General features: G+C 38.4%; 1 protein-coding gene and 1 pseudogene across 1 annotated transcript; both read left to right on the top strand.

Annotated features, from left to right (window-relative positions):
- The first annotated feature begins 21,872 nt into the window (after positions 1–21,872).
- LOC131149327 (G-type lectin S-receptor-like serine/threonine-protein kinase At4g27290) lies at positions 21,873–39,928 on the top strand (annotated as a pseudogene).
- Positions 39,929–45,585: 5,657 nt separating this feature from the next.
- Positions 45,586–46,893, top strand: LOC131149323 (G-type lectin S-receptor-like serine/threonine-protein kinase At4g27290). Its single transcript, XM_058099686.1, has one exon. It carries the CDS (start codon positions 45,586–45,588, stop codon positions 46,891–46,893), a length of 1,308 nt encoding a protein of 435 aa, XP_057955669.1.
- Positions 46,894–72,089: the final 25,196 nt, after the last annotated feature.

Here is a 72,089-nt window from a genome sequence, read left to right as displayed (position 1 = left end):
CTAGGTTGCTAAGTTCTGTAGACTTTAGAGTGCAGCAGAAGCAATACCAAAGTATAGGAAAGGATTTGAGGTTTGTTCGGTTGTCTGGGTACAGGATTTCCGTGGTGGTTTCTGTGCTTTTCCTAGGGTGACGATTTCAGAAAAACCATAGTAAACTATTGTCGGGTCGTGTGTCTAGGTGACAAAACTGAATATTGAGTTAAGGTCAGGAAAGGTAGTTAATTTTGAATTGGTATAGGATAGGTCTATATAGAGATAAGATGCTTAAGTGTGTTTTTTGTTTCAGGATGGACCGGGGAAGCAATGGTACGAATGCTGGGGAGGATAGGCCAGGATCTTCCAGCATAGGTGGAGGAGATATAGATGTTGTACTGTACAGCGTCACTCAGCAGGTGATGGCTAAGATGGCCAGGAGCTCTGGGGAGCGTAGCTGTTCGATCAAAAAATTTACGTAGATGAAGCCCCCATCCTATGCTGGAGGAGATGACCTGATTGTAGCTGAGAATTGGGTCCAGGACATCGAAGAAACGTTGGCAGTGCTTCCTTGTTCGGATGAGCAGAAGGTAGTATTTGCAGCATATAAGCTGACAAGGGAGGCGAAGCACTGGTGAAGATCAGCGCTATTGATTGAGGAGCAGAGGCCGGTTCCAGTACCAGTGGCGTGGGACAGATTCAAGGAGCTGTTCTTCGAGCGGTATTTTCTTGCTATCGTTCGGAGCGCGAAGGCGACAAAGTTTATGCACCTGGTACAGGGGCAGATGACTGTATCTCAGTACGTGGCTCGATTTATCGAGTTGTCGCATTTCACTCCACATCTAGCACCTGATGAAGAGAAAAAGCCAAGGAACTTTGAAGAAAGACTGAGGCTAAACTTATTTAAGTAGGTGATTGGCTTCAGAGCTCAGACATTTACAGAAGTTGTAGACAGAGTTGCGATCATTGAGAGTGGTATATAGAGGGGTATAGCGGCTCAGAGTCAGAGGAAGAGGCATGGGCCTCAGGGCTTTCAGGCTGGCTCCAGCAGGGGTCTATGAAGAGGAGATCACAATAGAGGAGATCAAAGGCAGATGGTGGGACCTTGTGGGAATCAGGGTACGCCAATTGTCTCGATTTGTCAGACGTATGGAAGATGTCATTTAGGGGAGTGCCGGGTAGGAAAAGATGTATGCTATCGATGCGGGAGACCCGGCCACATGGCACCTACATACCCAGAACTTCCAGACCAGGTCCCAGCTCCCAAGCCCTATCGGGGAGGTTATCAAGCTCCTCGTGGAGGACAATAGAGGAATGTGGCCTCGGCGAGGGTTTATGCGTTGACACCGGAAGATGCTGAGGCTGTCGCGGATGTGGTGACGGGTACTTTTACTATTTTATCACATTCCGTTATTGTTTTATTTGACTCAGGTGCTACTCATTCATTTGTCTCTGCATCGTATGTTAAATTATCTTGAAGTAAGATCCAATTATTAGATAGAGAACTGTCAGTAGCCACACCATCTGGGTCAGTGTTGAGGTGTCAGAGGGTGCTGAGAGGGTATCTTATAGAAATTTAGGGGAAAGTGTTATCATCAAATCTGATTGTGTTTGAGATGTGTGGGTTTGATGTAATACTGGGTATGGATTGGTTGGCTATTAATCACACCAGTATTGATTGCCATCAGAAAGAAGTAATTTTCAGACCCCCTGGTGAATAAGAATTTCGATTTGTTGGTTCACGTGTACATGCTCTGTTGCAAATAGTATCATTTGTATAGGTAAGCAGATTACTCCGGGATGGAAGTCAGGGGTTTGTGGCTTTTTTAAAGGAAGCATCAGAGAATGAATCGAAGCTTGACAGTATCCCAGTCGTGCGGGAATTTCTAGATGTTTTTCTAAAGGAGCTACCAGGGTTGCCTCCATAACGTGAAGTGGACTTTCCTATAGATTTGCCTCCAGAGACAGTATCGATTTCTAAGGTTCCCTATCGTATGGCTCCAGCTGAATTAGGAGAAATGAAGAATCAGTTGCAAGAATTGCTGAATAGGAGATTTATATGACCCAGTGTATCGCCATGGGGAGCTCCAGTATTTTGTGTAAAGAAGAAAGACGGGTCTATGAGGATGTGTATTGATTATAGAGAAATCAACAAGGTTACTAATTAAGAATAAATATCCTCTGCCCCGTATAGATGATATGTTTGATCAGCTCCAGGGTACACGGGTTTATTCCAAGATTGACCTCAGATTAGATAATCGTCAAATGAGGGTAAAAGCAGAGGATGTTGCAAAGACAGCTTTCAGGACCAGGTATGGGCACTACGAATTCCTCGTTATGCCGTTTGGTTTGACGAATGTCCAAGCCATGTTTATGAATTTGATGAATAGAGTCTTTCACCAGTATATGGACCAGTTTGTGGTGGTTTTTATTGATGATATACTGGTCTACTCAAGGAGTTTTGAGGATCATAAGATGCATTTGAGACGGATACTGCAGACTCTCAGGAAAAAGAATCTTTATGCTAAGTTTAGTAAGTGTGAGTTCTGGCTTGAGAAGGTTGCATTTTTAGGCCACGTGATCTCAGGAGACAATTTATCAGTGGATCCCAACAAGATCAATGCGGTAGTGAATTGGGTCAGGCTGAAGAACGTGCAGGAAGTCATAAGTTTCTTGGGACTGGCAGGTTATTACTGTCGATTTGTGGAGGGATTTTTGGCTTTGTCAAGACCACTCACGCGGTTGACCAGGAAAAATGCCAGATTTGTGTGAGATGAAGAATGCGAGCAGAGTTTCCAGGAACTAAAACAGTGGCTCGTGTGACACCCCGATTTTCCATAAAAAAAAATTTCAATAATAAATAAATAATTACACGTCATCCACAACACCCACAAATCGGCCACGTCAACAATCCTACTATCATTCATATGACCCGACCTGTATTTGGTACAGGGTAAAAAGGTTATTTTATTATACAACCCAACAACGGAAGATAATATACACATATCAGTCAGAATACAATACCCATAGTATCAATATACATATATACACAATACTATCTCATATCCAAAAACAATACAACCCTAGGGAATCACACCTTCCTAGTCCAAACTCACCCTGTATATTAGGGTCCTAGCTCCTTACGATCACGGAGCTCTACCACCTGGCCTATCTCTGTCCCCTAAAAAATTAGATAATTTGGCTGAGACACATCTCAGTAAAAAAGAATAAATTATTTATAGTGTATGGTCATATGAGTACAATTATAATACACTTTACTTTTCAAATCATCATTTTATTTGAGAAAATACAATGATATTCACATTCTCATAATCATATAGAAATATACAACACAAGCTTTTATAAGCTTTAAAATCATTTATCAAATTCAATGATTTCCAACACATATTTACCCGCGAAGTTCCTGAGAATAGAGAAGATTACCCGCCCATATAGGTAGCTTCCCTCTGCCCTAACACGTTATGCAGCCGGGTATGACCACATCTGATACCTATCAGGGCACTCACCTTACTCAGTAAGCCCTCAAGCGGAGAGTTTCACTTCGCCTCAATTATTTATATTATTAACTCACGCGGTTCCATTTCTCAATTTTATCATTCTTAACTACTCAATTTCCATTCTTTCTTTCATTTCTTATTTTAGCCAATTTTATCATTCTTTCACTTTTCATTTCCACTTTACTTTCCAGCTCATGAGTATCCTCGGTATCAAATACCAACATCGCGTCTGTAACTCATGGCCACCCTTAGGATCTTTTTATACACGTCATGCTTCCCCCCATGGTTAAGGTTGTGCGGCCTGAAGGCTAGATCTAACCGCGGTTGGCCGACCCAGTTAGATCAAATATCATATCACATATCGCGTCTGTAGTACGACTGGCTGGCCAATAACCATGATCCGGACTCAGGGGGCCCAACAACCTTACATAATGGCACAGTCAACTGTCACGCCACACGCTCCAAAAGTCCGTGTGGTTGCACTAACACCACTCGCAACGGTACCGTGCTCAATATCATAACCATCAAATAGGGTTTACTACCACATACCCACAATCATTATGCTGTATTGCCATTTATCATTCATATTTCACGTATTTTCACATTTCTCATTTTCATATTGCAGAATTAACATTGCAATATTTTCATTTCACATATTCACATTTCAATATCAGCATTCTCAATACATTTCATTATTTAAATGATATTTTCTCAGTTCATAATTCATCTCATCTCATATTATCATATACATATCTTATTTCACAATTACTCAATATTTCTCAAAACACATTTCCATATTTCACATTTCTTCATTTTCTCATAGAATAGATTTCTTGCACATTTCAATTTCATCATTTTCCCACATTTAAATTCTCATATTAAACAGATTTCAGTATCACATATTTCATAGGATAAATCATCTAGCTCAGTTTAAACATTTCTCAATATAAATCATATGTCACACAAATTTCATCTGATATTTATATCATAATAAATTTCAAGTAAAATAACATACGCCATTTTCACATATTTCTCAACCCATAATTTTCATAAAAAGACTGTTATAATTTATTCCCCTTACCTGACTTACTGAAAGTCTCGCTAGAACCCAAAAATCTCACGCCCTTGGCGCCCGAAATTTAACTCCTGCAATTTACATTTTCCCTAGATTAATTAATCTATTTCTCCAAAATAATACTCATCTAGCCTTCCATAGGTTCCATATACCTCAAATTAATATTTTAACTAACATTTAACAGCCCCACTTAATTTTTCTAAATTTTTCCTGCGGGTCCCAAAATTACACCCGCGGTGCTCACCCGGGCCCTAAATTTCAGAAATCCTATTTCAGCCTAGATGCTCAATATTTTAGCATTTCTAAATTAATGCTAATTAATTAAAAATAAGCTCCTTAATAACCTCCGTACCCCAAATTTGGGGTTTTGGCCCGACACCCCCACAAGAATTTCGTCTCGCTAGACTTGTAGAGAATCATCCCTAGATTCTCGTGGTGGTATCCGTTCGTCAATTGGGCTTATAAATTGAAAGAAATTAAAGAAAAAGGAGAAAATGACTTACCCCAAGGGATACGCTTACGCCGCTTCTACCACCTATCCGCTCTGGTAGAAATGACGACAGCGGCGAATGGAGTCTAGTGGTATCTTCGGATTTTTGATCAGGCGAAAATCCATCACGAAATTGAGGAGAGAGGGAGAGTGTTCAGAAGTTGGAATAAAGAAAAGAAAAGAAAGAAGAAGAAGAAAAAGATAAGCTAGAAGGGGGGGGCGGCTCAAGAAGATAACTTTAAAAAAAAAATTCATCCTGAAGCTTTCTGAAGCTTCAGGATGTTAATAATAATAATAATATTTAATTAATATTATTAATAATATATTTTATTAATAAAATAAAAATTAATTTTAATTAATTTTTTTTATTTTTTTAAAAATTCATTTAATTAATTAATTAATTAATTAAGTTTTTGTTTTTTTGGAATCATTCTACTAATCTTTTATATCTCTTTTTGGAGTTTTTACAGCTCATCACTACACCAGTACTGACGATTCCATCAGGAGGTGATGGTTATGTGATTTACAGTGACACGTCTTTAAAAAGGCTTGGTTGTGTACTAATGTAGTATGGTAGGGTGGTAACGTGTGTGTCGAGGCAGTTGAAAGAATATAAAAAGAACTACCCTACCCACAATCTGGAATTAGCTACGGTTATACATGCACTGAAGATCTGGAGACATTACTTTTATGGTGAGAAATGTGAAATATTTTCGAATCATAAGAGCCTAAAGTACATCTTTACACAGAAAGAATTGAATATGCGGCAAAAAAGATGGTTAGAACTCATCAAGAATTACGACTATACCATCAGTTACTGCCCAGGTAAAGCAAATGTGGTGCCTGATGCTTTGAGCCATAAATCAGGAAATACGGCACATCTAACTTCAGTAGTTCAGCACCTAATTTATATGGACTTGGAAAGACTCAACGTGGAGTTAGTGGAAGATAATTCTCAGGTGCTTATTGCCAGTCTAGTTGTACAGCCTACACTTTATGAGAGAATTAAAACTGCTCAAAGGGATGATCTGGAATTAGCAGAAGTGATAGTCAAAATACAGATGGTCAGGGGGAAGAATTCAGCATTTCTGACGATGGGACTCTAAGATTTCGCACCAAATTATGTGTGCTTGCAGATGCCAGTATCAGGAGAACGATTCTAGAAAAGGCATACAGATCTCTATACACTGTGCATCCTGGCAGTACGAAAATGTATAGGGATCTGCAAGAGTATTTCTGGTGGAGTGGCATGAAAAGGGAGATAGCTGAATTTGTACGGCATTGCTTGACGTGCCAGCAGGTTAAGATTAAGCACCAGAGGCTGGCAGGACAGTTGCAGCCACTTTTCATTCATGAATGGAAGTGGAACCACATATCCATGGATTTTATTATTGGGTTACCGCCGGCGCTGCATGGTTAGAATGCCATCTAGGTAATTGTTGATAGGTTGACGAAGACAGCGCACTTTCTGCCCATTAAGGTTAGCTACCCTATGAACAGGTTAGGAGAGATTTACATATAGGAGATTGTTCGACCCCATGGATGGCCAGTATCCATAGTCTCGGACCGTGATCCACATTTCACATCGCTGTTCTAGAGGAGTTTACAGGAGGCATTAGGGACTCAGCTAGCATTCAGCACCGCTTTCCATCCTCAGACTGACGGTCAGACAGAGAGAACTATTCAGGTACTCAAGGATATGTTGCGAGCGTGTGTTTTGGATTTTGGGGGTAGTTGGACTGAGTATATGCCATTAGTGGAATTTGCTTACAATAACAGCTACCAGGCTAGCATTGGCATGACTCCTTATGAGGCACTTTATGGTAGGAAGTGTCATTCCCCTTTATACTGGAGTGAGCTGGGTGAGAGGCAAGTTTTGGGGCCAGAGATTGTTCAGCAGGCATACGATAAAGTCTGACTCATTTGAGATAGAATCAGTACAACACAGAGTCGGCAGAAAAGTTACACAGATACTCGCCGCCGGGAATTGGAATTTGGAGTAAGTGATCATGTATTTTTGAAAATAGCACCGCTAAAGGGAATAATGAGATTTGAGAAGAAGGGTAAGTTAAGCCCTAGGTTCATTGGCCCATTTGAGATATTCAAGAAAATTGGGTCAGTTGCCTATCAGCTGACTTGGTACGAAAAACTGTATAATCATGGTATTCTGTAATTACTCTAAAACATATCCACTGGCTGTATATTCTGTAAAATATACCCTGAAAATACTGTAAAACATGCTTTTGTACTATATTTATATTCTCAAGCCACACAATAATTTAATACATAATATTCATAATTAATAAATTGTATAAAATCCTACTGTGAATAATAACCTGGTAAAAATATACATTTCATACTGGAAATCATTTTAGAACTACCTAGCATAGCATATTTCCCTTACCTGATTTCTGCTAAAATCCCCCTACTGAGACGGGTCCTACACCCGCAGGGTTCTCCACTCAATACCTTGAAAACCATATATCCCAGAACAAAACATCACTATTTCTATGTCTACAGCATTTCCTACAACAGCTGGAGAGTCAAATTTCGAATAAAAGACCTTAACCTGGATTTAGGATGAATTCCAACTTCATCCCACCGAAAATCCACTTCGGCTGACTTCAGTTTAGCAACACAGTCTAGATTATTTCCTGTGATGACCATGTCATCCACATATACTAATAAATTTGTAAACAAAGGACCTTTCACGTGCACAAACAAGGATGATCAGCAGTAGATTGAATGAAACCAAGCTGTTGAATAGTGGTGGAAAGTTTAGTGTACCATTGTCTAGAAGCTTGCCTTAAATCATAAAGAGATTTGAGTAGCTTACACACAACAGAAGAAGAAGAAGAAGAAGAACCCCCCCCCCCCTTTACTGTGATAACCAGGAGGCAGAGACATATATACTTCCTCATCCAAATCCTCATGCAGAAAAGCATTGTTGATATCCAATTGATGAAGAGGCCAAGCTTTGGCAGCTACTAATGCAATCAAGACTCTAACAATGACTATTTTGGCTACTAGAGAGAATGTTTCAAGAAAATCTAAACCTTCTCATTGAGTGTAACCCTTTGCAACTAATCTTGCCTTGTATATTTCAATTGAACCATCAGAATTCAACTTAATTTTGTATACCCACTTACATCCAATGGGAGATTTACCAGGTGGTAAAGTAGAAAGCTCCCAAGTGTGAGTTTTCTCAAGTGCTTGAATTTCCTTATCCATTGCCTCTTTCCACAAAGGATCTTTAACTGCTTGAAAGAAAGACTGAGGTTCTTGAGGAGAAGTACTGACTATCATCATGTATGACTGATAACTTGGTTCCAAATGTGAATAAGTAAGGTATTGAGATATGTCATAAGGTGCACCTGGAAAGTGAGTAACAATACAAGAATAATCTTGTAAGTAAGCAGGTTGTTTGGTGTGTCTCATTGATTTTCTAAGAGGTGCAGATGGTGGTTCTGCTGCTGTAGTATGAATAGGTGTTGTTGAGACTATATTAGGAACCGTATGGTCGGGTAAAGAATGAACCAAAGAATTAGTAGAATTATGATTAGCAAGGGAAGTAATAATAGGAATGACAGAAGAAGAAGAAGAAGAAGAAGAAGAAGAAGAAGAAGGATTAGAATTAGAATATGGAACCTCAACTGAAATAGAATTATTAAGTGGAGTTGAACAAGGAATATGATTTTCAGGAATGCAAATGGGAGTAACAAAAGAGCTATTACCTGAGCTAGAATTGGCAATGTCCTCAACTTCAAAACTAAAAAGAAAAGGATCTGAAACTGATTTATTAGCATCAGCAAAAAGAAATATTTCTTCATGAAACACTACATCTCTGGAAATAAAAATAGTATTTGTAGTTATATCTAGGGCTTTGTAACCTTTCACACCAAAAGGATATCCTAGAAACACACACTTTCTAGCTCTAGCAGTAAACTTAGATCTATTATGTGCTAGAGTGGAAGCAAAACAAAGACATCCAAAAACCCTTAGGCGACGAAAGGAAGGAGCATGACCATAAAGTACTTCATAAGGAGTTTTATGAGACAAGGCTGAAGTTGGGATTCTATTAATCAAATAAACTGATGTTAAGACACAATGTCCCCAAAGGTATAAAGGCAAGTGAGAATGGAACAAAAGGGATCTTGCAACATTTAAGATATGTTGATGTTTCCTTTCTACTATGGCATTTTGTTAAGGAGTTTCGACATAGCTTAATTGATGTTAAATTCCCTTTTGAGCAAAAAAATTGCTCACGATAAACTATGTTCCATTATCAGTCCTTATCATCTTTATTTTTCTAGAAAATTGAGTCTCAACCATATTACAAAATTGTTCCAAAACAGATTGTGTTTGAGACTTGTGTTTCAGCAAGTAAACCCAAGTAGACCTAGAACAATTATCTACAATGGTTAAGAAATATTTGCATGAATCAATTGTAGGAATAGAAAAAGAACCCCACAAGTCACAATGTATCAAATCAAAACAATTTTTAGAAATATGAGAACTTTTATTAATAGGTAATCTCTTTTGCTTTGCAATAGGACAAATATCACAAAGAAAATCTTTATTTGAATCAACAAGAGGTACATCATTGGATTTAATCTAAGCTAATTTGGCATTTGATAAATGTCCCAACCTTGAATGCCACACATGTGACTGTGGCTTATTAATTGACAAAATTGAAGAAAAAAAAGAAACATACTTGCTTCCTTACGGCAGGTAAAGCCCATTGCACTCTTTACCCAGACCAATCGTGCTCCAATGAGCAAGGTCCTGGATAAAAAAATTTCCAAAGAAAATAAGGCAACAAAAAATGATTTAATAAGTTGATTGACAGATATGAGATTAAAGCTGAAAGAAGGAACATAAAAAACATTGTGTAAGATCAAAGTTTCAATGATTTGAATTGCCCCAATGTGTGTAACCAAATCAATTTCACCATTAGGAAGGCTCACATGAGCATTCAAAGTGGTTGTGATATGTGTGAAACAAGTAAGTGAATGTACCATGTGGCAAATAGCTCGTGTGTCTATGACCCAATCAGTAGATCCAAAACAATTCTTGTTTACCAATTTGGCTGCGAAAATAGAGTGTGTCAAAATGGGTGTGAAGGAAGAATTAGATATAAAACCTAACGTGGTTTCAAGATAGTTATTATGTGCTTGAGCCTGGGAAGAATTTATTGTCACAGCAGCAACACCATGAACACTAGCAGATCCAAAGGTCAATCCAGACAAACCATTACCAACACTTACATTAGCAACAGATGATTGTCACTAGAAGTTGATCCTGTATTGAGAAAAGCCAACAATTGCTCACATTGAGTCTTGGTGATGGGGCATTGAATCTGGCTTTGAGAAGAATTCTCAATCATAGTTCCTTGAGGACAAGAAACTTGATTTGCACTTGATCTCCATTTTGGCTTATAGCTAGGTGGGTATCCGTGTAGTTTGAAACACTTATCAATAGTATGTCCAAGCATATTACAATGAGTACACATAGGTTTTTCTTTCTTGCTGTTTCTTTTATTCCATCCTGAATTACCAGAATTGCTTCCCTTTGAGTTTACATACATTGCCATAGTATCAAGTTTAGCAGCATAGGATCCTCCATCTCCAGCATTCTTGTGAGACTCTTCTTGAAGAACTAATGCATAAACCTTGTTAATTGAAGGAAGAGGCTCATACATCAGAATTTGAGTCCTAATGGTTTCAAAATTTTCATTCAATCCCATAAGAAACCTCATGACATAGACTTTATCATGATTATTACTTAAGATTTTATTCGCATCACATGTACACTTCGGTAATGGCTCCAAATTTAGCAATTGATCCCATAACCTTTTGAATTTTGTAAAGTACTTAGTTACTGACATCTGATTTTAAGTAATATAATAAAGTTCCTTTTGAAGATTGTATATTTTAGGACCATTGTTCCAGCCAGATCTCTCTAGCAGTTTTACAATACATCACACTGCCATATACATCTGCGTGTATTGAATTAATCAACCACGAAATTACCAACGTGTTGCAGCTCTGCCAGTCTTCATAGAAAGGAGACTTTGGATCAGTTTTAACAATTTTTCCATTGATAAAACCTATCTTTTTTTTGGCAGTGAGAGCAAGAATCATGGCTCTTGACCAAGAATGATAGTTTTTCATGCCAAGTAGTGGCTGTGTAACCAGAATGCTACCTGGATTTTCGTTCGAATGGAGGAAGAATGGATTTGAGAGGTTCAGTTGTGAGGATGGATCAGATTGATTGCTTGAATCTGGAGATGCCATGGATACACCTTCAGGCTCTGTATGTACTTCCTATCTCCTCCGAACTTTGTGCTTGAGAAGTATTTTAGGAACAGAAGCAGTTTCAGTCTCTATCGAAATTCGCAGATCCAAATATAGCTTTGATCATCGTTTCATTTGTATAATATGCTATGATACCATATAAAACTTCAAGAACAGAAGATCTAAATAAACTTGATCTTATTTCTTGAATACAATGAAGCTTACAAGAAAAACTAAAAATACAATTGTTAAATCTCCTTATATACAGGATCTATTAGGCTAACTAAATAACTAACTTCCTAAAGAAAAGAAAAATTACAAAGTTTAATTAATCATAACAAATAACTAATTCTCCCGACCCTGCTTATCAATTTTAACATGTTCTTCTCAATCAGACTAATGGCACTGTTTGGTCTTCTTCCAACTCATCAAGGTTGGCACAGAGTCCTTTCGCTCAGCTTTTGGACTCTGGAATGTTAAATTATAAAGTCTTTTTCAAGCATTCAAAGTCTAACATAGAGGCTGTACTATTCATATGGTGGTTGTACTATTTATGTGGTGGCTGCACTATTCATTTGATGGCTGCACAAGTCTACAAAGGTGGCTACACTATTCATTTGGTGGTTGCACTATTCATTTAGTGGCTGCACAAGTCTACAAAGGTGGCTACACTATTCATTTGACGGCTTTGAAAAAGAGGCTTACAAAATCCCTATAAATAGGGAAGTGGTGGTGAAGGAAGTAGTATCCATCCCAAGCATCTCCAAATCCACCTTTAGAGAGAGATCAAATACTCTCCTACAAAGTATCTCTGTTGTAGCCCGTGTTTCTTGTTTCTCCTAATTTGAGAGAAGTTGTATCATTATTTTTCATAGTGGATTCCTTCTACTCTTGCCCGTGGTTTTTCTCTCAATTTGTTTAGGGGTTTTCCACGTAAATCTTGGTGTCAATTCCTCTTTTCTAATTTCTTATTTTAGCTGTGTGATACTGTTCCGACCCATTCAATTTCCTAACAGTGGTATCAAAGCCTTGGGTTACGGCCTTTGGGTTGGGGTTACTATTCATGGTTACTATTCACACGTGTCACCGGATACTTTTACAGTATTGTGAACGTATGCGAGATTTGTTCAAGTATACAGTTCCATTCATTTACGATACTGTTCACGTATACGGTATTGATCACGGTGAAAAAGTGGGAGCCGGTTTAGTGGAGGAGCAGATCTTATCTACTACAATGGCAGCAAAGTACGAAATTGAGAAGTTCAATGGGGGTAATTTCTCCCTTTGGAAATTGAAGATGAAAGCGGTCCTGAGAAAGGAAAATTGCTTAGCGGCAATTGAAGATAGACCAACAGGGATAACTAACGAAAAATGGAGCGAGATGGATGACAATGCTGTGGCTAATCTTCATCTAGCATTAGCAGATTCGGTGTTATCAAGCATTGCAGAGAAGAAGTCAGCAAAAGAAATTTGGGATGCACTGACAAAGCTCTATGAGGTAAAGTTACTTCACAATAAGATCTTCTTAAAGAGGCGACTCTACTCTCTTCGAATGAGTGAGTCCACATCGGTTACGGACCACATCAACAATCTTAATACGTTGTTCTCCCAACTGACAACGTGAGGCCATAATATTGAGCCAACCGAATGAGCAGAGCTCCTACTCCAAAGTCTGCCAGATTCGTATGATCAACTCATCATCAACATTACAAATAATATTCAATTAGATAATCTAGTCTTCGATGATGTTATGGCAGCTGTTCTGGAAGAGGAATCCAGACGCAAAAATAAGGAAGACAGATCGTCCAGTTCTCAACAAGTTGAGGCACTACCGATGACGAGAGGAAGATCAACAGAACGTGGCCCTAGTGGGAGTCACAATCATGGTAGATCAAAGTCAAGGAGTAAGAAGAATTTTAAATGCTACAACTGTGGCAAAAGGGGGCACATCTCGAAGGATTGTTGGCATAAGAAGAAGAATGCAGGGAAAGCTCCTGAGGAGAACGCTTCTCAAGGATGCACTGCGAGTACTTCCAGTGATGGCGAAATCCTGTACAGCGAAGTGGAAATGATCTCTAATGGCGGTAAGAAACTTACTGATGTATGGATCATGGATTCAGGAGCAACTTGGCACATGACCTCTCGCCGAGATTGGTTCCAATTTATGACCTGTTTCAGGCGGATCTGTATTCAATGGGGTCTGCTCATGCCTTAGAGATGATGGAGTTGGTAATATTAAACTGAAGATGTACGCGGTACAATTACACTATTCAAGGGTACGACATGTGAAGGGCTGAAGAAAAATTACGGTCTCTTGGACAGTTAGGATGACCTCAGCTTTGTAAGACCCTTATGAAAATGGGATCTTGAAGGTTGTCAAAAGGCGCGCTTGATGATTGCAAGCAGAAAAGATCGTGTAAATACTATACACATGCCTGGGAAATACATATACAACGGAGACGCATCAGTTGCATCACCCCAGGAAGAATCAACGGAAATGTGGCATCGTAAACTTGCCACATGTCTGAACGTGAGTCTGAAGATTCTTTCAGAACGTAATCTTCTTCCGGACTCAACTCAGTAAGCTACCTCATGTGAGCTTTGGTTACAAGCAAGGCAACAGAGAATTCAAATTGAAAAGATATACTGCCAGAAGCAAACACAGTATCGACTTGATTCATTCTGACGTATGGGAATCACAGTTCATCCATAGGAGGAAGCGCATTATTTTTTCTCATTTATGATGACTACTCAGGCGATATGGGGGTATACAATCAAGAGGAAGTCAGATTGTGTTTCTAGGGTTAAAGAATTCAAGCGCAGGTGGCACTGAATCTGAAAAAAAAAGAATCAAGTGAATTAAGGACAGATAATGGAGGAAATATAAAGATGGCAATTTATTTCATTTTGCAAGAAAAAATGGTATTCAACGGCGTCACTGTTATGCCATTACACCCAGCAAAATGGCGCGTAGCAGAGCGGAATGAATAAACCATTATTGAGAAAGGACCAGAGCCATGTTGAAGATTGAAGACTACAGATCTAGCCAAGTCATATGGAGCTGAATGAAGCAGTCAAAACAGCTGCTTGTTATGTGATACACAATCACCGTCAACAGCAATTGCGTTTGAAGACACCAATGGAGATTGTGGATTGATAAAGCCAGCCCAATGATGTTTCTCTTCACATTTTTGAGGATGTCCTACATATGTAATTTATAATGGCCCAGATAAGAACTAAACTGGACCAAAGTCTAGAATGCATTATTATTCTTGGGTTTTGCTGATGGAGTCAGGGGTGAGCGCCATGTGGGATCCCACTGCCGCAAGGTTGTAGTCAGCAGAGATGTGATATTTTAGGAAAATGAAATGCAAAAATAAAGAAACAACAGCCCTTCAGAAAACGACTACTGTTCAGCAAATAGAAGAAAATAAAGATTCTTCTGAAGCCGCACCAGAGCCTAAGGAACAAGATCAAATGAGGCCAATGATACAGGAGTTCGATATTCAGTCCGTGATGAAACAAGGAAACCATCATGGCACTCAGATTTGTCATGGCATCGCAAATAACTGCCATAGTGTCTTACTAACGAAGATGGAGAGCCCTCAACTTTCATGAGGCTATAGTAGCAGCTGATGTTTCTTTGTGGATGACAGCAATGCAGGAAGAAATTGAAGCCTTGTACAGAAATAATACATGGGAGGCTTGATCATTACCACATGGACGTAAAGATATTGGAAATAATGGGCTACAAGATCAACGAGGATTGGGTATAACGATCAGGTGGAATTCGCTATCGTGCAAGAATGATCGGAGTGAAGGGTAGTCAGAAAGAAGGTATGACTTTAATGACATATTTTCTTCAGTTGTTAGATTATGTACTATCGAATCTGTCTTGGCTATGTTGTGCTGTTTTGGAATTATATCTAGACATTTAGCGTGAAAACTGCTTTCTTCATGGAGAACTTAAGAAGAAATTTACATTGCTCGCAACCAGAAGGTTTTTGAAGAAAAGGAAAAGAAAACCCCTTGTTTGCCAGTTTAATCAAACCTGGTACGGTTAAAGTCAGGCGCCAAGATGTTTGTACAAGAGATTTGAATTCCTTTATAATTAGCCCAGATACAACATACTAGTTGCAGACCATTGTACTACTAGAAGAGGTTTGGGTAATAATGATTTATAATTTATTGTTGAATGTGGAATGATATGTTGGTTGTAGCCCCACAAGAAAGGTTCCCAAGAATTGAAGGCACAATTGCTAGGGAGTTTGATATGAAGGATTTGGACCAGCAACAATATTTTAGGGATGCAAATTAACCAAGACACAAGACAAGAAGATTTGGCTTTCTCAAAACTTATATGAAGAAAGTCTTGCGACGTTTCAACATGCAAGATGTGTAAGCCATTTTCTACCCATTCCTGTAATTGTAAATTACCTCAAGTATTGTCCTGCAATGAAGCAGAGAGGATGGAATTGTCTCGAGTGACGTATGCATCAGTAAGTGGGAAAGCCTAATTTATGCTATGATTTGTACAGGACCCATTTGCCTCAAGCTTTGGTACGGTTATCGATTCAGGGCTAATCCTGGTAGAGAGCATTGGAATGCTTGTAGAGGTCCCTAAGAATACTTAAAGGGGACTCAGAATGCTGTTGTCATTAATGTTACGCAGGGTCATAATTTATGGATGGTCAGGGGATTGTTGAATTCAAAGGTTTGCAGGTAGTGCTTGCAAGAGAAAATCCCTCACAGGTGGTTGTGTTTACTCTGCATGGATGGACAGTAAGCTGGATATCCAAATTGAAAAAGATGGGTGTGCAGACTGTGGATGGCATATGTCCACTACTGAAGCTGAATATATGGCAGCAACTTAGGCTTGGTAAGGAGACAAATATGGATTAAATACTAGTTGTGAAAAGACCCGGGCACATTCAGATGTGAAATTTACTCTAATATTGTGACAGTCGGAGTGCCTCGGCATATTGCAAGGGTCACTCCAGGCTGGGGGTTTTCTATCATGAGACAAAAAAACACATCGGAATACAGTATCACTTCCGGTGGTTACGATAAGTTGATGGAAGAAAAGTTGTAATATAAACAAATAACTATTCATCCGACGTGCTTATCAATTTTAACCTGTTCATCTCAATCAGACTAAGGCACTGTTGGTCTTCTTCCAACTAATCAAGGTTGGCACCGAGTCCTTTCGCCCTCAGCTTTGGACGCTGGGGAATGTTAAATTATAAAGTCTTTTTCAAGCATTCAAAGTCTAACATAGAGGCTGTACTATTCAATGGTGGTGTATACTTATGTTGGTGGCTGCACTATTCATTTGATGGCTGCACAAGTCTACAAAGGAGGCTACACTATTCATTGGTGTGTTGCACTATTCATTAGTGGCTGCACAAGTTAACAAAGGTGGATACACTATCACTTTGACGGCTTTGAAAAAGAGGCTTACAAAATCCTATTAAAGAGGGGAAGTGGTGGTGAAGGAAGTAGTATCCAATCCCAAGCCATCTCCAAATCCAACTTAGAGAGAAGTCAAATACTCTCCTAAAGTATCCATGTGTAGCCCCGGTTCTTGTTTCTCCTAATTTGACGAGACAGTGTATCAGCAGTTTTCATAGTGGATCTTCATCTTGCCCGTGGTTTTTCTCTCAATTTGTTAGGGGTTTTCCACGAAAAATCTGGTGGCAATTCCTCTTTCTAATTTCTTATTTAGCTGTTGTGGGATACTGTTCCGACCCATCAATTCCTAACAGTGGATCAAAGCTTGCGGTTTACGGCCTTGGGTTGGGGTTACTATTCATGTGTTACTATCACCGGTCACCGGATACTTTTACAGTATTGTGAACGTATGCGAGATTTGTTCAAGTATAAAGTTCCATTCATTTACGATATGTTCACGAATACGGATTGATCACGGTTTGTGAAAAAAGTGGGAGCGGCTTTGTGAGTGGAGGAGCAGATCTATCTACTACTAATTGTGGGCAGCAAATTTGTTTTTTTTGTACGAAATTGAGAAGAAGTCAATGGGGTTATTTCCCTTGAAATGAAGATGAAAGCGTCCGAGAAAGGAAAATGGCTTAGGCTGGCAATTGAGATAGACAAACAGGGATAACAACGAAAGAATGGATGCGAGATGGTACAATGCTGTGGCTAATCTTCATCTAGCATTAGGCAGATTCGGTGTTCTCAGCATTGCAGAGAAGGAAGTCAGCAAAAGAAATTTGCGGAGCACTGACAAAGCTCTATGAGGTTAAAGTTACTTCACAATAAGATCTTCTTAAAGAGGCGACTCTACTCTCTTCGACTGAGTGAGTCCCATCCGGTACGGGACCACATCAACAATCTTGAATAAGTTGTTCTCCCAACTGACAACGTGGGCCATAATATTGAAGCCAACGAGTCTGAGCAGAGTCCTACTCCAAAGTCTGCCAGATTCGTATGATAACTCATCATCAACATACAAATAATATTCACTGAGATAAGTAGTCTTCGATGAGGTTATGGAGCTGTTAGAGAGAGGAATCCAGACGCAAAAATAAGGAAGACAGATCGTCACAGTTCTAAACAAGTTGGGCATACACTGATGACGAGAGGAAGATCGTCTTTGTTTTCTTTTTTCTCTTTTTCTCGTTTTGTTTTTTTTTATACAGAACGTGCCCGAGTGGGAGTCAAAACATGGATAGATCAAAGTCAAGGAGTAAAAGAATGTTTAAAGGCACAACTGTGGCAAAAGGGGGCAAATCTCGAAGGATTGTTGGCATAAGAAGAAGAATGCAGGAAAGCTCATGAGGAGGAACAGCTTCTCAAGGATGCACTGCGAGTACTTCCAGTGATGGCGAAATCCTGTAACAGCGAAGTGGCAATGATCCTAATGGCAGGTAAGAAAACTTACTGATGTAGGATCATGGATCAGGAGCATTGGCACATGACCCTCGCCGAGATTGGTTTCCACTCTTATGAACTGTTTCAGGCGGATCTGATTCATGGGTAATGATAATGCCTAGAGATCGCTGGAGTTGGTAATATAAACTGAAGATGTACGACGGTACAATTCGCACTAGTCAAGGTGTACGACATGTGAAGGGCTTGAAAAAAATTACTGTCTCTTGGACAGTAGAGACCTAAGAGTAAGACCCTTATTGAAAATGGGATCTTGAAGGTTGTCACAAGGCGCGCTGTATGAGAAAGCAGGAAAAATCGTTGGTAAATCTTACACACTGTTGGGAAATGACTATAAACAGGGGAGACGAAAGTTGCATCAACCCAGGAAGAATTCAACGACAATGTGGACATCGTAACTTGGCCACATTCTGAACGTGGTCTGAAGATCTTTCAGACGTAATCTTCTTCCCTGGACTCAATCAGTAAGTCTACCTTCCTGTGAGCTTTGTGTTACAAGGCAAAGCAACATAGAATAAAATTTGAAAGATCTATTGCCAGAAGCAAAACCACATTATAGACTTGATTCATTCGATCGTATGGGGAATCACCAGTTCTATCAAGAAGGAGGAGCCGCATTTTTGTATCATTTATGATGACACTCCAGGAGATTATGGGTGTATCCAACAAAGAGGAAAGTCAGATGTGTTTACTAGTGTTCAAAGACTTTCAAAGGCAGGTGGAATTGAATCTGAAAAAGAATCAAGGCTTAAGGACAGATAATGGAGAAAAAAATATTAAAGATGGCCAATTTTATTTCATTTTGCAAGAAAAATGGTATTCAAAGCAGTCACTGTATGCATACACCCGCAAAATGGCGTAGGCAGAGCGGATGAATAGACCATATTGGACAGGGAACAGAGCAAGGTTGAAGACTACAGATATAGCCAAGTAATTATGGCGATGAAGCAGTCAAAACCGCTGGTTATGTGAAAATCAATCACCGTCAACAGCAATGGTTTGAAGCCCAATGGAGATGTGGATTGTAAGCCAGCCCAATATTCTTCTCTTCACATTTTGATGTACATGTAATAATAAATGCCCAGGAAAGAACTAAATGGACCCAAAGTCTAGGAAATGCACTATTCTGGGTTTGCTGATGGAGTCAAGGGGTATCGCTGTGGGATCCACTGCCCGCAAGGTGTAGTAGCGAGATGTGATATTTTTAGAAAATGAAATGCAAATAAAGAAAAACAACAGCACTTCCGAAAGACTACTGTTGCAAATAGAAGAAAATAAAGTTCTTCTGAAAAAGGGGTCGCACAGAGCATAAGGAACAAGAACAAATGAGGCCAATGATACAGAAGTTCGATATTCAGTACGTGAAACAAGGGAAACCAGTCATGGCACTCGATTATGTCATGGCAGCAATACTGATAGTGTCTTCTAAAGAAGATGGAGAGCCCCTCAACTTTCCTGCGGCGGGGGGAATATTAGTAGCAATGATGTTGCTTGTGGATGACAGCAATGCAGGAAGAAAAATGAAGCCTTGTACAGGAAAAAACCATGGGAGACTGTTCCATTACCACATGAAGACGTAAAAGATATTGGAAATAAAAATGGGTTACAAGATCAAACGAGATGGTTACGATCAGGGGAACGATAGGTGCAAGATGGTAGTGAAAGGTATGTCAGAAAGGAAGGTATTGACGTTAATGACATTATTTCTCCAAGTTGTTAGGATTACTACTATCAGAACTGTATGGCCTGTGTGCTGTGTTTGATTTATATTAGGCAGTTAGACGTGAAAATGCTTTTTCTTGAATGGAGAACTGAAGAAGAAATTTACATGCTCCAAACCAGAAGGTTTGAAGAAAAAGGAAAAAAAGAAAACTTGTTTGCAGGTTAATCAAAATTGTACCGGTTTAAGCAGGCGCCAAGATGTTGGAACAAGAGATTGATTCTTATTAATTAGCCTCGATACAAACAGACTCAGTGAAGACCATTGTACGTACTAGAAGAGGTTTGGTAATAATGATTTCCATTATTTTATTGTTGAATGTGGATGATATGTTGGTTGTAGGCACCAACAAAGAAAGAGTCCAAGAATTGAAGGACACATTGGCTAGGAGTTTGATATGAAGGATTGGACCAGCAAACAAGATTTTTAGGGATGCAAATAACCAAGAAGAAGAAGAAAAGAAGATTTGGCTTTCTCAAAAGAATTAATGAAGAAAGGTCTTGCGACGTTTCATAAACATGCAAGATTGTAACGGCCATTTTACCCTAATTCATGTCAATGTAAAAGTATCCAAGTATGGTCCTAGCATGAGCAGAGAGGAGGAATGTCTCGAGTGCCGTATGAATCAGTAGTGGGAAGACTAATGTATGCTTATGATTTGTACAGGACCAAGATATGCCTCAAGCAGTGGTACGGATTAGTCGATTCATGGCGAATCCTGTAGAGAGCATTGGAATGCTGTGAGAGGGTTCCTAAGATACATTAGAAGGCCGACCTCAGGATGCTGCATTATTACGAAGGGGTCAAGAATTTATTGTCAGGGGATATGTGATTCAGATTTTGCAGGTGATCTTGGACAAAGAAACTTCATACAGGTTATGTGTTTAACTTGCAGGAGGAGCAGTAAGCTGAGTATCAAAGTTGCAGACTGTTGTGGCATTGTCCACGACTGAAGCATGAATATATGGCAGCAACGTAGGCTTGTAAGGAGGCAAATGCGATTAAAAGACGATTGAAGAACGGGGACAGTCAAGAGAAAATTTCTCTATTACGGGACAGTCGGAGTTGCTCGCATATACAAGGAATCCAGTTTTCATTCCAGACTAAACACATCGGAGTACAGTCTCACTTCGTTCGAGAAGTTGGAAGGAAGGAAGTGTGGACATGCAAAAGATTCACACCAAGAGACAACCTAGCAGATGTTATGACAAAACCAAAGTCAACATGACAAGTTCATATGGAGTAGATCCTTTATGGCTTAACAGAAACGTAAGTGAATGAAACTGAAAGACTAGAAAGGATGAAAAAAAAAAAAAGGTATTTGAAAATGACCACGTGAAGTGGGAGAAGGTTAAATTATAAGTCTTTTCAAGCTCAAGCTAACATAGAGGCTGTACTATTCATATGGTTGGTGTACTATTATATGGTGGCGTGCACTGATCATTTGATGGCTGCCACAAGTCTACAAAGGTGGCTAAACTATTCATTTGGGGGTTGACACTATTCATTAGTGGGTGACTGCACAAGTCTAAAAAGGTGGCTACCACTCGTCCATTGCGGCTTGGAAAAAAGGGCTTACAAAACCCCTATAAAAGGGAAGTGGGGGTATAGGAAGTAGTATCCATCCAAGCATCTCCAACCTCCACCTTTAGAGAGAGGATCAATATACTCTCCCTACAAAGTATCTCTGTTGTAGCCGTGTTTCTTGTTTGTCTCCTAATTTTGAGAGAAGTGGTCATTATTTTCATAGTGGATTCCTTCTACTCTTACTCGTGGTTTTTCCCTCAATTTGTTTGATGGTTTTCCATGTAAATCTTGGTGTCAATTTCTCTTTTCTAATTTCTTATTTTAGCTGTGTGATACTGTTCCTACCTATTCAATTTCCTAACATGGAAACCTTGTTGTGAGAGAGGGAAATGATGATAACCCAAAGAAGTTCCTGTGGCAGAGTTTTGATAATCCCAGTGACACTTTACAACTAGGTATGAAGCTTGGACTGAATAGAACTACTGGACAGGAGCGGTACCTGTCGTCATGGAAAAGCAATGATGATCCTTCTCAAAGTGGTTTTGAGTTTCGTGTTGATCCACATCGATTTTTGGAGTTGGCTCTTATGAAGAATTCGGTTGTTCTATCTCGGTTAGGACCATGGAATGATTTTGGGTTTAACGAGAAGCCTAGATTGAGAACAAACCCGTTTCTTAGATTGGAGTTTGTTTTCAACCAGGAGGAGATATATTACACTTTCCAAGTTCCAAATAGATCAGTTGTTCCAAGGCTCTTGTTCAGCCAGGCTGGCATGCTGCAGCGCTACATTTGGTTTAATGATACTGAGGGTTGGGTCCTTTACGCAACTGTAGTGATGGATAATTGTTTCCGGTATGCAGTGTGTGGGCCATTTGGCAGCTGCAATACAAACAATTTTCCACTATGTGGGTGTTTGAAGGGATTCCAGCCAAAATTTCCTAACGAATTGGACACGGTTGGTTGGACTAACGGTTGCATTAGAAAGGCTCCATTGGCTTGCCAGAGTGGGGATGGATTTCAAAAATACTCAGGAGTTAAGTTTCCGGACACAATAGATTACTGGTACAATGGGACCATGAACCTTGATGAATGCAAGATGGTCTGCTTGAATAACTGCTCTTGTACAGCTTATGCAAATCCTGCATCAGACAAGGAGAAAGTGGATGCTTGATCTCGTTTGGTGACTTGGTTGACATCAGACAGGCTGTTTACAATGGACAGGACATTTATATAAAGATTGCTGCATCAGAACTAGGTACAAGACAATTCCTTGAACTTAAAAAACAACTTCTCTTTTTTATTCTTAGAGAAAATGAGGGAAAGCAAAGAAAATTGCCTCCAAGAAATACTTAGAAAACATATGCCAAATTTGGCTGAATGAGTCCTCGGTTGGGTTAGTAGACATGGTACAACATTTAGCCCAATCCTAGAATGAGAGCGCATATGGACTAACTAAAATACATTTCATGGGCATGGGCCATTCATGGCCTATCAAAATCATCATCATCACAGCTTAAACTTGATGATTGGCATGAGCATGCTCTGAAGACAGCATTCTTAAGTACAGCCTACATTGGATTACTGCATTACAGTGGATGGTCACATGCATTGATATTTTTGTATTTCCTAAAGATTTTATTTCCAAGGCATAATTGACCGAATATGAATAATGAATAGTTCCTCCAAATGATTAGTCCATTTTATGCATTTTTTTTTCCATTTTATTAAAATGCAAATCCCGTGCTCTGATTTGCTTCATCTTTTTCATATCCAGAGTGCTGTGATGTTTGCATTGTGTGCTGTGGCAGCATTTTCCGCATGTGCATGCATGTCTGGATATAAATGATCGCCTCACGATGACGTACACTATTTTGTTTTTTTTTTTTTTTTTTTTTTTTTTTTATTTTTTTTGTTTTCTTTTTTTTTTTTTTTTTTTTTTTTTGTTACATTATATTCTTTGTCAAATGCTGCTCACTTTTCTTTTCACAGAATACCCTGTCCATCTGAAAATGTTACCAGGTAATGGGCAGCCTGCCTTGCTAATCTTGCATGTTAGTTGCCTTTTTCATCCAACTCAGAAGGAATTGCTCTAAATTTTTTTGTATTATTTTTTCGCAAAACTGAAGGATGACCTGTCCATGGTAGAACCATGAGGCTAGCTAAAATTGTACTTCCAAGTCAAAATTGCTATGCCAGAGTATCAGATTAGCAACATAGTATGCAGTCTTTATGGCGTGGCTGGTTAGTTTAACAGCAGGAACCTGTCAGTAAGTTTATCTGTTGTTAGTGAACTCACAACATTTTCTCCACTGCCATTGTTCTTTCCTTCTCCTTCGATTACCCTGCAGGGGTGGGGGGAAGATGGTGTTAGGCTTGGGGTGTCCTAATTGCCTTCCCTTGATATCTTTGACCCAAGAATTTAATTACATCTCTTAGAAATATTTAGTTTTTGTTGTTCATCATGATTATTTGGAATATAAGATCACACTGTTTTGATAAGATGGATATTTTTAGTTATGTCAACGAGATCACGGAATACCCTCAACGTGTAATGATAATCATAGTAACAAATTTTTTTATATGCATGTGTTTACTAATTTTTATAGTAATGTGATAATATCATAAATAAAGAAAATAACGACAGAAGTACAACAACACCAAGCAGTTCCTTGTTTCAGGTGGCACAACAACAATGAATAGTAATAGTAACAATAGTAATAAAAAAACAAAAAAAAAACCCAAAAAAAAAAGTTTAAATCATGCTAATTGATATATTTATAAAAATAGCATAATTATTAAAATTTTAATATATTTTGTAATAAATATAATAATATAATAATAACTATTGTCAGGTAATAATCATAATATTCGAAGCCAATAAAAGGGGCGTTCCCATGGCAGAAGACTCCGTACTTTGCCTGGGTCGGGGATGGGTCATCACATTATATGTAGCCTTACGTCTGCTTTTTATGCAGATATATTATTTCCTTTGGCTCAAACCCATGACAGTTGTCACAAAGGGGCAACCTTATCAAAGGCCTGTCCTCATTCAAAGCCAATAATAATCATAATTTTATTACCAGTAATTTTTAACATTTTGGTTAATGATAATAATAATTTATTTTTTATAGTGACACAGAAGCGCCGAAGAGCAATGAGTGGAAGGGATATTTTCGTTCAGAAGCTGGATCCCATGGAATCCAGACTATCAAGGGAGAGGTAGGTAAAGGGTGCATTATTGAATGTTATGTTCTGGATGGTATTTTCAATTCATAAGAAATCCAAGATGCACGCCATGTAGCCCAAAACATGGCATTCCAATATTTCATAAACCACATCTATGAGGTCATCAGTTTCAATTCTTGTTCCTTGTAATTATTTCTAATATAAATTATCTAACTTCTCTGGGCGTAAGCTGGTCTTTCCACAAGCTTTTAATACCGCTGTTTCTGAGAGCAAACCTTATTCTCTTAATAAGTTGTCTGATAATAATTTTTAATACTCTATTTTCACACACACACACACATATATTGTAAAGCTATGTCTTGTCAATAAATTTTGCTGATATTAACAAAATGTTAAAAATGAATATTGCTAACAAATCACCAAGCAATGCAACCTAACATACACAAGCAATGCAACCTTAGAGCTAGATTTAGTTGGTGCAACCATGCAAGCCCTCTCAAATTTTCCGTTTAATTTTGGATGGCATTTGATCTGCCATATCCCACCAAAATGCCATCACTATTCACATTCAACATATCTATGAATAGAAGCATAAATAGGTATACCATAGATCTGGGCTTGCCTGCATTTTAATTCCCATTTGTATAGATAAAGTTGATGGCCTGAAGCAGAATGCTACTTCCGATTGGAAAAAACGGGTGACAATCATAGTCAGCTTTGTTGTTGTGATGGGAATGCTGCTTCTAGGCTTGCCCCTGATATTGTATGTTTGTTGGATGAAGAAGCAGCAACACGGACATGGTAAGCTTTATTTAATTTTTGCAATAAAAGGAATGGTGCCTTGATGCCCCCTCTGTTCAATCTTTTCAACTTTTTCTGTGATTTTGTATTTATATAACGTTTTTTTTTTTGGTTCTTTTTGGCATGGATAAAGTGTGACAAAAGTGGAGTGGACCCGAGGATTTCCTAGAAAGAACTTACTTCATTTAAACCACTTGAAATTGTTCTAAAAAAAATGTCCTGATAGTGTAGACATGACTGGTTAGCACAATGACAGATGCAGGAAAATTTACCTTAGCTGCAAGAATTAATTGACTTGATGAGCTAGAAAAATAACCCCCCCCCCCCCCTTCTGTTTTTTTGTGCTTTTTAGGTTAAGGCTTACTCACATCAGATTTGTCGGTTTTAAGTTATATTTGATTGGAAAATTAAGACGGGAAAATCTAGTCACATGTATATATGAAAAGATTAAGAAATGTTCTAAACTAAGTGAATATCTAAACTTTTGAACTTAAATCTTTCCAAAACAATAGAGCGTTTCATTGTGGATCATGGACACAATTTGACCTCTATAATTCTATCATTGTTGCTTAACTTGCTTAGCATGGTTTACTTTGATGAATTTAACTTCGTATGTTTAGAATAACCAACAAGTAGTTTACAAATCGTATGAGAATTTTATTTCATTTTTTAAAATTTTCCTATTTTTCATAATTTTTTTTTCAATGTTATGTTGTTTGTTTGTATATTTTATATAAAAAAAATTTCCATAAAGCTTACATCTTGAGGCTTGCACCTAAGCTTATTAGTGTTGAAAACCCTCGCTTATGCTGTTGCCTTTTAAACATTGATTGGAACCATCATATTGCTTAGGCAGCAAACATGCATGATGTATGTGGTTTAAGGGGTGAAGAAAAATACAAAGATTAATGAAGAATGCTAGCACGGCTACAGAAGTTTATGGGATGTCATTATAGAGAGTTGGATTGAAATTATGCTTTCAACCTATTGGGTAGTGGACTCAACCGGCAAAAGGATGCATAGGTAATGCTTACAATTTGAACTACACAAACCCTATGTTTGGGAGCTTAGACTTCAGCTCTTGGATTGAATTTGTATGGATTTGAATGAAATGTAGTACAAAATTGTATTTATTTTTACTCAAAGCTAGGATCCGAAATTTGTGCTCCCATACACAAAGAAAGAGTTAAATATATTTTTTAACAGCATATAGAATTCAAAGTGGATCACCTAGGGGCTATTTTTTTCCCCTGATTTTTGAGTGGTGAGGAACTCAATAATGATATGCTTGTTTCACTTTTATCTTCTTCAATCATGTTATTTTTTAAATTATTGTTTGTATGTTTGTTTTTATTTATTTATTTATTAATTATTATTATTATTTTTGCAGGGAAAATGGCACAGAAGGAAAATTTGGAGTTACCATTGTATGACTTGGCTACAATAACAAATGCAACAGGTAAATTTTCATTTCACAATATACTTGCGGAGGGTGGCTTTGGACCTGTCTACAAGGTGCAATTCACTTGAAATGCTACACATCATGTTTGCTTTACCAGTTTTCCTGAAACGAACTCGAGGCAGTATAATCAAGTCATACTTATAGTTTGTTATCTCCATTGATAATGTACGTGAAAGTTTCATTTAGATGAATTTGAACTAAACTATGCTTGCAAAAATTTAATTATGTATTTTTAAACAAAAAGAATGAGCTGCAGAAACTTTTTTTGCGTTGCATAAACATGCATGTAAGATTATTTTGAGATGTATACTTTTATCTCAATGAAAGTGATAATGTTTCAGGGTGTCCTAAAAGATGGGCAAGAAATTGCTGTGAAGAGGCTCTCAAAGACTCCTAAACAAGGATCGGATGAGTTTTAAGAATGAAGTTATCCACATTGCTAAACTTCAGCACCGTAATCTTGTCGAGCTTTTGGGATGCTGCAATCAGATAGATGAAATGATGCTCGTTTACGAATACATGCCTAACAATAGCTTGGACGCCTTGATTTTTGGTTTGGCTCTCTTAGAACCCTAATACTTTCTGCTTAATTTGTTCTCTTGCAATTTTTCATCATACAAGCTCCAAAGTATTATGCATTGCATTGCTGGATGATGTTTTGATTGAAAGCCATATAGAAAATTGTGAAAGAGGAGATAAAAGAGAGTGGGGCTAGTGGGCTACTATACTAGCTAGATAATATTTGTCCGGTTATTTTTATTTTCTGTTATTTGACAATTCATGATCCATGAACTCTTCCGTGTTTCTTGAATTGCACATGACAGAATAGCAGTGGGCATATGACATTGGATTTAATGCATATTTATATAGTATTATAGAATAGCAGTTTTACCCTCAAAAGGCAATGAAAAGCATATTTTCTTGCCGTCTCCATGTGTCCAGATTTAAGGTTCTGGCATTTGGCATATTGAATGCTTAAATACATATCTGCACCCAATCTTCATATCCATGTAATATAGTTGTTAATGGATGCGAGATGTGGTTGTGTCTCTGGGCTGAATCAAGGTCTTAAATATTGATTTTGATTCAAGTTTTGAAGCTTAAAAAATGCAGAAATTTTGATTTCGTTGTCAATTTTGATTTTGATGTGAAAAAATGACGGAAATCAGTAGTAAAGTATGAAATTCTTTGTCAAACTTTAGAAATACTGAAATAGTTAACAAACATAATAACGTAAGTTTTAGGACAAACATATTACAAATCAAATACATCTATGTTATGTATGAGATGGGAAAACTTGTAATATATTCTGCGTGTCAAATATATTTGTAAGATAATACATTAAACATATTCAGTTAATATATGAAATTCATAAAATTATTTAAATTTTGTTTTATTAATTAATTTAGCACACATGAGAATTTGTCACAGATAAGAACAATGAGAAGTATAAATATGCACACACAAGTAATTTTTTTTATCAATGGTGGTTTAAAATAAATGTAAACTTTTGCCCTTGCCAAATAACTTAGCTACTTGATCTAAAGGATCAAAAAAATACTAAAACTCTTTCTAAGAAGGGCTAAAAGTTTAAAACGTGCAAGTACACTAATATGCACAAGGTTGTGTGTAAAAAAATTCACAGTCGTTACACTTGCTTTTCGTTATGTAACATCCGCTACTCCCGCTTCCCGTTACATCCGTTACCATTACTGTTAAACAAATTAGCTGCCAGCTATGATTCAGTTAGATTTACAGCATATCATTGTAACTTAATTCAGTTTGTTATTTTTTAGTTTGTTAGTTTTTTAGATTTATATATATATTTTTCAGTTGCTGTAATATTAGGTTATCAGAAATAAGATTCAGAATTTTTTCTTCTCTCGCTCAGCTGTTTCTTCACATTCAGAATCTCTCTTCCTCGTTCAGATATTTCTTCACATGGTATCAGAGAAATTAGATAAATTCTTCTCTCATGGCTTCCTCTGCAACTCCTTCGGATACTTCTTGTTCTCCTGTCAACTCCAATGTTGATCCAAGCTCAAATCCTTATTACTTCCAAAGCAGTGATGGTCCAAACCTGCATCTGGTAAATAAGGTTCTTACTCGAAACAACTTTCAGACATGGAGCATGTGTGTAACAATGGCACTGAGCGCCAAAAACAAGCTGGGATTCATTGATGGAACTCTGGAAGTTCCTCTCTCTTCTTATGTGAATTATGCCACCTGGAAACGAGGTAACGACACTGTGAAATCATGGATACTCAATTCACTGTCTGATGATGTCTATTCCAGTGTGATGTTCATCAAATTAGCAAGGGATATATGGATTGAACTTGAGGATCGATTCTCCTTGACTAATGGACCTAGGATCTTTCAGCTACAACAATCCATTTCTAATTTGACACAAGGTCAGATGAATATTGTTGATTACTTCACACAATTAAAGTCTTTGTGGGAAGAATTGATGAGTTACAAGCCAATTCCTGAAACATCTCCTGCTTCTTTGAAAATCGTGGTTGATTATCAGAATCAAGATTATGTAATGAAATTCTTGATGGGCGTGAATGAGTCATATGGTCATATTAAAAGCCAAATCCTTCTAGGCAATCCCTTACCTCCTATAAACAAGGTGTTTGCATTGCTTGTGCAAGAAGAGAGTTAAAGGGAGATTAGTTCAGTGATTGTTATTGAACCAACTGCTATGCTAGGAAGAGCTATAGGAAATCAAAGGAATAACCAGAGTTATGGCAAGAAAGACAGACCTGTGTGTTCTCGCTGTGGACTTCTAGGACACATGGCTGAAAAATGTTACAATTACATAGGTATCCTCCAGGCTATAAGTCAAGGTACAAGCACAATGCTCCTTCAGCAAATCAAGTAATCTTGACAACCAACACTGAGCAATCCAGTGAAGTGCAGCAACTTCCATTCACTCAAGAACAACTTAGGCAGATCATGGCAATCATACATCCTTCACCTGAAATACAGCCACAGCCTTTAGTTGCTCAAGTTACTGGACCTTTCACCCATAGTACAAGATCTTTTTCTGAAGATCATTTATTCTCTACAATGACAGGTACTCCTTCTTGTTCATCTGCTGTTTGCACTCAAGGCAGAAAGCAAATAAGTCTCACATGGATTATTGACACCGGAGCCACTGATCATATGGTAAATTCTGTCCATTCTCTCACTACCATAACAACTTCCATCAACACATTTGTGAAATTGCCTACTGGTGCTCCTGTTCCCATTACACACATTGGAACAATTCGTTTAACATCTAATTTGCTACTCACTGATGTTCTTGTTGTTCTTTCTTTTGCTTATAATCTAATCTCAGCTAGTAAACTTCTTAAATCCATTTCTTGTTGTATCATTTTTCATGGAAAATATTGCTTCATACAGGACCTACAGAAATGGAGGATGATTGGATTGGGTGAAGAGAAGGCAGGTCTCTATCATCTCCTCAATAAACATTCAGCTATGTCAGTTTCCAATACAACTTTCAATAATAATAGCTTACTCATTGCACCTACTTCATTTCTTTCCAAAACTTCAGATTTTGATGTTTGGCATTATAGATTAGGACATCCATCCAAGCCTAGACTAGATTTGCTGCATAAATCTATCCCTAAAATAAAAGAATCAAATTCTAGTCATTGCAATATTTGTCCTCTTGCTAAACAGTAGAGGTCGTCATTTTCAAATAGCAATAATAAGTGTTCAATAGCTTTTCAACTTGTGCATTGTGATATTTGGGGACCTTTCTCTACTAAATCAATTGATGGTGCAAGGTATTTTCTAACCATTGTAGATGATCATACCCGATGCACTTGGTTATACTTAATGCAATCTGAGGCAAAAACCAGTTTTTACTTGCAGTCTTTTGTTGCTTTTGTTGAAAATCAGTTTCATACTACTGTACAAGCCATACGTACTGATAATGGTGCAGAGTTTCACATGCCTAATTTTTTAATTTCCAAAGGCATTGTTCATCAAAAATCTTGTGTTTATACACCACAGCAAAATGGTGTTGTTGAACGAAAGCATCAACACATCCTTGCTGTTGCTAGATCTCTTCGATTTCAGTCCAATTTACCTCTTCATTTTTGGGGTGAGTGTGTTTTGACTGCGGTTTACCTCATTAACAGATTACCTATTCCAATTCTCAATAACAAATCTCCTTTTGAGATGTTGTTTCATAAAATTCCTTGTTACTCTCATCTTAAAGTTTTCCGTTGTCTTTGTTTTGCATCTACTATTTCACATGGTAGGACCAAATTTGATCCTAGAGCAAAGTCTTGCATATTTGTTGGTTATCCTCATTCTGTAAAGGGCTATAAATTGTTTGATCCACACACTCAAAAAATATTCATATCTCGAAATGTTGTGTTTCATGAGCATATCTTTCCTTTTCAGAAATTTTCACATAATCATTCCCTTGATATTCCTCATCCCATTCTATCAACCTCTATGTCTTTTCCATCTTCTTCTACTCCCATTCTCAGTCCAAATTCATTCACATCTGCTCCATCTTCCCACAATCCAAATATTACATCAGATCCAATTGAAGCTTTTATTGATTCTCCAACTGATTTCAATGTTTCTATTCCTTTTGTTCCTTTGAGAAAATCTTCCAAACAAATTCGATCTCCTTCCTACCTCTAGGATTATCATTGTTCTCTGCCTTCTCTAAAAAATCATTCCAGCTCTGCCACTGTTGTTGGTCCAAGTTGTCCTTATGACATTCATCCTTACATATCCACTTCCAATCTTTCTCTTGCTCATCAAGCTTTTGTGTCCTTGGTTACCAATCTCATTGAACCTCAATCTTATAAAGAGGCAGCTCTTCATCCTGAATGGAGGAAAGCAATGGCTGCTGAAATCAAGGCTCTAGAAGACAATCACACTTGGACCTTGACTGAGTTGCCTCCTGGGAAAGTTGCTATTGATAATAAATGGGTTTACAAAATTAAGTTCAACTCTGATGGCACTGTTGAAAGGCCCAAAGCTCAGCTTGTGGCCAAAGGTTTCACACAGCAAGCAGGCTTGGACTACACAGAGACTTTCAGTCCTGTTGCTAAGTTGGATAGTGTTCGCTGCATCTTATCCATTGCTGCCATCAAAAGCTGGCATCTCCATTAGTTAGATGTCAATAATGCTTTTCTTCATGGAGATCTTCATGAAGAAGTTTATATGCGTGTGCCTCCTAGATTTGATAGCAAGGGGGAGAATATTGTATGCAAGCTAAACAAGTCTCTTTATGGGCTTAAGCAAGCATCACGACAATGGTACTCCAAATTATCCACTTCTTTGATAGAATTTGGTTACAAACAGTCTCTTGCAAATTATTCTCTTTTCACTAAGGGTAATGGTGAGTCATACACTGCTCTCTTAGTATATGTAGATGATGTGATTTTGGCAGGAAATGATTTATAGAAGTTTAAGGATTTGACACACATTCTACATGACAAATTTAAAATTAAGGATCTAGGAGAATTGAAGTACTTCTTGGGATTAGAAGTAGCAAGGTCTAAAAGAGGCATTTCCATCTGTCAAAGGAAATATGCCTTGGACATTCTTAAAGATTCAGGTTATATAGGCTCTAAGGCAGTCAAATTCCCTATGGAGCAAAACCTGAAGTTAACTACAGAAGAATGGGATTTACTTAAAGATCCCACTGCCTACAGAAGATTAATTGGGAGGATGTTGTATCTAACCATTACAAGGCCAGATTTATCCTATGCGGTTCAAGCTCTAAGTCAGTTCATAGACAAGCCAAGGGTACCTCACTTAACTGCAGCATATCGGGTGCTGAGATATATTAAAGCTACTCCTAGTCAGGGTCTGTTTTTTTCAACTTCTTCAGACCTGCAGTTGAAGGCCTTTTGTGATTCAGATTGGGCAGGTTGCATAGAAACCAGAAGATCCGTCACAGGTTACTGTGTTTTCTTGGGAAATTCTTTAGTTTCATGGAAATCCAAGAAACAGAAGACAGTTTCTACATCATCTGCAGAATCGGAATATAGATCCATGGCTACTACCGTCTGCGAAATAACTTGGCTGATTTCATTACTTAAAGATTTAAAGATTGAACATACAAAGCCAACCTTAATTTTTTGTGACAATCAAGCAACATTACATAGAGCTGCTAATCCGGTATTCCATGAGAGAACAAAACATATAAAAATAGACTGCCATATAGTTCGGGAAAAATTACAAGCTGGTGTTATCAAGACTTTGCAAGTTACTTAACAAAATCAGCTAGCAGACATCTTCATGAACCTCTTGGACGTCATTCCTTTGCTTCATTACTTTCCAAGATTTCTATAATTGATGTTCATACTCAATCCTATCCATCTGGAGGGGGAGTGTTAAACAGATTAGCTGCCAGCTGTGATTCAAATAGATTTACAGCATATCATTGTAACTTAATTCAGTTTGTTATTTTTTAGTTTGTTAGTTTTTTAGATTTATATATATATTTTTCAGTTGCTGTAATATTAGGTTATCAGAAATAAGATTCAGAATTTTTTCTTCTCTCGCTTAGCTGTTTCTTCACATTCAAAATCTCTCTTCCTCATTAAGATATTTCTTCAATTACGTTACGCTACCCACTACCGCGATTTAAAACCATGGTTGTAAGTTTATTTTTTCATATGATGTCAAAAGCACTTGTAATGATCTTTCGTTTCGATAAATTAAATTAAATAAATTAAAAGAGAAATTTTGCTTCACTCCTAAATCTCTCATTTGAATTTTGAGAAAATTTCATTGTATGGTTAAAATTTCAACAAGTTTTGCTAAATTTCAAGATTTAGATAATTTTTTTATGATTTTTTGAGATTTTGACGAAAATTATGCAAAATAGAAATTGACTGCCATTTCGATTTCAAGGGTGATGAAAAGGGTGATGAAAATCGAAATTTCAACGAAATTTTTGACAATTTTATGGAAACTTAAGACCATGGGTTGAATGTATCTCATTTTCAAACGACATGGCAACAAGCAAATTATCACTGTGATAGCTTTTACTCTTGTGCAGCCTGTGTTAAATGAAGTTTCAACATCACGTTGTTTTGTGATTGTGCTTTACTTATTTTGATATGGTAATGGATCATCTCTACCCCTAAGAAAGATCCTTGGTAGTTTTAATGATAATTTAGTGTTCTATTTCTAGACTAACATTCCAAACTATCCCAACTACTTACTATCTTAAAGATATAAAATTTTAATAACTTAGTCATTGCTTTTTAAGTTTTAACTGAATAATTATCATTCCCATTCTAAGGAGCAACTGGCCTCAGTTTTCCCCTTCTTATCCAAAAAGTAGTCCATGCACATTGGGCATGAAATTGGCGGCTAGTTATAAGACAGGAGTCTAGGAATGAATGAGGGATATGCTTAATGAAAGGGATGTTGACGTAATAAGTGCACATGTTATATATCCATGCTTCATGCACATTGTTTGCATCTGACACAAGAACTATGTTTTATGAGTGTCCATATAATTTAAAGCAGACTAAATGTCATAGGAATTTACTTATGACTATATTGTCCAAATATAGTCAAAATATATTCACAGCAGCAGGCAAGATTAACTTGTATTGAATTGGCCAGATCAAGCAAAAAGCATTCCACATAATCAAGGGTATTGCGAGGGGTCTTCTTTATCTTCATCAAGACTCTAGATTGAGAATAATCCGTAGGGGTCTCAAAGCTAGCAATGTTTTGCTGGACAAAAAGATGAATCCAAAAATTTCAAACTTTGGTATGGCTAGAAGTTTTGGAGGAAATGAAATTCAAGCAAATACAAGGAGAGTGGTTGGAGCATAGTAAATTTCTTTATTTTGATGATGCATGCATTCTACTTCCTTCGCATATATGTTTTGCACTTGAGGGTTTCTTGCAGTGGCTACATGTCTCCGGAGTACGCAATTGATGGGTTGTACTCTATAAAATCTGATGTCTTTAGCTTTGGGGTTTTGGTGTTGGAAATAGTAAGTGGGAAGAGAAACAGAGGATTCCATCACCCAGATCATTACCTTAATCTTCTTGGGCATGTCAGTGTGTTGTCTGTTATGTGTGCGCATTACCATGTTAGTAGTGCTGATGATACTATTAATAAATTGTGTAGGCATGGAAACTCTACACAGGGGGCAAGCCTCTGGAAATGATTGATTTGTCAGTGAGGGACTCATGCAATACGTCTGAAGTGTTGTGATCGATCCATTTGGGTTTATTATGCGTGTAGCGAATTTCAGAAGATAGGCCAAGTGTTAGGGAGTGACAATGTAATGGGGAAAATGGAGAGTGAGATACTACTATAATTGTATTCTCCAGGGATTTGGAGTGAATATATGATTATCTATGTTATCGTTTGTATAATTATTCTCTTGTAGTTGAATAATATAAGTAGTCCTTTTCATTGTGGTGTTTTGTTGCCTTGGATTGTGATGTCTCTGATTGTTATAGTCTTATTCGGTGTATAAGAATATATTGCTCGTGTGATATCCTATTGTTCCTTGGTTTTCTTGAGTATTAAGACTCACCAGGTGCTCGTGATTGCAGGCTTAAACGTGTGAGACTTGGCTGACTTGTCGAGGGAGAGCTCTCAACGAGTGCCACAAGCCCTTACTTGAGTCCCATTTTGGGGGTCCGTGACAGTTGGTATCAGAGCCCAGTGTGTGCAAGCACCATGAGTAGTAATATGAGAAATAAGTCAGGAAAAGTGGAGCGCATTGAGGCGCTTGAGACGAACGTTGTAACCCTGGAGAGAACGTGCGGTGAACTCCAAGGGTTGGTGGCAACATTGATAAAAGAGAGAAGTGTGCCAACAGAGCTTGAGGCCGCTGAAGAAAACCCTAGAGAAAATCTCTATGGGGTATCAAAAGTTGTAGAGAGACTTGAGGAACTTGAAAAATTCATTCCACGTGTAAAATCCCTAGAGAAACGGCCAAGAGAGCTTGAGGCCTTCCAAAAGAGTATCGAGCAGTTGGAAGCCTTTGAGAGTAGGCTGGAACATATTAAGGACATATTGCCATCTCTTTCGTCTCAACAGGGAGAGCCAATAGAGCTTGAGGCCTCCTTACAGGAGCTAACGGATAATTTTGATTTCCTTGCAGAAGATGTTAAGGAGTCCATTACTGCTTTGAAAGAAGATTTGAAAGAGATGGGCAATGTCCAAAGTGCAGTGGTCCAAATCCAGAGGGATTTACAAGAGATCACTATGAAAGTGAAGCAGTGGCACAGATAGCCCAAAGGTTGGTTGCAGATCCCATGGAGAGTTTTCGATTGAAGGTACCAGAACCTAAAATTTTTGGGGGTACGCGAAATGCCATGGAGCTGGATAATTTCTTCTTTGATATGAAGCACTACTTCACGTGCTCAGGAGTGGATCTAGAAGTGGACCGAGTAAATCTGGCAACGATATACCTGGTAGGGGATGCAAAACTGTGGTGGAGAACTAAATGGAATGATATTCAGCACAATAGGTGTGTTATCAACACATGGGAGGGGTTGAAACAGGCGTTGAAGACTCAATTCTATCCCGAAAATGTGGAGTACATAGCAAAGTGCAAAGTAATGGAATTGCAACAGACTGGCTCAATAAGGAACTATGTATGAGAATACCAAGCCTTGATGTTGGACATTATAGACATGACCGAATCAAACAAACTAATTCATTTTCTTCGGGGTTTGAAGACATGGCCAAGGAATGAATTACGTCGTCAGGGTGCTGGTGATCTCTCTTCTGCCCTCGCTGCAGCCGAACGGTTGGATGATTTTTCAAATAATTCTGGGAAGCAAAATTTCCCTACATCTACCAATAATGATTCCAGGCCCAGTAAAGTATATAAGCCCACAAATGGGGGAAGGGATAGGGAGACAAACAGTTCTTGAAAAGATAAAAGAGCACTCATGGTTAAGGAGTGGAGGGGCGGATGAACGGGGGGTGGTGAGCATTGACCGATCTCTTGTTTTCTATACATAGGACCACATCGAGTGGCAGAGTGCCCTGATCGTAAGGCTTTGAATGCTATAAAGGCCCTTCGAGGGGAAACCGAAACCCCGACAGCAACCCCAGAAGAACAACCGAATATGGTGGGAGCATTGAGATTTTTGGGGACATTAGAGTGTCAAGTAATTAACAACAAGTCTCAAGAGAATGGACTAATGTATGTTGATCTACTTTTCAATGGAAAGAAAATCAAGGCCATGATTGATACAGGGGCCACCCATTATTTTATTGTTGATTCTGAAGCTCAACGGTTAGAATTGCAAGTAGATAAGGATGTGGGCAAGTTGAAAGCAGTGAACTCTCAAGTGTTAACCACGATGGGGGTGGCACCTAAAGTGGCATGCCAAATGGGATCATGGTCTAGAACAATTGATTTCACTGTGGCACCCCTTGACGACTTTGATGTGGTATTGGGGATGGATTTTCTTAAAGTGACGCGCTCAATGCCGATCCCAACTGCGGATTGTCTTGTGATAATGGGAAGTGCACCTTGTACGGTCCCTGCAGCCTACAACAATTTCAATGAGAGGAAGTTGCTTTCAGCCCTCCAATTCAAAAAGGGAGTAAAAAGGGGAGAATCTTCTTTCGTGATTCTACCGATAGTCTCAGAAGATGCAGAGGTAGAGAAATATCCACTTGAGATTAAGGAAGTTTTAAAGAGTTCAAGGAGGTGATCCCGGAATAGCTACCCAAGGTTTTACCACCTCGACGACAGATTGACCACAAAATTGAACTTTTTCCAAGAGTAAAGCCGCCAGCACGGTCCCCTTATCGAATGGCGCCGCCGGAGTTAGCTAAACTTAGAAGGCAACTGAATGATCTTATTGCAGCAGGGTTCATCCGTCCTTCAAAAGCACCTTTTGGGGCCCCAGTGTTATTTAAGAAGAAACAAGATGGTAGTTTGCGCTTGTGTGTAGATTATCGAGCTCTTAATAAGGTGACGGTGCGCAACAAGTATCTCATTCCACTGATTGCTGATATTTTTGACCAGTTAAGTACAGCTAGATATTTCACGAAATTGGACTTGAGGTCGGGATATCATCAAGTGCGTATTGTTGAGGGAGATGAACCGAAGACCACTTGTGTCACTCGGTATGGAGCATTTGAATTCCTTGTCATGCCTTTCGGACTAACAAATGCACCCACTACCTTTTATTCTCTAATGAATCAGGTTTTTTGGGACTACCTTGATCAGCTTGTGGTTGTTTACCTTGATGACATAATGGTTTTCAGCGCATCATTAGAAGAACATAAAGATCATTTTCGGAAGGTTTTTCAAAAACTCAAAGAAAATCAGTTATATTTAAAAGGGGTACTCTAGAAGAATTGTATTGTTAACAAATTTATTGAGGAAGGGGGTACCATGGGGGTGGTCAGAAGAGTGCCAATCAGCATTCGTTGAATTAAAGGAAAAGATTGTAGGAGATCCTATGCTAATCCTTCCTGATGTGACCAAGCCGTTTGAAGTGCAAGTAGATGCCTCAGACTTTGCATTAGGGGGAGTTCTCTTACAGGAAGGACATCCGGTTGCTTTTGAAAGTAGAAAATTATCGAGTGCCGAATGGAAGGAACTATACAGCACAGGAAAAGGAGCTTCTCGCAGTGGTACACTGTCTTCGGGTGTTGAGACACTATCTCTTGGGGTCTAAATTTGTGGTAAAAATCGATAATGTGGCAGTTACTCACTTTTTGTCACAACCTAGACTAACGTCAAAGCAAGCCCGTTGGCAGGAGAAGTTAGCTGAATTTAATTTTGATTTTGAATATAAAGTAGGGAAGACGAATGAAGTGGCCAATGCTTTAAGTAGAAAAACCGAACTGGTAGCATTGAAACTCATTAGTCATCTATCAACTAGTAAGGTGGCGTTACCTTTGAAGAATCTTATCAGGGAACATTTAAGTACAGACCAGCAGGCGCAGTCACTAAGCAAACTAATAGACGAAGGGAAGACACGACAATTCTGGGTAGAAGATGGACTGATAATGATTAAAGGCAGGAGAGTCTATGTGCCCAAAGCTGGAAACTTGAAGAAAACCTTACTAAAGGAGTGCCATGATACGTTGTGGGCTGGTCATCCGACAATAGTTAAGGAGATCAACAATTTCCAGAAAGCAGCCTGTCAACAAGGAAGTTCAAGAGATCATTGCAGACAGAGTCGTCAATGTAGAAGGTCGTCAACAACAACAATTTCTGGTTCACTGGCTGGGGTTGGGGGAAGAAGAGAATAGTTGGGAAAAGGAAGAAAACCTTCAGCATGTCATACAGAAGATTGAAGATTTCAGAAATTCATAGTCAACAACATCTACTTCGACATCAGTAGAGTGAGAAGCCCTTCTACAACACATCAACGAGGACGTCGATAAAATGAGTGGGGGAGGATGTTAGGGAGTGACAATGTAATGGGGAAAATGGAGAGTGAGATACTGCTATAATTGTATTCTCCAGAGATTTGGAATGAATATATGATTAACTATGTTATCGTTTGTATGATTATTCTCTTGTAGTTGAATAATACAAGTAGTCCTTTTCATTGTGGTGTTTTGTTGCCTTGGATTGTGATGTCTCTAATTATTATGGGCTTATTCGGTGTATAAGAATATATTGCTCGTGTGATATCCTATTGTTCCTTGGTTTTCTTGAGTATTGAGACTCACCAGGTGCTCATGATTGCAGGCTTGAACGTGTGAGACTTGGCTGACTTGTCGAGGGAGAGCTCTCAACGAGTGCCACATGGCTCTTACTTGAGTCCCATTTTGGGAGTCTGTGACACCAAGCATGTCATCTGTCGTACTGATGTTGGGTGGTGAGGGTCCATTGCCTCTGCCAAAGCAGCCTGGCTTTTTCAATGAAAGGGATCCATTTGAGGTTGATTTTTCCCAAAGCAAGCATGAACAATAGTGTTCAAGCAACGAACTGTCCATTACACTGCTAGATGCTAGATAGAAAAAATCTTATGTTGATGTTGTTATGTCTCAAAGCTTGTTTATCGTTTCAAGTTAAATACATGGTTGCTGTTGAAGACCAAAGCGGTTTTATGTATTGCGAACCATGAATCAGCTCCCTTGTGTAAATGTGTAAATGTTGTTTGTATTATACAGTTCTCTATCCATTTTTTAAGAAACAATACTTCTCTAATTTGAGTTAAAAGTTGAAATTTTTTTATAGCACCAAGGAATGTCCCTGGTTTTTGGCAATTTGAAGTACTAGGCTAAATTTTTTATTTGTAACACTGCATGCATCTGTGGTTTTCCTTTTTCCTTCTGGACTGCATATAGATTTTCTTGCCATCTTTTTGGTACCATAATTCTAGGTAATGCACCTGGATCATTTAGGCCCTAAAGTACCTATAGAAACAGTAACTGTATGGTACTCAAATGATGGTTGCATTAGGGGCAAACAATTAAACAAAATTGCTGGGAGACGTTGCAGAAATCAATTATGCATATAGGTTAAACTACTCTTGTCATATTGATAATGATAAGATAATTACATCGTCCCTAACAGTGATGGAAGATATGTGAGACTGTTGTACACAAGTTCTGTTTCCATGTATTTTTTTGTTGCAATGAATAAAGAAGAATGATCATCATGAGCAGATGCATACAACAAATACGGAATGCTCTGTGTTTCAGCATAAACCAATTCTTCTGCATCTCATTCCTTTTCTTAAAATTTTTGTAACTTAACTAGTGATTGGATCACCCTAAACGATGTGGGTGTTGAAGACCCACGAAGTACCGTCTCTAAGCTACATATTCACTTTTTCTTATGAATGGTCTTTCTGGATTGGGTTAGGAGGCAGGCCACAACAGCTGGGCATAAGCCTATTTAGCTTGTGAGAGTTCAAATGGGCATTGTAAAAAACAAGTGCTTTAGGCTCATGAAGGAGCAGGGCATTGTCAAAAATAAGTGCTTTAGGCTCATGGAGGAGTAGCAAGTGATTCTCGTTGGAGCCCAAACCAATAAATAGATTTTCATCACTTCAAGTACACAAGGTCTGTTTTAAATTCCTAGTCTTCTTAGCTGGAGGAAAAATGGGTAGGCACATGATGTGTCCACTTAATATAAAGTAGGCACTTTCCCTCAACTTTATTTTGTTATCTAGAGTCCCAAAGATTTGGCAGCAATTCAAAATTTCAAATACTAATTTACATGCTTCTTGTCAAACTATGGGTTGTTTAATAGGGAACCCCATCGAAGAGTCAACTCAGCGCATGTAAATGGGAACAGGACACTGCTTTTGCAAAACGGATCACTAACACTCTCTTTCCCAGAAGCTTCCTCCAAAACAACAGCAAAGCTTCATCAACAATCTACCTTTTTCATTACGATCTGAGTCATTTTAAGTTTTTGTTAACAAGTATTTATATTTTACATTTATTTTTTACAGTCAATATTGACACAGCCCAGCGCCCAGAAGTTCAAATTCAGTATGCAGATTCGTACTAGTATTTTTCATTTCATTTAATAGAAATTTTTTTTTTTCATGCAATTTTTTATTTTATTTTATTTTATTCTATTCCCAACTTATTTCATTGTGTAGATTTGGATTACCCCAGTTCATTATTATTATTATTATTATTATTATTTTGGGTGTCATATAGTAATCTAATCCACACAAATTTGAATCTAAACTGAGAACATCAAAACCTCCCATACATGGGGTTAATTTATTTAGTGAGGAACCCTCCAAATCCACAACCTTGACACATGCCAAACCCAGAAGGTACAACTTGAAATGAAGCAAATTATCAAACTGCAACCCCAAATCATTCATATGGGTTTATTGCAGCTATTCTAGTGGCATTATTAGGGTCTTGTAAAGCATACACTATTTTCTATTTAAAAACTCAAATTTGTGGATTGATCCCATCAACTATTGAGTTAAATGGTTGCTACGAGGGTGGAGTTGCATCCTTGGCACTTGCAGGATATTACTTTATTCTTTGTTTGTCTATGGCATGATAAAACCATGGAGCATCTCTTTTGGGACTGAGATGTGCCCAAGTTATTTGATTTGGTTCTAACTTATCACTAAAGACCACAGTTCTAGTGCATCAGACATTATCTCTGGGTAAATGCTGAGAGCATGCTTGATGATTCAACTATTTCTGTCATATTGTTGTTAAAAAAAGGAAAATTAGCTCACAGGGCTGGTTAGAGCTGTGCTAGCGCAAAGTATTCACGGGTGTAAAGTTCTCATGAATATCTGAATGCTGCAGCATGCTACTACTATTCAGTATGCCTATTTGTGCCAATTGCTACTCTCACGGCAACAAATGAGTTATAAGTATCCTCATCAACGGCCTAGTTTTGCCAGTTATTTGATACTATGAAGCCTATTCCACCCAAATATCAGTTGCTTTCTAAAGATCTCCAAAATTTAAGATCTCCTTTTCTCTTTTGACATTTCTCTGCGTCAAACGTCCGTTCTCCCAACTCAAGTGCGTGAACGAAGGGAGAAAAGTAGGTAACAGGTGTATACCCAAGTGATGCTGTGGAAGCAACATAGCTAGTTGGCTTGCTAAATGACTATCATTGTTATGTGTAAGTAGGGTGAGCATAATTTGGGTTTAATCGAATTGATCAATCAAGTTCGATGGGTTCGATTCGGTTAATATATAGGTTCAGTTCGGTTCGATTTGAGATTTGGATAATTTCGAGTATTCGATTTTCGGTTCAAGTATGAGGAATCTTTAATTAGTAATATTAATATATGATATATGTTAAATCTTAAATGTTGAATCTTAAAATATCCCTTTTATCAATAAATCCTTTTATTAATTAAGCTATAATTGATAAATTAAAAACAAAATTTGCAATTATATTTTTTTATAATTAATTCTAAATTTATTTGGTCAAATTCAGTTAACCAAATTACCCGAAAAGTTGGTTCGGTCGGATACAGTTTGGTTACAATGACTAATTCGATCGGTTCGGTTAGGAATTCATGTTAACTGAAAATTTTGATTAATTCAGTTAATTAACCGAATTTGACCCAATTGGCCTCTTACACACACCTATGTGTAACTATCCTCTTTAATGCTACTATGTGTTTTCAAATTCCAGCAATGTGCTACAGTGGCAACAAAATAGGATTTTAAAGTGTGACACTAGCCTCACGTGTTAGATTTTAATCTAATATTCTGTTGTAATTTTACCGAAATAGGATGTTTAATTATCATGATCTTTACATGTATATTACCTTTGATGCTAAAAAATAAAGAAAGTCATAAATTAACATACCGAGATCGTTCATGATATATATCAATCAAGAAGAACAATTGAAGAAATCGTTTTTCTCGTTTCACCTCTTTCGGCACTTTACTAGATCTTATGGCAGTAGAGCCGATGATAAGAGAGTAAAGGCAGAGAGAGAACAATTTCTATATATCTTTTACGTTTTATTCAATTAGATTACTATATATTAGCTACTCCCTATAACATTAGATATATAAGAAAACATTTCCAATTCAGGCCATTAATTCTCACATTATTTTCAAAACTAAACTGTTTAATTAACCCATAAATGTGATCTTTCATTATCCTTATCATATATCATTACTTTATCATATGGGACACATATGAGACATATTCTTCCATCACCTACCATGAATGTAATACTTACATTTCTAATTTTTTTCTCCTTTTAGTCTTTTTCATATGTATTCTTAGACTCTAATCTTTTTTTTTAAATAGAGTTTTTTCCCTACTGAAAAAAAAAATAATGATTTCTTGTTCACGTAAAATAGCAAGTAGTCAATAAAAGTGGTTGATAAGGCTACAGTTGAAAACAAAAGGTCCATATGGGACATATTCTTACATCACCTAATACTTTACGTTTCTAATTTTTTTCTCCTTTTAGTCTTTTTCAAATGTATTATTGGACTCTAATCTTTTTTTTTTAATAGAATTTTTTCTCTACTGAAAAAAAAAATAATGATTTCTTCTTCATGTGAAATAGCGAGTAGTCAATAAAAGAGATTGATAAGGCTACAGTTGAAAACAAAAGGTCCTTTCATATGGTGGGACATATTCCTCCCATGAATGTAATAGTTATGTTTCTAATTTTTTTCTTAGTCCTTCTCAAATGTATTATTGGACTCTAATCTTTTTTTTTAATAGAATTTTTTCTCTACTGAAAAAAAAATAATAATGGTTTCTAGTCAATAAAAGTGAGTTTTTCCTTGATTTATTTATTTTTTTTAAATATTAAATAATACCATTTTTGAGAAAATAATTTCCACAATAACTCTAACGTAATCTCGCTACTTGGAGTAGCGAGATTTGCCAAGTGTCACTTTGGGAATTATTCTTCAAAAAATAATATTATTTAATATATATATTTTTAAAAATTAAATAGAAAAAAAACTCCTCACCTCGAAGTAGAGTTTTGAAAAGTGTTTTCATAGACTTTGGCGTTTCCTGAGGAGCAGGCTTAGACTAGATCCTTTCACTCCCTTTGCCATCCCTATACGTTAGGCGTCCCCAAAGAAAAATAATTTAGTATTATCTTGAGTTATTAAAGGGAAGGGAAGGAGGTTGGGCTTGGGGTGGTTTGAGTGGTCACACCGTCGCAGTCCAACTGGGTAATTATTTATCCTTTTGAAACCACTGCTCTAATATTTTGTATGCTGCTGCAGGCACACCAGATTGGAGATGGATAAGTAGCATGTTGTATCCATTAACTTTTTCTTTTGTATATAGATCAAATTGGTGTCGTATCTTAAGACTTGAGCAAATGAATATATAGGATTGCAATCAATGCATTGTCCTGAGTAATATCTGGAGACTTGAGCATGAACATACAGGATTGGAAGCATTTGGCAGCGCGCCAGATGCTGGCTTTTCTTGGGATGGAAAGAAAGACAGAGCAGGTTCATCCTATTAAAAAAATAATATTTTAATAACTCAAGATAATAATAAATTATTTTTCTTTGGGGGTGATTGGGAGATAGCAGAGAGAGTGGAAGGGTGCTGAAATGACACGTGCCAAATCTCGCTACTTGAAGCAGCGAGATTACGTTAGAATCATTTCGAGAATTATTTTCCCAAAAGAATATTATTTAATATATTTTAAAAAAAAAGATAAATCAGAAAAAACTCCAATAAAACTAGCTGATCCTTCTACAGTTGAAAACAAAAGGTCCTTTCATCCCGACTCAAATGACTGAAAGCTTACCCAATCTGGGTTTTTGGATATCTCGCCTGTTTCTTTTTTTTCTTTTGGAATATACATCGGGTATCCACGCGTCCGTTTTACGGTCCACGTGACTAATCCTGCGCCCCTTGAAGTTGACTCCACAACTTCAAAGAGAAAGTAAATTCAGGAGTACAGAGGCAGAAACGAGTCCAGGAGGGTTTGAACACCTGACCTCGTGAAAGGCACTCCTGCAACCCGTACTACCACCTGAACCACACCCTAGGGGTTCTCGCCTGTTTCTTTTGACAGAATGGTGACTTGTTTTTATTTTTAAATGAGAAAACTTGGCTCGCAGAAGGTTGGATGCCGCGCTCTCTCACTGGCCTTCCCTTCAAATGGATCTAAAGGAAAATCAGCCTTTCCATGATGAAAAGGAGAAGGAGAAGCATGAGCTGAGATGACACCAATGAAGGGCTTCATTGTATTCCCTCTTAGTTTCTCTTTGTTGCCCATCTGCATTCTCTCCAGTGCATTGCACAGCATAGCACCAACTCAATCAATTGTTAGAGATGGTGAGACTATAGTATCAGCAGGCGGACGCTTTGAGCTGGGATTTTTCAGTCCGGGTAATTCCAATAACAGATACTTGGGAATATGGTACAAGCAAGTTTCTCCTGTAACAGCAGTATGGGTTGCAAACAGAGAAGCTCCACTGCTTGATTCAGCTGGTGTCCTGAACATCACCAACCAGGGAGTTCTTGTCCTTCTTAATGGAATGGATCTCATCATTTGGTCTTCCAGTGTATCCATATTGGCTCAGAGTCCAACCGCAGAGCTGTTGGACTCAGGAAACTTTATTGTGAGAAATGGGAATGATGCCAACCCAGAAAACATCCTGTGGCAGAGTTTTGATCACCCAAGCGACACGTTACTTCCTGGTATGAAGCTGTGGTGGAACAGAGTCACTGGCGTAGAGCGTTACCTCTCTTCCTGGAAACGCATAGATGATCCTGCTCCAGGTGATGCTAGGGTTCGGGTCAATCCCCATCGATTTTCGCAGTTAATTATGAGCAAAGGATTAGTGCACTCGGTATCCGGACCATGGAATGGTATTGGATTTGGCGGGACGCCTGGATTGGAAGCACACCCGTTTTATAAATTTGATTTTGCTTTCAACAAGAAAGAGATGTATTACAGTTACCAACTCATTAACAGCTCCCATATTTCTAGATGCGTGCTAAATCAGGAAGGCATGGTGCAGCAATTCTTGTGGTCCAATCCCACCCGGGGTTGGATACCTTATATATCTATAACAATGGAAAATTGTTTCCGCTATGCAGCGTGCGGTCCATTTGCTAGATGCAATATAAACAACTCACCCATATGTGGGTGTTTGCCAGGATTTGTGCCCAAATCACCAAAAGATTGGGAGATGGCAGATTGGTCACAAGGTTGTATAAGAAGGACTCCATTGGATTGTCTTAGTGGGGATGGATTTCTGAAGCTGTCAGGGTTGAAATTGCCAGACACTGTAAACTATTGGTATGATGAGAGCATGAAACTTGACAAATGCAAGGTGATGTGCTTGAAGAACTGCTACTGTACCGCTTATGCAAATCCAGATGTCAGAGGAGGTAGAGGATGCTTGATGTGGTTCGATGACTTGATCGATATTAGAGAAAGCAAGAACGGTGGGCAGGAGATTTATATCAGGTTGGCTCCATCAGAACTAGGTAAGAAATTATCCTTGAAACTCAAAACTTAACTCCTGATCTTGAGTTCTTAGAAAGAACCATGGGAGAAGATCAGTAAGACCATACCCGGAGAGATACTACGCAAGCAAGGGTAATAATCCAATGACCAATACCCTTTTCCAAATGACTCATACAGGATGGTATTTCTTAATCAGGGAAAGGTTCCCTTTTAAAAATTGATGTCCCATTAAACAATATCTTTCATTAGACTCAATCATAGATATTCTGCTCATCAGCAGCATCCTTAGTGAAAATGTTAAACGAATTAGCTGCGAGCTGTGTTTTCAGTTAGATTTATAGCTTTCATTGTAACTTAATTCAGTTTGTTATTTTTTTTAGTTTGTTAGTTTTTCAGATTCATATATATATATTTCAGTTGCTGTAATTTTTATCTATCAGAAATAAGATTCAGAATTTTTTTCCTCTCTCGTTTAGCTGTTTCTTCACATTCAGAGTCTCTTCTCCTCGTTCAGATATTTCTTCACATGGTATCAGAGCATTAGAGAAATTCTTCTCTCATGGCTTCCTCTGCAACTCCTTCGGATACTTCTTGTTCTCCTGTCAACTCCAATGTTGATCCGAGCTCAAATCCTTATTACTTCCAAAGCAGTGATGGTCCAAACCTGCATCTGGTAAATAAGGTTCTTACTCGAGACAACTTTCAGACATGGAGCATGTGTGTAACTATGGCACTGAGCGCCAAAAACAAGCTGGGTTTCATTGATGGAACTCTGGAAGTTCCTCTCTCTTCTGATGTGAATTATGCCACCTGGAAACAAGGTAACGACACTGTGAAATCTTGGATTCTCAATTCACTGTCTGACGATGTCTATTCCAGTGTGATGTTCATCAAATCAGCAAGGGATATATGGATTGAACTTGAAGATCGATTCTCCTTGACTAATGGACCTAGGATCTTTTAGCTACAGCAATCTATTTCTAATTTGACACAAGGTCAGATGAATATTGTTGATTACTTCACACAATTAAAGTCTCTGTGGGAAGAACTGATGAGTTACAGGCCAACTCGTGAAACATCTCCTGCTTCTTTGAAAATCTTGGTTGATTATCAGAATCAAGATTATGTAATGAAATTCTTGATGGGCCTGAATGAGTCATATGGTCATATTAGAAGCCAAATCCTTCTAAACAATCCCTTACCTCCTATAAACAAGGTGTTTGCATTGCTTGTGCAAGAAGAGAGGCAAAGGGAGATTAGTTCAGTGATTGTTACTGAACCAATTGCTATGCTAGGAAGAGCTACAAGAAATCAAAGGAATAAACAGAGTTATGGCAAGAAAGACAGACCCCTGTGTTCTCACTGTGGACTTCTAGGACACATGGCTGAAAAATGTTACAAATTACATGGGTATCCTCCAGGCTATAAGTCAAGGTACAAGCACAATGCTCCTTCAGCAAATCAAGTAATCTTGACAACCAACACTGAGCAATCCAGTGAAGTGCAGCAACTTCCATTCACTCAAGAACAACTTAGGCAAATCATGGCAATCATGCATCCTTCACCTGAAATACAGCCACAGACTTCAGTTGCTCAAGTTACTGGACTCACTCACACTACAAGATCTTTTTCTGAAGATCATCTCTTCTCTACAATGACAGGTATTTCTTCTTGTTCATCTGCTGTTTGCACTCAAGGCAGAAAGCAAATTAGTCTCACATGGATTATTGACACCGGAGCCACTAATCATATGGTAAATTCTGTCCATTCTCTCACTACCATAACAACTTCCATCAACATATCTGTGAAATTGCCTACTGGTGCTCTTGTTCCTGTTACACACATTGGAACAATTCGTTTAACATCTAATTTGCTACTCACTGATGTTCTTGTTGTTCCTTCTTTTGCTTATAATCTAAACTCAGCTAGTAAACTTCTTAAATCCATTTCTTGTTGTATCATTTTTCATGGAAAATATTGCTTCATACAGGACCTACAGAAATGGAGGATGATTGGATTGGGTGAAGAGAAGGTAGGTCTCTATCATCTCCTCAATAAACATTCAGCTATGTCAGTTTCCAATACAGCTTTCAATAATAATAGCTTACTCACTGAACCTGCTTCATTTCCTGCCAAAACTTTTGATTTTGATGTCTGGCATTATAGATTAGGACATCCATCCAAGCCTAGACTAGATTTCCTGCATAAATCTGTCCCTGAAATAAAAGAATCAAATTCCGGCCATTGTAATATATGTCCTCTTGCTAAACAGCAGAGGTTGTCATTTTCAAACAGCAATAATAAGTGTTCAATAGCGTTTCAACTTGTGCATTGTGATATTTGGGGACCTTTCTCTACTAAATCAATTGATGGTGCAAGGTATTTTCTGACCATTGTAGATGATCATACCCGATGCACTTGGTTATACTTAATGCAATCTAAGGCACAAGCCAGTTTTTACTTGTAGTCTTTTTTTACTTTTGTTGAAAATCAGTTTCATACTACTGTACAATCCATACGTACTGATAATGGTGCAGAGTTTCACATGCCTAATTTTTTTATTTCCAAAGGCATTGTTCATCAAAAATCTTGTGTTTATACACCACAGCAAAATGGTGTTGTTGAACGAAAGCATCAACACATTCTTGTTGTTGCTAGATCTCTTCGATTTCAATCCAATTTACCTCTTCATTTTTGGGGTGAGTGTGTTTTGACTGCAATTTACCTCATTAACAGATTACCTACTCCAATTCTCAATAACAAATCTCCTTTTGAGATGTTGTTTCATAAAATTCCTTGTTATTCTCATCTTAAAGTTTTCGGTTGTCTTTATTTTGCATCTACTATTTCACATGGTAGGACCAAATTTGATCCTAGAGCAAAGTCTTGCATATTTGTTGGTTATCCTCATTCTGTAAAGGGCTATAAATTGTTTGATCCACACACTCAAAAAATATTCATATCTCGAGATGTTGTGTTTCATGAGCATATTTTTCCTTTTCAGAATTTTTCACATAATCATTTCCCTGATATTCCTCATCCCATTCTATCAACCTCTATGTTTTTTTCCATATTCTTCTACTCCCATTGTCAGTCCAAATTCATTCACATCTGCTCCATCTTCTCACAATCCAAATATTACATCAGATCCAATTGAAGCTTCTGTTGATTCTCCAACTGATTTCAATGTTTCTATTCCTTCTGTTCCTTTAGAAAATCTTCCAGACAAATTCGATCTCCTTCCTATCTCCAGGATTATCATTGTTCTGTGCCTTCTCTGAAAAGTCATTCCTGCTCTGCCACTGTTGTTGGTCCAGGTTGTCCTCATGACATTCATCCTTACATATCCACTTCCAATATTTCTCTTGCTCATCAAGCTTTTGTGTCCTCAGTTACCAATCTCATTGAACCTCAATCTTATAAAGAGGCAGTTCTTCATCCTGAATGGAGGAAAGCAATGGCTGCTGAAATCAAGGCTCTAGAAGACAATCACACTTGGACCTTGACTGAGTTGCCTCCTGGGAAAGTTGCCATTGATAATAAATGGGTTTACAAAATTAAGTTCAACTCTGATGGCACTGTTGAAAGGCCCAAAGCTCGGCTTGTGGCCAAAGGTTTCACACAGCAAGCAGGCTTGGACTACACAGAGACTTTCAGTCCTGTTGCTAAGTTGGTTAGTGGCATCTTCATCAGTTAAATGTCAATAATGCTTTTCTTCATGGAGATCTTCATGAAGAAGTTTATATGCGTGTGCCTCCTGGATTTAATAGCAAGGGGGAGAATATTGTATGCAAGCTAAACAAGTCTCTTTATCGGCTTAAGCAAGCATCACGACAATGGTACTCCAAATTATCCACTTCTTTGACAGAATTTGGTTACAAACAGTCACTTGCAGATTATTCTCTTTTCGCCAAGGGTAATGGTGAGTCATACACTGCTCTCTTAGTATATGTAGATGATGTGATTTTGGCAGGAAATGATTTACAAGAGTTTAAGGATTTGACACACTTTCTACATAACAAATTTAAAATTAATGATCTAGGAGAATTGAAGTACTTCTTGGGAATAGAAGTAGCAAGGTCTAAAAGAGGCATTTCCATCTATCAAAGGAAATATGCCTTGGACATTCTTAAAGATTCAGGTTATATAGGCTCTAAGGCAGTCAAATTCCCTATGGAGCAAAACCTGAAGTTAACTACAGAAGAAGGGGATTTACTTGAAGATCCCACTGCCTACAGAAGATTAATTGGGATGATGTTGTATCTAACCATTACAAGGCTAGATTTATCCTATGCGGTTCAAGCTCTAAGTCAGTTCATAGACAAGCTAAGGGTACCTCACGTAACTGCAGCATATCGGGTGCTGAGATATATTAAAGCTACTCCAGGTCAGGGTCTGTTTTTTTTCAGCTTCTTCAGACTTGCAGTTGAAGGCCTTTTGTGATTCAGATTGGGCAGGTTGCATTGAAACCAGAAGATCCGTCACAGGTTACTGTGTTTTATTGGGAAATTCTTTAGTTTCTTGGAAGTCTAAGAAACAGAAGACAGTTTCTAGATCATCTGTAGAATCGGAATATAGATCCATGGCTACTACCGTCTGCGAAGTAACTTGGCTGATTTCATTACTCAAAGATTTAAAGATTGAACATACAAAGCCAGCTTTGATTTTTTGTGACAATCAAGCGGCATTACATATAGCTGCTAATCCGGTATTCCATGAGAGAATGAAACATATAGAAATAGACTGCCATATAGTTCGGGAAAAATTACAAGCTGGTGTTATCAAGACTTTGCAAGTTACTTCACAAAATCAGTTAGCAGACATCTTCACGAAACCTCTTGGACTTCATTCTTTTGCTTCATTACTTTCCAAGATGGGTGTAATTGATGTTCATACTCAATCTCATCCATCTTGAGGTGGAGTGTTAAACGAATTAGCTGCCAGCTGTGTTTTCAGTTAGATTTACAACTTTCATTGTAACTTAATTCAGTTTGTTATTTTTTTTAGTTTGTTAGTTTTTCAGATTCATATATATATATTTCAGTTGCTGTAATTTTTATCTATCAGAAATAAGATTCAGAATTTTTTTCCTCTCTCGCTCAGCTGTTTCTTCACATTCAGAGTCTCTTCTCCTCGTTTAGATATTTCTTCACAGAAAAGACTTTGCACCATTTCAGCTACACTGGCTTTTCTGTATATGAAAGGCAAAGTGTCCACCGCATTTAATCCAACCTAGGCAACCAAGAGAGTCGAAAGACTATTTTAGATTTGCCTCTTGCTCTCCAGTGCGCATGCTGCAAGGAAATGGTTTTCCTCACAACCCATGCAAAGTTTTTAATATATATATATTTTCATCATATTCAAGTTTGAAACTCTAGTAAGGTCATCTGATGAGTAGCAACTCACCCCCTGATAAAATCCCATTATGAATGTTAGTCTTAAGCTTTTGTTTTTGGTTGGTAATTTTTAGCTGAATGTTATTATATTAACATATAAGAGATGCTTATGCAGTAAGCATGTTTGTTTTGTTGATTTGAAGTACTAAACGGTATACACAATATATGCAAGCAATGTGACGGTTATTTTGCCAGAGAAGGTTTGAAAACCACCACTCTTATAAAGTGGCAAGTATTGTTTCTTAATACTGAATTAAGAATTGTATGTAATAATTACATATCAATTACATATTAATTAGAGGACAAATAAATAAAAAGTGTATACATAATATTCTCCTAGAATTAAGGCAAGGGATCCTCAGCATGATCCTCAACACCCTCCTGCAAGCTGAGCATCGAATTTGAATAGACGTGAAGCTTAGATCGGAATAATTTAAAGAGAGGTCTTGACACACTTTTGGTGAAGATGTCGGCAACTTGCAAATGAGAGGACACATACTTGGTGCAAAGTTTGCCAGCGAGAACAAGTTCACGAAGAAAGTGGTAATCTAGCTCAACATGCTTGGACCGCTTGTGAGAAACGAGATTGAAACTCAAGAAAATTGCACCCTTGTTGTCACAAAGTAGAAGAGGCTATTGCAGAAGAGAGACATTGAGATCACGATGGAGATATGTTAGCCAAATAATTTTGGCAGCAATGAGAGCTAAGGCACGATACTCAGATTCACAATTGGAGTGAGAAACAGTATGTTGTTTCTTTGCACTCCAAGACACAAAACTATCGCCAAGATAAATAAAATAACCAAAGGTAGAACGACGAGTATCAGAGCATCCTACCCAGTTTGCATTGGAGTAAGCAACTAAAGCACCAGGAGCAACAGATGGATGAAAAGTGAGGCAAAAATGTAGTGTGCCCTTAATATATAGAAGAATATGTTTGACAGCAAGGAAATGGTCTTCAGTCGGAGAATGGAGAAATTGACTAACAGAGTTGATAGCATAAGCAATATCAGGACATATGATAGTCAGATATTGAAGAGCACCAATGAGAGATCTATAAAGCACGGTATTCGAAAATAGAGGACCATTAGTGGACAAGTTCTGGGAAAAACCGTTGGAATGTGGACTGATTTTCTGTCAAGTAACTAGGCATGTGTGCGAATGTCCCGTGCATATTTTAGTTGTCTGATAAGAAGACCATCAATGGTGGAGGTAGCTTCAAGACCAAGGAAGTAATTGAGAGAATCCAAATCCTTGGTAGTGAACTCAGAATGGAGCTTGCAAGTAAAACGGGCAAGAAGCTTGAAGTTGTTGCCTATAATAATGATGTTGTCAACAAGCGAAGTGTCACGGTCCGACTATTTTCACACCCTTGTGAAGGGTCGTGCGGCGCTAGCTAAAGCACTCTTTTTTAACTAGCCAGTCTATCGTTTACCAACATTCATCCACAAAGCACTTTCATTAACATTCATTCAAGATAGCAGCGGAAACAGTAATCAATTCATGAAAGTCATGGTAAGCAAGCAGTAAACATTGAAGTAAACGTAATTCATTAACAAATCCTCCGTTGACATGTTGTACTTGGCAAGGGAGGCAAGTAGGCTAAGCACGTTAACAATTGCTAGTGAGTTTTACAATGACTAATGAACACTCACCCTCCCCCAAAGAGGTTTTTATGTAATTATCATCCTGGCACTAGGAAACATCAAAGTGACCGAGGAGTCATACTGCCTTATTTTCCTTACAAAGACTCTACTAGCAAAAAATAACCCTACACTAGTATTTACATGATGGAAACCCATCCAAAGCACACGAGATAAGCGGTCACAAGCAAGCATAATGCCTTAAACAAGTTTAGCTCGTGACATTCTCCCCCACTTATGCGGTCAACATCCTCGTAGACTTTTCGTGATAGGCACACTTCAACTTTGTCCACGAATGGCTTCAAATCTTTAGCAGAAATCCAGCTGATTTCTTTGTCATCAAGGCATATCCACTTCATTAGGAACTTCTGTCGCTTCTTCCTTGAGGATATGAACTTTCTATCTGCAAGGATCTCTTCAACTTCATGTCTGTCAAGTTGCACTGTCTTCAACTCTGCGCTTTTTGACTGACTTCTACTCAGGTCGATGGTGTTGGCGTTGAATGGCTTGAGGCAGCTGACATAAAACTGCGGTCTTCTCCCCTTATCTGCCCACTTCTTCATCTACTCAGAACCTTTCTCTAGATAGGCTTTAGGCAAACTCTGCATTCTTTCTCCCTTTACTGGTGAAGATGTACGCCCTGGGACTCTTTCGTCTGTACGGCTCACCCACTGTGTGAGGTAACAGTGACAGCTGGCTTGTAACAAGCTTAAAAGGCCTCTTGTTGGTTGTTGAGCACCTCTGGGCGTTGCCACAGAACAAAGTCACATCAAGTAGTTGTACGCCATTCTTCTAGTTGTCGTTAAAAAAATGGCACAAGTACTCATCTAGCGACTCTCTGAATCTCTTCATCTGTCTGTCTGTCTGTCGGTGATAACACGAAGAGATGTCAAGATGTGACCTAAATATCCTGAAAAACTCTGTCAAGAAGTTGTCAGTGAACATTAAATCTTGTTCACAAATAATAACTTGGAGAAAACCCCAATATCCCACAATAGTCACAAGGAACAATTGTGTCATCTCCACTGCCAAACAGTACTTTGGTGCGGCCATGAAAGTACCATACTTCTTTCGCTCCCCCTTGTCATGTTGGCAAGTGAGACAAGTTTTGGTATAATCAACCACATCATCCCGTGTGTGCAGCCAATAATACCTCCCTAGTAGTCCTGTCATTGGAGTCATTCTCTGCGAACACCCCTCAACGAACTTCTTGCAGTATTTAGTAAGGCCAAGAAAGGAACACAACTCCTTCACTACCGTGGGGATCTTCTGTTCTTGAATCATCTTTACCTTATCCATACCCCTCCGGATACGACCTTGTTCAACCACTTGACCAAGGAATTTGTTGCTCCACCAATCGAAAGAGAAATTCTCCTTCTTCACATTCAGACTGTTTTCCCTCAGCCTGTCGAACACCTTCCGTAGATGCTCTTCATGTTTCCTTTGAAACAACACCGATGCTCTTAACGGTGTTTTGGAAGGGCGAAGACATCCCGCTTCCACTTCATCAAGTTGCTTCCCCAAATCTACTATCTCTCGAGGCGCAATCCGACATGGCCCTTTAGCAGGTGGTTTCACTCCTGATAACAACTCGATCTCATCCTCCACAGTCTGTCGTGAAGGCAAATTGTGAGGAAGCTTATTCGGCAACACCTCTTTATACTCATCCAACACCGCTTGGATGGTCGTAGACTTCAGCTCTTGGCCTACTTCTTTGTCTACCACCACCGTGGCTAGACGTGTCTGCTCACCCTTACCCAATCCCTCATTGAATTGTATGGCTGAAAGGGACTTCCCATCGTCTCCTTTCATTGCAACGACTTGCACCGTGCACGAGTGATCTCCCATCAGACATAAGGAACTAGCCGAAGCCATCAGCACTGCCCTCGTCCCCCTTAGGAACTTCATTCCTAGAATGACTGGAAAGTCATCCAATGGCACCGCTGTGAAATTCACATGACCTTCCCACTGTCCAAGCTTTATAGCCACTTGCTTGGCTACTCCCAAAGTAGGCTGGGCTACAGAGTTAACTGCTTTCATGCGTCGTGTATCCTTCTCTAAGGATAAGTTGAGTCTCCATGCTTCCACCTGCGAAACAAAATTATAAGTAGCCCCCGTATCCACCATAGCGCGAGTACTCTTCCCATTTATCCTCAAGTCCACAAACATTAACCCTTTTGCTTATGTAACTTGAGATGTTTTTTCTTGCTTTTCCAATGTGCTCACCAGCCGCACTGAACCCAGCCTCGGGGCATCATCCTCTTCCACATCATCTTCCACTGCCTGCTCTGCAATGGAAGCCTGTAAAGCATTAAGTGATGCTTTGTGAGGGCACTCAAAAACTCTATGAGGTCCTCGACACAAGAAACACTCAAGTTTACTCTTCCCCTTTCCATTGGGTGTGTTGAACCCTTGATACAATGAAACTTCCTATGAGGTTGATGATTTAGAGTCAGCTCCCCCACTCTTGGGTTTGCCATTCTTAAAAGACTTTCTACTATTTCCCTCTCCGCCAAACCTTTTGGACGAAGCGGTATCATCACCAGCATAGTCAGTCAAACGTTCTGCAGCTACTTGTGCAGTTGACAAGTCTTGAACCCTTTGCCTATAAAGTTCAGTTCTTACACATGGTTTCATCCCCTCAAGAAAATAGAACAACTTGTCCTTCTCCGACATATCCCGAATATTCAACATTAAAGTAGAAAATTGTTTCACATATTCACTGATCGACCCCGTATGCTTGAGATCTCTCAGTTTTCTCCTTGCATTATACTCAACATTCTCAGGAAAGAATTGGGCCTTGAGCTCTCTCTTCAAGTCTGCCCAACTATCAATTACACAGTTTCCATTTTCAATTTCTCTATACTTGGTACGCCACCATAGTTTGGCATCACCAATCAAGTACATGGTCACAGTATCCACCTTTTCCTGTTCTGAGGCCATCCTCACAACGCGAAAGTACTGCTCCACATCAAACAAGAAGTTCTATAACTCCTTGGCATCTCGGGCACTCCTATACGTCCTGGGTTCTAGCACCTTGGTCTTGCTAACTCCCGGAGTGTTGGAGTTCCCCATAGCAAGAACCATCACATTCATTGTTACATCCAAATCTGCCATCCGGGCCTGCAAAGCTTCAACTGTGTGGCGAAAGTCCTCTAACATGTCGCCTATCAAACCTACTTGACATTTTTGTGATCCCATCACCTCATCAACAAGTTCTCTCATCTAGACCACGTCTGCGGCCATAGTGTTGGTTGTCTCTTCAACTTGTGCTTCCAGTGCACTAATTCTTTCAGCATTGTTTGGTGCCATGGTGACTTACCAAAGCTTCCCAAATCCAACAACGAAGGCAATCGAATTCACCTAGCAACTCAACCTTGGGCTCTCACCAAGTGTCACCGACTTGGCTCTGATACCAAATGTCACGGTCCGACTATTTTCACACTCTTGTGAAGTGTCGTGTAGCGCTAGTTAAAGCACTCTTGTTTAACTAGCCAGCCTATCGTTTACCAATATTCATCCACAAAGCACTTTCATTAACATTCATTCATATAGTAGCGGAAATAGTAATCAATTCATGAAAGTCGTGGTAAGCAAGCAGTAAACATTGAAGCAAAGACATGTTGTACTTAGCAAGGGAGGCAAGTAGGCTAAGCACGTTGACAATTGCTAGTGAGTTTTACAATGACTGATGAACACTCACCCTCCCCTAAAGAGGTTTTTATGTAATTATCATCCTAGCACTAGGAAACATCAAAGTGACCGAGGAGTCATACTGCCTTATTTGGCTTACAAAGACTTTACTAGCAGAATATAACCCTACACTAGTATTTACATGATGGAAACTCATCCAAAGCACACGAGATAAGCGGTCACAGGAAAGCATAATGCCCTAAACAAGCTTAGCTCGTGACACGAAGCAAATATATCATGTCCAATTGCTTATGAAAAACGAAAAGTGATGTTTTTGCACGATTGCAATAAAAATTAAGGTGAGTGAGAAAGGAGCTAAAACGTTGAAACCATGCATGAGGGGCTTGCTCTAGGCCAAAGAGAGCTTTCTTCAACTAACAAGCATAATTGTGGAAGTGAGGGTCAATATACCAAGGGGGTTGTTCCATATAAACATATTCAATGAGAAGGTCATTGAGGAACACATTTTCGACATCAAGTTGGCGAAGAGGCCATTTGTTTGTCACAACAAGAGAAAGAATAACATGGATAGTGATGGCCTTGATGACAAGACTAAAGGTGTCAATGTAGTCAAGACCAAGTACCTATGTGTAGCCCTTGGCAATAATATGGGCTTTAAGACGCTCGATGGATCTATCAGGTAAGTATTTGGTCTAAAACACCTATTTGGAACCCATAATGTTGGTGTTGGTGGGTCAAGGAACCAAAATCTAGGTATTATTATTTTGCAAGGCTTGAACTTCTTCCTTCATGGAGGCAAGCCAAGCAGGATTCTTAGCAGCTGATTGGAATTCTTTTGGCTCAGTAACAAATAGTACTCAAGGTTGATCCAGATTGAGGAATGTCTCGGGAATGTGATGTAGGAGAAGGTAGGGGTATGTCTGTATGTGGAAGACTGGGTTCCATAAATTAGAGATGTGGAGGGAGAACATGGGTCGAGCCTAGGAAGTATGTTGGAAGGGAAAGTGGTTTTCATCAAATTGGGCATGTCGAGTGATATAAAGTCTAGAGGTGGTGGGGTCAAGACAACGAAACCCTTTGTAAGGTGAATTGTAACCCATAAAAATGCAAGGAAGACTATAGGGGAAAATTTTATTAGTCATGTAATCACTTAAACAAAGATAAACATGACAACCAAATGGATGAAAATTTTTCATAATTAGGAGAGGTACCATATAGAAGTTCAAAAGCGGACTTACCTCTAAGAAGCGGTGTGGGCAAATGGTTGATGATGTAAGCAGTATTGTTAAAAGCGTCAACCTAGAAGTGAGTAGGAGTGTGAGAGTGGAAAAGGAGGGCCAAACCTGTCTCATTCATATGACGGTGTTTCCTTTCAGCACGACCGTTTTGGGTCGGTCTATATGGACAAAAGAGTTGATGATGAATGCCAGAGGTACAAAGGTGCACTTTAAAACAATTTTTAGTAAATTCTGCACCACCATCACTTTGAAAAAAATTTATACAAGTAGAATGTTGATTTTTCACAAATTTTTGGAATTGAAGAAAAGTTTTATAAAAGTCAGATTTTAATTTCAATGGGTAAAGCCAAGTGAAACAAGAAAAATCATCAACAAATAAAACATAGTATGCAAAACCCAAATTTGACTTTACAGGAGAGGGGCCCCATATATCACAATGAATAAGATCTAACACGTTGGATGATCGATGTTCATTACGAGTATAAGGCAATCAGCGATTCTTTGCAATTTGACATGTACTACATAATAAAGGATATGACAATAAAGAGGCAAGATAAAGCTGTCCTTTTTTATTCAAAAGAGAGATAATAGAATGATTCACATGTCTAAGGCGAGCATGTCATAAATCATATGAAGTATGAAAAGATTTATTTTGGAGGACATAAACAGAAGCAGAATTTCTGCGTTCTAGCACATATAAGCCGCCATCTCGTTTATCGATTGCCACCCCCCTTCCCATGTGGCGATTCTGAACAGTAAAAAGTTTATTAGTAAATGTAACAGATAATGGGAAATCAGACATTAATTTACTAGTGGTCAACAAATTTTTAGTGAGGTGAGGGACAACCAAAACATCTAACAATTGAAAATCAGAGGAAGGGGAAATTTTACCAGTGTGGGTGATAGGTAGGGATGCACCATTTCCAAAAATAATACAATTCTTACCCATATAAGAAGTGGATTGATCCAAGTTGGATTGAGCTGGAGCCATGTGGGCTGAAGCTCCTATATCTAAGCATCAATCTGAGGCCTCATATCCAGAGATGGAACATGATGAGGTGAGGGCCTCGGCAAGCTGAGCTTTAGAGGCATAACCATGGCGATCATACTATTTGTTGCATCGATCCGCATAGTGACCATCCATGCAGCATATTTGGCAACGCGGGGGAACGTCACCTAGAGGGAAAGACTCCTTAAATCAAGCTCCCAATCACAAGTCCTGATTTATAGGCTGACATTATGTTTGTAATAAATATTAATTCTTATGTGCTATAAATGTGAGGCTTGATTTTAATTCTCTTGCCTAGAATAAAGTTTGTGTATGTGTATATATGCTGATACAATAAAGTGAAATAGTGTGGAAAATTTCTCCATTGACAGCAATAAGAATCTTTGTTCATATTTCTCAAAACTTCATTATGGTATCAGTAGAGCCAATGTAACGACCTGCCTAATTTACCATATATTTTATTTTTTTTCCATAATAATGTTTAATATAATAAGTCTGATATCTTGTTCAACTGAATAACATAATCAACCTGAATCCATGGGTACCAAGGATATACCTAAAATACAACTCTGATACCTAAACAGCAGGAAATGTAATCACATACATATCATCCAACCAATCACAATACCAGAGTTCTACTAAACCTATTATATATACAATCATCCACTTAAAGGCCAAAAGCACCCAAGGGTCTCAACCTCAAAAATAAACCTGACCCTAGCTCAACAACTCACCCTTCAGACAGGGTAGCTCCACTGGTCTCTACTATCATGGAGCTCTATACGCTCCTCTATTTAGATTTCCTAAAATGTTTTAATGTTGGGGTGAGACACCTCTCAGTAAGGGAAATAAACTAATATCACTATGTGACGATATGAGCATTATCGTGATATACATATAAGCAGTATAATAAGCATATTTTGTAAAAACTATCCGTAACAGAATTGATTAAAACATGATTTTTATATCAATAAAACATACTAGATTTCTATACATGAAAATCATCTTATATAATTGTAAAATTATGAAATAACACCTAGGATGGATAGCTAGCTAATGTCATGTCTTGCCCCTACATGACTAAGTTGTGCAGCCTAAAAGCAGGACCTAGTAATGACTGGCTGACCAAGTTAGATCAATCATAAGTCTGTAAGTACGATGGACCCACTCCTACCTGGTCCCGGACTGCCAGGGGGACTACTCCACTCTACACTGAAACCACATCAACTGTCATCTCCCACACTACTGCTCGTGTGGTAGCACTATTATAATTCTGAACATATTGCTACGATACTGTGCTCCTAAAACTGAATTAAACCATGACATTTGGGTTCTGATATCATATAATAAGTTTCATATACTGAATATAGTTTCATATTTCATAATAATACTTGTCATGTTAATATTTTATGAATTCTGTCTTATCATACATGATTATGGCATCTGCGCCAACATGAATCTCGGCATCTGCACCAGCATAACATAACCTGAATCACGGCATCTGTGCCAGCATAACATAACATGAATCATGAAATTTGCACCAGCATATCATAATATATTGAACATAATTTTCCTCTACTGTTTAATATTATAATCATAAAATCATGGTTCCTATATTATTTTATAATTACCCCGAAAACTATCATATCATGCTTGATATGGGAAAAACATTCTATTCTGATATACATAATTATATGGAAATTAAACTCATGCCACACAGAAATGGGTAACCTCCTGAATGTAAAATCTGTTCCAAAATCATATTTTCTGATTAAACACGTTTAAATCATATTCCTGTTCATAATAGTATTTTCCAAACATATTTATATAATATACGTACTTTTCTGAAATTTAATTCTATAAAATAATAAATATTTCATGGAAAATTATGACTTAGTTTATCTCCTCACCTGACTTATTGAGAAGCCCACAAAACCCTCAATTCCTACACTTGCAGTGTTCCCAGCACAACACCCAGAAATTAACATTTTCCCCAATAAAGCTTCAGTATTTTTCTTTCCTAACATATTCTCTTCAGTCCAGACACTCCAAATATCCAATAAAATTGAAATTAACTAACTTACCCAAAGTTTGGGATGGTTCCCAAGTTAGTCAAACCAACAATCCACTCCTGCAAAAATGAAGAGAAACTTCCTAAGAGTAGCGTGGCAACTTCGGATCATCAATCTAACGAAGAATCGGGCTAGAAAGCTAGAGGGAAGGTAAGGAGGGCAAAAATTTTAGAGAGAGAAACTCCATATGCAAAATTTTCTCGCCCCAAATTCGGGTTCAGCATATTTATAAAATGCAGACTCGTCGATGAGCCACGTCATCTTGTCGACGAGCACAAGAAGAAGGTTCGTTGACAAGCACTTACTCTTCGTCGACGAATTTCAAGCCCTGAAACACCCCTCTCGGTAATTCCTCATTGACGAGACACATATCCCCGTTGACGAAACGAAGAAGAGAGAGAAACATTGTTTTGTATGAAAAATCTGCGCTGAAATCCAAGTTTAGGGCTAGTTATACTCCTTCCTTCATTGACGAGTCATGTCACTTCGTTGATGAGGACATGAAGGGAGTTCATCGACGAATACTTATTCCTCATCGACAAAATTCAGAGCTGAAAATGGCCCCTCGGTAACTTCTCGTCGATGAGACGCGTGTCCTCGTCAACGATCCCATCAAGCATATTCGTCAATGAACGTGCTGCATTCGTCGACGAGACCCCTATTGAATTTCAAATTCAATCTCCTTCTCTCTCCTTTCCCTTATTATTTAATTAATAAAATTCACAGGGTCTTTACATTCTCCTCTCCTTGTAAAAATTTCATCCTCAAAATTTACTATCCATATGATTCACCATCCCTTAAAGATAAAAAGTCTACTTATTTTATTACTTACCCTCACTTGTGGTGGAGGAATACCGTGGTTACATCCAAAGTTTTGGGAGATTACATATATAAAATAAAAATCTCTCAAAACTAAAATACTACTTACTAACTAAACTAATACATATACTAACTAACCTGCAAAAGAATTTTTTTCATAATCATTTACACTTTCTTAATTATAACTGAACCTCACTGAACAATTGTGGATATTTCTGCCTTATTTGTTCCTCCAGTTTCCATGAAGCTTCTTCTATCGCATGATTTTTCTACAAAACTTTTACGAAAGAAATCTTCTTATTACGTAATTCATGCTCTTTCCTGTCTAGAATTTAAACTGGTACCTCCTCGTAAACTAGTTAATCACTGAATTCTAATTCACCATAACTGATTATGTAAGAAGGGTTTGTGACATATTTCCTCAATATGGAAACATGGAATACGTCGAGTATCCTAGACAACACAGGTGGTAAAGCTAACCTGTAGGCAATCGGCCCCACTTTTTCTAGAATCTCAAACGAGCCAATGAACCTAGGGCTAAGCTTACATTTCCTTCCAAATCTTATAACCCCTCTTAACGGAGCTATTTTCAAAAACACATAATCACTTATATGAAACTCCAATTTCCTGCGGCAGTTATCGGCATAACTCTTCTGTTGGCTTTGAGCTGCACTGATTCTATCTCTGATGAGCCAAACCTTATCATACGCTTGCTATACTAACTCTGGTCCCACAACTCACCGTTCACCCATTTCATCCCAGTATAGAGGAGAACGACATTTTCTACCGTAGAGCGCCTCAAACAGTGCCATGCCAATGTTGTCCTAGTAACTGTTATTGTACGCAAATTCCACCAACAGCATTTACTGAGTCCAACTACCCCCAATATCCAGCACACATGCTCGAAACATATCTTCTGGTATCTGAATCATCCTCGCAGTTTGCCCATCTGACTGAGGATGGAATGTCGTGCTAAAAGATAACTGTGACCCTGGAGCTTCCTGGAAGTTCTTTCAAAATCGTGATGTCAAATGCAGGTCTCGATCTGACATTATAGATACTAGCACACCATGAGAATGGACGATCTCCTGAATATATATCTCTACTAGTCTGTAAAGGGAGTAACTGATCTTGATTGGAAGGAAATGGGCGGTCTTGGTCAAACGATCTATAATCACCCAGATTGCATTCTAGCCATGCAATGCCGACAGTAGCCCTAAAACAAAATCCATAAATATGTGATCCCATTACCACTCTGGGATAAAAAGTGGCTACAAGTGCCTGCCGGCCTCTAGTGCTCACCCTTTACTTGCTGGCACGTCAAACACTGCTACATATTCAGCAATCTCCTTCTTCATACCACTCCACCAATAAGACTCTCATAAATCCCTATACACTATGTATAAAAATCTGTGAGTCTCTTCTAGGATGGTCTTTTTTATGTCAACATCAGTAGGAACACATAATCTAGAACAAAACTGTAAAGCTCCGTCATTTGTAATACAAAATTTCTCTCCCTATCCACCATGTACTCTGACCATTACCTCTGCTAATTCTGAATCCTCCTTCTAAACAGCTTTAATCCTTTTTTGCAGAGTAGGTTACACCACTAAACTAGCAATACGTGCCTAAGGATCACTCTCAACCAATTCTATGTTGAGTCTCTCTAGATCCATCATGATCCGACATTGAATCTCCATAGCTGCCAACACTGGTCTCACAAACTTCCTGTTTAGCGCATCAACTACTACGTTTGCTTTTCGTGGGTGATAATTGATAGTACAATCAAAATCTTTAATAAGCTCAAACCACTTTCTTTGTCTCATGTTCAGTTCCTTTTAAGTGAATGAGTACTTTAAACTCTTATGGTCGAAGAAGATTTCCCATCACTCGCCATACAGGTAATGCCTCCAAATCTTTAATGCATGTACTACTGCAACCAATTCAAGATCATGAGTAGGGTAGTTTTTTTTATACTTTTTCAACTACCTGGAAGCATTTGCTACCACCCTGCCATGTTACATCAATATATAGCCAATTCCCTTCAAGGACGCATCACTGTAGATAATATAACCCTCACCCCCTGACGGAATGATCAACACTAGTGTTGTGACAAGCCTTTGCTTCAATTCTTGGAAGCTTTGCTCACAGCTATCATCACATTCAAATATGACGTTCTTCCTAGTCAGTCATGTCAGAGGCCCTGATAATGCTAAGAATCCCTTAACAAAATGACAGTAATAACCAGTTAGCCCCAAGAAACTCCTAATCTCCTAGACGTTCTGTAGTAACCGGGAAAAATAAAATTTTAAAAATAATAATAATAATAATGAAATAATAAAATAAAATTAATTAATTAAATTAACAAGTAAAATGAATAGTATGATAAGGACAAAATATATATATATATATATATATATATAAGTAACTATGATATATATAATAATACAAGCTTCTTCAAGAAGCTTTGAAAAGTCAAATACAAAAAAAAAAAAAATCCAATTTGAATTGGATTCATGTTGGTGTGCGGCCAGTGCACTCTCACACACACACACACACACTCTCTCTCTCTCTCTCTCTCTTCTCTCTCTCTCCTACGACTCTCTCTCTCTTCGATTTCGGGCTAGTTTTACGCCGGATCGACAAACTGAAGCCACCACGACGCTCCTGGCGAAGTTCTCTACAAGTCTGCCGGAGCGGATCGTCGGGGAAACGGAGTTGGATTTTATCCCAAATCCAAGGTAAGGCTTTATATTCAATATTTGAATTTTTGACAGTTGAAGAAAGTGATATACGCATAAAAATACTAAACTTTAATACTGAAAATTTTCAGTTCCAGGGGTGTTGATTGGGAACGTTGGGAATCATCCCTAAGTTGAAGTAAGACTTTTTAAGTCGAATTTGACTTAGTGGTAGTTATAGAAAATGTTGTACGTACGAAAATACTAAACTTTAATTCTGCGAGTTTTCATTTTCAGGGTATTGAGTTGAGAACCTTGTGGGTACGGGGAAGATTTTTCTTAGGGGCTTTTCAGGAATCAGGTAAGGGGATAAACTAAGCTAGTTTTGTTTTGAGAAAATGCATATATATATATATATATATATATATATATATATATATAGCATCTGGTTTCAGAAAAAATAAATATATTTATATATATGATTTATATTTGGAAAATACTGTTTAAATGATGATATGTTGAATACGTAGAAAATTTGTTTAGTGTGGCATGAGTATAAAAATGTTGTGAAATACTGTTTTTTTTTGGAATGGGGACGATATGGATTTCTATGATGAAAAACTAGCGTACGGGCCGAGATATTTCTATATGTATATGTGAGTTGCCGGCGTATGGGCCGTGCTATGTGGATGAGATTTGCCGGCGTACGGGCCGTGCTATGTGATTTGCCAGCGTACGGGTCGTGCTATGTGATTTGCCGGCGTACGGGCCGTGCTATGTAGTTTGCCAGCGTACGAGCTGTGCTATGTGATTTGCCGGCGTACGGGCCGTGCTATGTTAAAATGTGTAATACCGGCGTACGGGCATGATTTTCATGATACATGTATATATGTGAAATGATATGATTGATGTGAAAATAAATGATATGAGATATTTATGTATCACCGTTTTAGTATATGTATATGATATGGTCATAATGCCATCTGGGTGATTGTTGATCGATTGACGAAGACCGCCCACTTTATTCCCATCAAGATCAGCTACTCCCTCAGCCGTTTAGCGGAGATTTACATTCAGGAGATAGTACGTTCTCATGGGGTGCCTGCAGCTATTGTGTCGGATCAAGACCCACGATTCACATCACGATTTTGGAGGAGTCTGCAAGAGGCTCTAGGGTCTCAGTTATCGTTTAGTACGGCATTTCATCCTCAGTCAGACAAGCAGACTAAGAGGATGATACAGATATTAGAGGACATGCTCAGAGCATGTGTACTAGATTTTGGGGGTAGTTGGACTCAGTTCATGTCATTAGTAGAATTTGCATATAATAACAGTTATCAATCTAGCATTGGCATGGCACCATTTGAGGCTCTGTATGGTAGGAGATTCCGTTCTCCTTTGTTTTGGGATGAAGTGGGTGAGCGGCGAGTAGTGGGACCAGAGCTGGTTCAGCAGGCGTGTGATAAAGTTCGTCTTATCAGGGATAGGATCAGTGCAGCTCAGAGCCGACAGAAGAGTTATGCCGACCATCGCCGCAGGAACTTAGAGTTTGACGTAAGTGATCACTTATTTTTGAAGATAGCTCCGATGAAAGGGGTTATGCGATTTGGGAGGAAGGGTAAACTTAGTCCTAGGTTCATCGGTCCATTTGAGATTCTAGATAAAGGGGACCGGTAGCCTACAGGCTAGCTTTGCCACCTGTATTGTCCAGGATTCACGACATATTTCATGTTGCTATGTTGAGGAAATACGTCCCAGACCCTTCTCATGTCATCAATTATGATGAGTTGGAGCTTAGTGATTCACTGGGATAAGAGGAGGTACCAGTACAGATTCTGGATAGGAAAGTGCAAGAGCTACGTAACAGGACGATTCCTCAAGTAAAAGTCTTGTGGAGGAATCATGCAGTACAATAGGCTTCTTGAGAGTCCGAGGAGCAGATGAAGCAGAGGTATCCGCATTTATTTCAAGAAGTCTGAGTGAATAAATGTAAATAATTAAGTAGTTTTCTGTTGCAGGTACATGTAATGGTTGAATAGTGTAGTACTTTAGTTTTGGGAGAATGGTTTTCTTTTGTATATGTAATCTTCCAAGACTCGAAATGTAACCACGGTATTCCTCCGTCGTAAGTGAGGGTAGGTAATAAAATGAGTAGACCCTTTTTCCTGATTAAAGGATGGCGAGTTACGGAAACAGTAAATTTCGAGGACGAAATTCTTTTAATGGGGGAGGAATGTAGTAACCGGGAAAAATAAAATTTAAAAAATAATAATAATAATAATAATAATGAAATAATAAAATAAAATTAATTAATTAAATTAACAAGTAAAATGAATAGTATGATAAGGACAAAATATATATATATATATATATATATATATAAGTAACTATGATATATATATATATATATATAATAATACAAGCTTCTTCAAGAAGCTTTGAAAAGTCAAATACAAGAAAAAAAATAAAATCCAATTTGAATTGGATTCATGTTGGTGTGCGACAAGTGCACTCTCACACACACACACACACTCTCTCTCTCTCTCTCTCTCTCTTCTCTCTCTCTCCTACGACTCTCTTTCTCTTTGATTTCGGGCTAGTTTTACGCCGGATCGACAAACCGAAGCCACCACGACGCTCCTAGCGAAGTTCTCTACAAGTCTGCCGGAGCAGATCGTCGGGGAAACGAAGTTGGATTTCATCCCAAATCCAAGGTAAGGCTTTATATTCAATATTTGGATTTTTGACAGTTGAAGAAAGTGATATACGCGTAAAAATACTAAACTTTAATACTGAAAATTTTCAGTTCCAGGGGTGTTGATTGGGAACGTTGGGAATCATCCCTAAGTTGAGGTAAGACTTTTTAAATCGAATTTGACTTAGTGGTAGTTATAGAAAATGTTGTATGTACGAAAATACTAAACTTTAATTCTACGAGTTTTTATTTTCAGGGTATTGAGTTGAGAACCTTGTGGGTACGGGAAGATTTTTCTTAGGGGCTTTTCAGGAATCAGGTAAGGGGATAAACTAAGCTAGTTTTGTTTTGAGAAAATGCATATATATATATATATATATATATATATATATATAGATATAGCATCTGGTTTCAGCAAAAATAAATATATTTATATATATGATTTATATTTGGAAAATACTGTTTAAATGGTGATATGTTGAATACGTAGAAAATTTGTTTAGTGTGGCATGAGTATAAAAATGTTGTGAAATACTGTTTTTTTTTTTGGAATGGGGACGATATGGATTTCTATGATGGAAAACCGGCGTACGGGCCGAGATATTTCTATATGTATATGTGAGTTGCCGGCATATGGGCCGTGCTATGTGGATTAGATTTATCGGCGTACGGGCCGTGCTATGTGATTTTCCAGTGTACGGGTTGTGCTATGTGATTTGCCGGCGTACGGGTCGTGTTATGTGGTTTGCCAGCGTACGGGCTGTGCTATGTGATTTGCCGGCGCACGGACCGTGCTATGTTAAAATGTGTAATACCGGCGTACGGGCCGATGATTTTCATGATACATGTATATATGTGAAATGATATGATTTATGTGAAAATAAACAATATGAGATATTTATGTATCACAGTTTTAGTATATGTATATGATATCAGAACCTGGTTCGTTTGGTCTAGGCTAGCACGTGCACGGTACCGTTGCTATGTGTCTATGGTCCTCGTGATCATGATATCTGTGTTAACGCCGCTGTACGGAGTGGTGTGAGATTGGATGGCCGATGTGGTTATTTTCAAGAAGTGTGCTGTTATCGCCCCTAGTGTACGGACCAGTCTGGGTAGACCCATCGGACCTACAGACTACTGTTTGACTTGGCAGTGGTAGGCCAACCATTGTCAAGTCCCGCCTTCGGGCCACACAACCCAGTCATGTGGGGGTAATACATGACAACAGCTAGCTAACCTACCAGGGTTGTTTTTATGTTATTATTATTATGATATGAGATGAGAAATGTTTATGAAAATGCAGTATGTTCTGCCATGTTTTGATATGCATATGTTTTCCCATATTTGATAAACAGTATTGAATATGTTATGTATGGTATATGTAGAACACATAATACTTATGTTGCCACACACTGGTATTAGTTTATTTCCCTTACTGAGAGGTGTCTCACCCCTAAATCTTCTACATTTTTTTGAGGAGCCCCTGATAGGAGAGCGGGAAAAGCCCCGCTGATTTAGATCAGTTGTTTGCCCTCTTTGGAAGGGTAAGTTTTTGGTAGGGACAGTTAGTTTTTGTGGGGATTGTCCCTAGATTTCATTTTTGAGATGTATATATGGTAAGATAGTAATTGTAGTGACTCTGGTATGTGTTATGCACATTATGATGAGATGTATATGATTTTATACTTTCTGCTGCGTAGGCTTCTGCTGTATGTTTTGTTATATCCCTGGTTCCCACGGGCCCAGGTGAATTGTGACCTGCTGAGCTGGAATGCATGATGTGATGATAATTTATAAAAATAAATAAATAAATAAATGTGAAAAAGGAGCAGGTCGTTACACATTCCTTTGTCTAAACCAATTCACTATCGTATCAATTTTACTAGGATCCACAGATATTCTGTCCCCTGAGATAACATGCCCCAAAAATACAACATTCTCAAGCCAGAATTCACATTTGCTGAATTTGGCATACAACTTCTTTTCCCTGAGTGTCTATAAAACCTGCCTTAAATGCATCTCATGCTCCTCATAGCTCCTCGAATAGACCAGTACATCATTAATACAAACAACAACAAACTGGTCTAAATATTGATGGAAAATTCTATTCATCAAATCCATGAATATTGTAGGAGCATTCATCAGACCAAAAGGAAAACAAGAAACTCATAATGCCCATACCTGGTCCGAAAGGCTGTCTTCGATACGTATTTTACCCTTACCTTTACTTGATGGTAATCTAATCTAAGGTCAATCTTATAATACACCCGTGTACCCTGGAGCTGGTCAAATAAATCATTACAGGGTCGATGATACTTATTATTGATTGTCACTTTATTAATTTCCCTATAATCTATACACATCCTCATGGTCCCGTTTTTCTTCTTCACAAATAACACTAGAGCTCCTCACGGAGATACACTAAGTCGTATAAAACCCTTATCAAGCAAATCTTGCAACTGATTCTTTAATTCTGCCAACTCTACTGGTGCCATTCAATAGAGTGCTTTAGAGATCCACGCTATACTTGAAAGTAGATCAATAGGAAAATCTACCTCACAGTCAGGTGGCAAGCCTGGTAGCTCATCTGGAAAAACATCTATTAACTCCTTTACTACTAGTGTATTAGTGAACTTCAATTCATTCCCTAACATTTCCTTCACAAAAGCCACGAATCCCTGACAACCACTCAAGAGCAGTCTCCTCGCCTGGATGGCTGATACTAAGTGAGGTAGGGATTGCACTCGTGACCCTATAAACCTGAATTCTAATCTTCCCGGAGGTCTAAATATCACTTCTTTTGAACGGCAATCTATACTAGCAAAATTAGCTGCTAGTCAATCCATGTCGAATATTACATCAACCCCATGCATATCCAGCACTATCAAATCAGCAAACAAAATTTTCCTCTTGATATCAACTGGACAGCCTTGGAGCACCCTACTACACCTCACTACTGACTCGGTCGATGTAGTTGTGAACAATTTAGTGTCTAATAGCTGTGTTTCTGCCCCACATAATCTAGTACACTTCATAGACACGAACGAGTGTGTGGCTCCTGAATCAAATAATATAATAACCTTAAATGAAAGCATGCTAACCATACTTGTCCCCACATCACAGGCTATCTTAGCATCACTAGGCATCAAGGTATAAACTCTTGTTGGAGCTGTATTCCTCTGTTAACCTCCATGAAGCGTCTGATAGTCCCCCTGAGTAGGTCTAGGAGAAGGAGCAACTCCAATCTAAGCCTAAAAATCTCTCATCATATGTCCTGGCTCCCCAGATCGGTAGTAGATATCTCGCCCGGCACGACACTCCCTCGGGTGTCTCTTCCCACAAGTCGGACAAGTTGGAAATGGCTGCATACCATGAAACCCACAACTCCCTAACTCCTGCCTCCGATCTTTGTAGTAACCACCTTTCTTCCACAAACCCTTATTAGACCCCTGCTGGGAACCAGACGGTGTAAATCTCTTCTCTGTCTCTGCTCCTCAACCTCCAACCACTCTCTTACTTCTGCCATAGCTGCCCTATCTAACAAGCTCGACAAAATCTTACAATTTCAGTATTGACACCTGCTTATATAATTCTCTCCTCATACCTCTTTCAAATTGTCTTACGTTCATCTCATCTGGAATAATGTACAAGGTGAAGTAATATAATTCAATGAACCTCGCCGCATACTGCTGCACTGTTTGCAGTCCCTGCTTCAGATTCAGGAACTCCTATATCTTGGTTTCCCTAGACGAGACTGGAAAATATCTATCAAAAAATATTTCCTTAAATCGATCCCATGTCATCTCTATAGGCACTGTCCTCTGCTGCTCCATAAGTTTCACTGTCGTCCACCATCTTTCGGCCTCTTCAGTTAATTTATACGTAGCGAACAACACTCTCTGCTCCTCAGTACACTGCAGTACTGTAAACACTTTTTCAATCTCCTACATCCAGTTTTTAGCGACTACAAGATCAGTTACTCCTCAGAAAGCTGGAGGATTCATCTTAATAAACTTCTCAATCGAACGACCGTGACCT

This window comes from Malania oleifera, chromosome 1 (genome assembly GCF_029873635.1).
Source record: "Malania oleifera isolate guangnan ecotype guangnan chromosome 1, ASM2987363v1, whole genome shotgun sequence".
In the NCBI taxonomy this organism is placed as follows: domain Eukaryota; kingdom Viridiplantae; phylum Streptophyta; class Magnoliopsida; order Santalales; family Ximeniaceae; genus Malania; species Malania oleifera.
Note: the sequence above shows the minus strand (reverse complement) of the source record. Positions and strands in the feature narration are given on the sequence as shown.

Coding starts and splice junctions, on each gene's coding strand:
- LOC131149323 (XM_058099686.1), top strand. CDS start 45,586: ATGACACCAATGAAGGGCTTCATTGTATTCCCTCTTAGTTTCTCTTTG.